The 72,089-nt window shown below is 35.1% G+C and overlaps 1 protein-coding gene across 4 annotated transcripts; it reads right to left on the minus strand.

Annotated features, from left to right (window-relative positions):
• Positions 1 to 4,796: 4,796 nt before the first annotated feature.
• On the minus strand, positions 4,797 to 50,930 carry abd-A (abdominal A). 4 transcript variants are annotated; one of them, XM_028314802.1, is made up of 3 exons: positions 49,677 to 50,930; positions 43,118 to 43,150; positions 4,797 to 8,791 (listed from the first exon to the last, which is right to left on the minus strand). In XM_028314802.1, exons 1-3 carry the CDS (start codon positions 50,266 to 50,268, stop codon positions 8,394 to 8,396), a joined length of 1,023 nt encoding a protein of 340 aa, XP_028170603.1. In that variant the 5' UTR covers positions 50,269 to 50,930; the 3' UTR covers positions 4,797 to 8,393. The 4 variants fall into 4 exon arrangements, with proteins under 4 accessions (XP_028170603.1, XP_028170602.1, XP_028170600.1 ...); XM_028314801.1 differs by having other exon boundaries at positions 43,106 to 43,150; positions 49,677 to 50,928; XM_028314799.1 differs by having other exon boundaries at positions 43,106 to 43,165; positions 49,677 to 50,927.
• Positions 50,931 to 72,089: the final 21,159 nt, after the last annotated feature.

Raw genomic sequence — 72,089 nt, forward strand, 5'->3', positions numbered from 1 at the left:
TTGCGCATGCAACAATGTTAACGGTGAATAACTCGCAAAGACGAGCTCGGAGTTATAGTAGAAAGATTTCTTTTTATTTAGAAGAAAACTGCCTAAGCCATGTACTAGGTATTTAGGCATAACCTTTCATTGCATGGTGTAATAGGGTGCAAAGAGTCTGGTGGTTCTCCGCGTGTGTCGTCAGCCAGGAGGTTGGTAGAGTCGAAGACTCCCCGAGGAACAAAAATTGAGGTGCTGGTGGTAAAGGCCACCTCGATAATATGGACAATTCGACTCTGCTCTTGATTCTTGTCAGTTGCCTTATCATCAGTATTTGTAACAAGAGATTGAATGGATACTCTTTTTGATCACTAAGAAAAACGGTCTTGGAGTAACCAAGCCTTAGTAGCTATTGCAATGGTACTAGATGGGACCTAAAGTAGGGATAAGTGAAATAAATACTGTAGACCTAATTCATTCTTTTCAGCCGAAAGACGTCCACTGCTGGACAAAGGCCTCCCGCAAGGATTTCCACAAAGACCGGTCCTGCGCCGCTCGCATCCAGGCACCTCCCGCGACCTTCAGCAGATCGTCGGTCCACCTAGTGAGAGGCCTGCCCACGCTACGTCTTCCGGCTCGTGGTCGCCACTCAAGAACTTTCCTTCCTGTAGACCTAATTAAAGAGAGTAAATATCCCTTCATTCGAGACAGTGTGGTCTTGTTCAATAATCTTGCAATTCTGTGATTACGTGAATTTTAGTTAAGTAAGAAATTATATATAACTCATATCGATACGATACGAAATATCTCTATACTATACTAGATTCCGATTCCATACCAGGTGCAAATCTAATAACATAGCAATAAACAAAAATCCAATTTCCACGCAAGCACAAAGCCTAGCTTCTAAACATTCCAAAACTATCACGTTGTAACATTGTATTCGGTAGTTCTTCGTGTTTATGAAATCGGCTGAAACGCTCGCCCTTCAGCTATTAGCGCGGATGCGTTACCGGTATGGGCTGGCCAATTTCATGGTCTAACGCTCCCTCCCTGCACTGAGGGCCGAATACGTGTGCTCGCGACAACTGTAGGTACACAGATAGAGCGCTTTCACATTTAGGCGATTTAGCAGCGCGACTAACGCGCGACAGACGCGCTGCCGAAAATTTCATACTATGTGACAGTGGGTGCATGCCTTCACATTATAAAAACGCCGCTGCCACGCTGCAGTCGCGCTACTAACGCCCTAATGTGAAAGCGCTCTAACACACCTAGTTGTTAGAACAACAGACTGCAGTTTTGTTACGATTGTAGTAAGTGCTATAACTACCAAATAATACGTGTTCAGTTCGATACTCAACTGCGTCTGCATATCATTTCCTGCATTCTTCCTGAGATTAAAATTTTAGAAATATGTATCAAAATAGTGAAACTGAATTCCCAACAAAAACAACAGGACTTGAATTGACTGTTTTTACCATGCCTTACTCACCTTCTGTGGACTTCTCTAATGAAAATAGCCAGAAATATTCTGCTGAAGGGTTTCGTAGCTTTTTGGTTATAAAATGCGCCATTACTAGTTAGATCGACCTAATAGAAAAGTTGACCAATTGTGGTTTACACCAATGATGAACTAACAGCACCAAAAACAATTGAACGTGATAACCCATAAGTAACTTCCATAGAGACCATTTCAAAAAGGGATTTCAAACCCTACACGTAATACAGACCCTTCGAATTGAACATGGCGACTGCGATCCGCTTGCAAACTATTCCGGATACGATAGAAAACTCAATTCTTTTATTTTATTTCGATTTTGTTTTTATTCTATTGGAAAAACTGTTTCGTTTCACTCTGTAAAGTTCGATTGGAAAATTAGAGAGGGAAATAGAGTTTTCTGTTTTTGGTGGCGTTTCGAGAAGATCCTTAGAACATTATGCTTTAGGAGGATATTTTGTACGACAATTTGGCGACTTAATTATAGGCAAACCTTCATTTCATAATAACTACGAAACAAAGTTTCTGAGCTTCTGTGCCAAATATTTCTGGGCAAGGTTGAAAGATGGCGCCGGACCAAACACTTAACCACTAACTTGCTATTTTATGTAAAACTCTAAAAACTATAGCATCAAACATATGTATAGGTACTAAATGAAATGTGCTCGACATATGATAGAAACAATCAATTGTTTCAAGTTACATAGGTACCTACTAGGTACTTGACGAACATCATTACTACTAAAGTCAAAATTAAATATTTGCTCTTAGAAAACATTAAAAACCATTAACTCAAGGTATTAAATTCACACTTACGAAACCAATATTTACCATCAAAATGAATTTACCAAGCAATAACCTATGGGGTCAAAGCCATACACTTCCCATTACCGTTAATCCAATGGCAACTGAATTTGTTTTGGTTGTAACAAGCGACTCTAGCCACTTCTAACAGCCATTAGAATTTGCCATGATCACTCTCAGAGATATCAGGCGCCATTAAGGTAATGTCTTAGATAGGGGTAGTCGAAAAAACCATCAACAAAAACTATAAACGCACTGTAACAGATGAAAAAAATTGTCTGCTGGTTAAGTCCAAACTCGCTTGCACATCGCCAACGTATTTCACATGTTTTGTTTCGGAAAAAGGTCGAACTGTCACACGATTTTAGATTTACCGTGGCACGGTCCCACCTATTGTGAATTCTGTAGGTCTGATATTTATTTGACAGCAGCGAAGTCTGTGGAGAATGGAAAATGGCGGAATGGCAGAATAAATTGCATTATGGATATAACTCACGGTTAGTTTTTGGCGGGGATCCGACAAACGTTATTGGTATTTAAGCCCGTTCGTCTATTAGGGTGTTGTTTTTTTCTTTTCTTTATCGTGAAATATGTGACACCGTTTGCAGTAAGAATAGGTTGCCGACAGAGCAGTTGTTGGTTACGGTGGGAATTAATATTGTTTTAAGTATGTTGAGGTAGAAAAAGTCAAGTGGGCGGGTGTGCAAGCGGCTAATGTTTCAAATTAATGGTGTTTTTACCGACATCAACTTTCTACTTTGAACAAGAGCGTAACAATGCGAGATTATATACCTTGACGGTGTTTTTTAATTTATTGAGAAAATATCGTCTATGTAGGTCCTTTATACACAATGTTACTGGGGTTCTTGGAGTGGACCGACGATCTGGTGAAGTTCACCGGAGGTGCCTGGATGCGGGCGGCGCAGGACCGGTCGTTTTGGAAATACTTTGGGGAGGCCTTTTTTCCAGCAGTGGACATCATTTGGGTGAAACGAACTAACTGGGGTTCTTTCACCATTAAGTTGAAAAAAAAAAATCTTTTTATTTCCATTTTACACAATTATCATTAAATATGTTCTAAACCTCAACGCAAAACACGTTCTTAATGGAAAAACTGTTTAACGCCAACCTAAATGACAGTTCTATGGTCACCTCACCATGCTTTACCACATGCATCCCCATAGCAAAGCAGAAACATTGTCTCATAGGTCACAGCTGTCGAATTATAACGGTGTATGTTATGGTTTTAGGTTTCCATAGGGTCATAGTAGGTAAACGTTTTAGTCAGTATACCTCACTAAATGACTTGGTTTTCAAGATTCAAAGTCATAACTACTTTGAATCATAATGGACTTTTACAAACTGGGCCGAGTTTTTGTGCCAAAAGACATATTACGTAAAAAATAGACTCTAATTGAAATTGAACTCTTTCAGTGATCTCAATATACAACTTACTAAAGTAAAAGTACGTTATCTTCAAATCTAGAGGATTGTCAGTGTATTAATTTAATTTCTCTTAATTAAATGGACAGACCTTTGTACATTTAGTAAGTAACTGAAGATTTAATTTTAATTAGAAATCTTCTTTTGTGACATTTTTTTTTGTTTTTGACTTATCAATAACATATTTCAATTAAAGCACTTAGTGTAGTTGATAAAACTAAAAGATGCAGCTTTATTTTTTTCCAAATCACATTTTTGTATCTTTCTCTACTTAAGTGTCTTTCAGTTTCAGCAATTAATGTACCATTTAAATATTTCAGATAATTCAAAAAGCACATTTTTATTTTCACTTGAATAAACTTCTGACCAGCCAGCTGAAAACATTGAATTTTTGGATAGATCCAGTTTATTCTGTAACCTATTATTGGTACCGTTTGAAAGAGCTCGTGAAGCACTTTTAGGATGACCAGTTTTTTGATATCTTGTATAGTTTAGAAATAATATCACTTATCGTTTCCACACTGTATTTATAGATTATTATTTTCAGTTTTGTCACCACCGTGTTGAACCCTTATAATGATTCAACATGATTTTCCGAAAATAATAAATCTGAATAATAGATGATTGTCTCACGTGAGTTTAAGGCGCTTCCAGTTTTAATAAAGCCTAATGGTAGAGTCGTGAAGTAAATTTTCTTGACTTAAAAATAATGTAGAGTATGTAATAAGCATTCTAAGTTCACATGACTATGAATTATTTTACAATAAGGTTAAAATTAAAGCCTTTTGCTATCAAGACAGAATTTTATAATGAACGATGAACACTTATTAACATCCATTAAACATACTCTTGTCTTTTGTCCAGAAGTGGACGTCTTTCGGCTGAAACGAACGAACAAATGAACGAAACATACTCTGAAGTAATGATAAGTACGAAACACATTAATGAACTTGCTGAAATTACACATTTCGTAATTCAAGTAGGTATCTATGCATTGATATATGTAGAGAACAACGGCGTTATGTAAAAAGGAAGGGTCTGTGAAAATGACATAAAAGAAATAACCTTGTATTTTTATTAACTCTTTATTCTCTTGAATTTTTGAAATTAATATTACAATATTCAATGTGGGCTTCATATACAATCACCCAACTATTTGCTTATATACCACGACACAGTCACGTTGAGTCGTACATTACGTTGCACTTGGCCAAGCGAACTTGAATCTTAGAATTAATGCGACAGAACCTTCATTCGTCTGTTTTTCAAAACGATACTACATAGTTCAGCATGGCGAAGGTAACCGTATTCATAAATCTGACCAAATATTGACCAGATGATGATTTTAACTTTTTAGTATGTACTTTTGACTTATAGGTAAATTGAATGCAGTCATAAATGCAGAAGTTTTATTCATAATAGATCTTTATTAACTCACTATACGAATATTACGCTTCATGTATGACGACTTATATTGTTCTTAGTCCATGACATAAAATATTTTACTGCTTTTGATATTCGCCGACAAATGCGGCTTTCAAGTACCTATAAGAAAATTCAAGGGTTCGTTCACAATGCTGAACAGTAAGGTTCTGATGTTAATTCAAATTACTATGACCAAGTGTAAATACGACACAAATCCCATTACATAAATACATAACATAAACAAAAAATATGAACAAAAAAATAATGCGCCACATAAAACTTTCACGACTATTTACAGTTACTTAACTTTAAGACGATCTCTAATTACTATATTCAAAAATATAGATATAGGTACATACATACATAGCTACAATTATATTAAGATATAAATGATTATTTTAATACATAAAAACTAAAAACGGAAGTCTTAACATGTTCACAATAAGTGTTAAAATTTAACGTGTAAACATAAAATAATCGAACAATGAATTGTAACGAAAAGGGAAAGGTTTAAAAATAAATACTGTAGTAAATGATCAAGTTAGGTATATAATAATACCACGACTACAAAAACACTAGCATTATGGCAAGACAGCAATACGGATGGAGGACGTATGTATATAACTATTTAGTAAATTGCTCATTGTTTCACATGAATTACAGTTCTTTACGAGGCAGAAACAATAAAGAGAATTGTCGTAAATCAATGGACATAGCTACATGCATTATCTTTACTATGTCGACCGCTATTGTCGGTAACTCCACCGACATAGCGTCGACAACTACTTGCACAGTCCCACGAAAAATAACGATTAAAAGCAAATAATAATCACAACGGAAAAACAACTATCTTATAGGGTCCATCAAATGCAGAAACAACAATTTATTCGTATACACAAATTGTGTCAAATTCAACGTCATTGCAAAACTGTGTCCCATTTCAAAAGCATCCTGTTCACGACGCGTGTAATATTAAATAATTTTAAGCGTTTTCAAATACTAACCATCGGATTCATTACGCTTATTTATATGTGTCTACGATATTTAACTATGCATCTTTATAATTTATAAAGCCTACTTATATCAAAGTTACTTAAGTACATTTTGTTCGATTTTCATTCTCGATTTCATAGTTAAAAATAAGATGGGATAAATCTCTATGCTAACGACAACCTTATTTCGTAATGTTAAAAGGGTTTTATGTCCGCGATGGCTGATATAAATAAAGTATTTGGAAGGTTTAGGCCCGTACTTTATGCGATACTCAAGTACGAGTATGAATCTGCACTGAAGAATAAATGTATTGTATGCTTCAGTGTGATTGAATTTTGAGTACCGATTAAGAATACGGGGCCTAAACTCAAGCTTAAAATCCTAATTATCTCATGATTATTTGAAAAGAGATGATGGAACTAACGACAAAGAGCCACATTAATTATTAATGTTTGTTGGATGGTCTCTGGCTTTAACTGATTCAAAAATATCAATTAAGGTTTTCGCGAATCCCTTACAAACTACCGAAAACTTTACCTTCACTAATGATATCACGACATTGATTCACTATTTACCAATAACACAGTGGACAGATATTCAGAGGTGATTTATCAAAATTAAGCGAAGACTCCAATTTTAATACAGATAATTCTATTAATTTATTTCTTTTAATTCTACCCTGACATTAATTTACGTATAATGGTGACTATAAACACTAATTTTAAATTTCTAATTTTTGTTCAGTTATTACGTATCGAGGAAGAAATGAAAGTTCACAATATTTTTGTTTGGACGCGGTAGAGACAGTGTTTTTACGCTAAGGATAAATTACATTTTGGCACAATACGGAATTAGAAATAAAATTACAAGGGAGAGAGAAGTGAANGAAGTGAATCTATGATAATAGCTCATCGAATGTAAGGCATGTTCATACAACCTTAGCTCCAGCGTTATTCATAGATGAAATTATATAAGGTAAGGTAAAAGTCTAAGAAGTAAGGTCTTGATGCTTCACGCCTGATGCTTAGTGACATCAGTAATTAGCAAATGAACAATTAAACGAAGATCAAGTGAATGTAATAGCGGCCACTGTTAACACTACCATACAGGAGTTTACGTAACCTAATAATCTTAGCAATACTTCATACAAAGTCGAACCTATTTAAACCTATCATATAATACACTTACGCTATTCAACTTTAAAATTAGGTGTAAAATTTATATTTAGTCACATTATTGTAATATTATATGTATCATCGTTACGTATATAATTTTGAACATCAGATGACTCGGGAATAGGGACGATACCGCTTACACACGGTATAAGTCCACCTTTTTTGTTCATGGTACTATTTCGATAAACTGGACATGGTATTTTTTAACTAGAAATATCAAAAAATACCGTCTAATTTTATATTTAATTGTCACGACGACAAAATATAAAACATAACGTTTCGTAATGACGAAGACCTATTTATTTGCAATTGTACTTCCATACGTATTTTGTTATAAATACCTACATAATTTAAGTTCTTACGGAATTAGCTACGCAGGTAATAATTAATATTTCTCGATAATTATTACTATCAGAACTGGGATCAAATCATACAACAATTCACGGGCCTTAACTACTGAAGTGAATCACAATCTGGTCAAATAAAAGCAACACTTTTGAAATCAACTGATAAAATACAACAAATTTTACAATTATAAAAAAAATGTGTCCGTAAAACATAACCAGTCCACTAGTAGCGGACAAATAATAAAATATACATCAAAATGTACATAATATAATAATATCTATTAATTAAAAAAATATAACATAATGCATTAGAGTAAGTGGTAGCAATAAATACTATGAGATTCACAGATTTAAAATCTTATCTAACAATACCGAAGTTCACTCGGGCTTCTATGTAAACCTTAGAGCGATCTAACTCTTTTGTAAATTTTAGTAAAATATTATTGCAATAAGGTGTGGTTATGGCAACAAAATAAATGCTTAAAGCACATCACCAGCCCGTCCACCCAGCGACACCGAGGCAACTCCTTGCACTAAAGGAACATAATTAAAATAAAGTCACTGCCTCCACAAGAGGCGCTCCTAAACCAGCCGCAAATAAAACTAGTGGATACGAATCGACTAACGCTGCCCGCAGTCCCCGTGGACGCAACACTTCCCTCATGTATTCACACTATATGATACAGAATCAGTCAGGAAAATTTCCTATGAGGTGGCCCGGGCACCTTACGTGGGGACTTTGTTCACTTTGAGGAGGTCATTGGAGCCTTTGTCGATAGGCATCTTCATGGGGTCGTGGTGGTGGGTCACGTGGTGCCCGTGGTGCTGGCCCTCCAGCTTCGCTTGCTTCTCCTGCTGCTGCTGCTTCATCCGGTCCTGCTCCTCTCTCTCTCGGCGCGCCTGCTCATTGATCTCCTTCACCGCGCGCAACTCCTTCTTTAACTTCATGCGTCGATTCTGGAACCAGATCTTGATTTGTCTCTCTGTGAGGCACAGCGCGTGCGCTATCTCTATCCTGCGCCGGCGTGTCAGGTAATGATTGAAGTGGAATTCCTTTTCTAGCTCTAACGTCTGGAACCTCGTGTAAGTTTGCCGACCCCGCCTCCTTGGGCAGCCGTTCGGTCCTGGAAAGAAATTAAAACCAATTTAGTTCATGAACGTCGCATAAGACGCGAGACATCAACGAAGCAGTTCAACAGCGAGAATTACAGTTATAGTCGCGTTATAGGGATTTTAAATCGATTTATTGCATCGTATATCACAATCGTACGCTCGCGTTCGGATTCGCAGCGCGAACACTGCGGGCCGAACCCATTAAATTTCACTCTTATACCATCTTAGATTTTAATGGCTCATTAATATTTTATTGCCGCAATAAAGTTAATTTTAGAGTTATCCGCTACTGAGACCAACCTCAATGTAGATTAATCACCACATTTTATATGTGGAGGAGAGTGAAGAACTAAATGTTCCGACTAATGTACGCGAGTTCAAAGGATCCGCCCGAACGAGCGGATCGCCGGAGCAACGATTGTATCTGCAGTAAAAATAAGTAAAAACAATCCCACCAAAAACATTCTGTAAAAAACTAGCCAAGTCTCGATGGAGCTGCTTGTTTATCTCTAAAAAGTAATGAAATCTAGACAAAGTCGTGCCAAGTCTATGGTTATTTACTGCGATTTCTTTTTTATTATAGTTAATGTTGTGTGACTTGGCCGTTGAAGGGTACAAAACCAGGNAATCTCTTCGAAGCAAAAAAGTAACGGAAAGGGTTAGGAGCAAACGGTCCGCGAACTAACAATAGCGTATTCTATAGAGGTACTGCTACAAAAAACTCAGGGATGCGTAAAGAAGGGTTGCGCAACTTTCTAATGCTTTGTAAGGTGTCTCTTTATTCGTTCGTTCTTAGAATCCGAGAAAGTCGGTTGTGACAAAATATGTGACTTCGAAATTGTTGTTTGTTGACTCTACATTAATTATTGCTGGTGGCTTTATCACATAATTTCTCACGTACGCCCCACATAAGGTCGGCACACATAGAATGTGGTCGGAGCGAGGCTCTGACTGGTTTCGGAGTCAGCCAATAAATAAGGTAAGATAAATGACGTTCCCATCGAGTATAAAATTGATAGCGGACCAACGTCGAGGAATGTCCGCCGGTGTAGGCCGGCCTTAGTACCTGCGCTGGTAACTTATAGACATGACCGATGGATTTATTTGTAATTTAAATCAGTATAATCTTAGGTTAAAGCAACGTTTATCAATGGTTGGAGTTATTTTATGCTAATGAGTTTGAGCATTATTAACTGACGACCCTGATCGCATTTGGTATGCGTTATTAATAATAAATTAATTATTCTTAAGTTTTGACAACGGAATTATTTTCAGCCTTAATAGAAAATACCCTGAGTAAAATATTTATTTAATAATGTGTCTAAATAACATTCGAATAGAATAACCAGATCAATCAAGACAGACTTTTATTATGTCTAGCAATTTTTATTGCTAACCTATAAAAATTACCTGGTCAAACCAGCGTGGGCCGACATAGTACCGTTATAGTAAATACGTCACTACAACCATAATTTTATAGTTCCACAATCCAAAATTTACTAAATCATATTAATTTTTATACCACATAAAACGATATTCATATTCGTATTCCGTGACAGTTTTTACGTCGTAAAAAATGCGCGACAATATAAATCATTTACTCGCCCAAAAGTAGGATGCCGCATTTACATCAGCCATAAATTACAAAAACTGCATTTTTACTGCCTTAATAACGTTTACGGCCTATGCTTACTTCAACAAAAACTTAAAATCTGTTTAAAATGTCATAAATAGAGAATGGAATAATTATACAAGTGTGGTTAGAGCAGATAAGCTGCCCAACTTAACGGGCGCGACAGAGATAGAGACAGTCATTCTAATTTTAAAAAGCAAAGATGGAACCCAAAACACGATACACGCGTCCAAATAATGCTATTAAGGAGAAAGATCGTAAGTGTTGTTTGATGACGCGTGAAAGGGATCCTTCTGGTTTATGGGGTAGAGTCCAAAATCTGTGCGATGGGGGTGAGCTCGGCCGTTTTTTGTCGGGGTCGGTGATATGTTAGCAGGGCAGGTTGGCCACCCTTCACGGTTGCCATGACTACGGGCGTTAAGGCACCTCCCGTCAGCTGGCTTCCATTATTCTCTCCGGTATTGTAGTCTGAGAGGAGGTTGGATGTATTGTGTACCTGTAGTTTCTTTTTAATGGGATCGGCCGTCCGTTTCCCATGGACTGATAAAGATCTGATTGAAAATCGCACAGGATATGCAGTTTAATTTGCATTTTTTAATTATTTCTGATCCGTTCGGATGTGTATTTTTATCGTAGGCCACGGTAAATCGTTCCTATCTTTCCATGTTGACATTCTATAGCGGCTTTTACTCGTAAGCAACGCGTTTGTAACTTAATATGAGTACAATCCGAGCGTGTCAACCGTCGCCGTAATTCAAGTGCGCGGCTTTGTTTTGTTCCAAATTTAAATTGAATAAGTCACGATAAGCGTGGAGTTTATTCGTTAGGAAAGAAGTCGCCGAGTTGAGACGCAATAGAGGCGCATTAATTAGGTACATCTGAGACGACACAGGGACCGCTATAAACACATTGCGACAGGACCTGGCTCTTACTTCGCCTCCCTTTTTCTTCATATAAATCTCACGGAATGCCGCTCCTTAGGTGTATTTTATTTAACTTTGTACATGCCCGGCCTTTGTGGAAACCTGTTTCGTGTAGTTTGATTAATACGCGCTCTCTGCATCGGAATATTAAATGTCCAGTGGTGAATTATAAGAGTTTTTGTTTGGTAAGATCGTTATTTATCGCGCGGTTTTGTACCTGGAAAGTTATTACGAACGAAAGTATAACGTGGAGATACGAAAATGTCGGTATTAAACAGCAACATAGTAGATCTGCATTATTAAATTGTATTGCGAAATGATTGTATGCGGACCTTGATCTGGATTTAGTATGAATTTATGGTTAGATTGAAATTACAAGATAATAATTTATTGTGTCCTTTTGTAATATTAACTTAGAATTTATTGCTTACTATTAATATTAGACGTCTCTACATTACATCTTCTTTGGCTAGATTATTTGTTGTTTCCTGCGAAAACGAGATAAATATATGCGACGATGAAAAAATGAATAAACAAGTTGATGGTATTCATTTAGCATTGACAATCGATAATGATGGGTTATTATCAATTAATAGGTAGTTAAGGAGTTACGACGAGACGACACCGCTCTTTATAGGCCATAACTAGCGAATCGTAAATTGTCGGCTGTTTGGGACGCGCGCCTTAAATAGATCATGTTCGGTATAAAATAGTGGTGTCGAATTCGAGATCGAGTCATGTTAAAAACAATTGATGGGATGCGATTTGATAGTCGTTTGTTTTTTGTGGACATTAATAGTGCGAGTCTCGCGACTGTCGATTGTTTTTTTCTTTCATTTCGTTCTGAATTCGAAATTTGAAACTGCGTCGAAAATTTGAAAAAGATTTCTGAAAGTTTAATTATTTAATTTAAGGTCTTTTTAATTTCAATTTCGATAGACTTTTCAATTGATTTTCGAACATAATATTTGATGCCCTTTTCAGCGCAAAATAAAACAAGAGAAGGAAGTTGGAAGTTAACTGCAAAAAATGCTTCAACAGCTAATTTACTAAAGGTCGGTTGCCGTGATTCATCACGATAAGAAGACCGAACGTTGGTGTGAACAGGGAAAACAACTTTGATGGGCTCAACAAAAACAAAAACGAGTTTTCGTACCTTAAGGTTTACCCTTAAAAGTTTTACGTAATTAATCCTTGTTTAAAAAAGTAGGATTTTGCTTCTATTCTTGAAAATTTTGTCGGCTTCTGCGGTATATTTGTGACGTCACAGCGCGCATTCATGAAATTTAAAACGATTCATTATAACAATCTGATAGAAAGAACTATTGCGTGATCAATGAAATGCGTGCCGCATGCCACTAAGGCATTGTTTTTTTAAATAAGCCATTAAAGTATCACGGACATACTTCAAATATCTTCCGAGAATGTTTTGGTATGTTAAAAGCGTCACTGTGTCAGAATTTAGAATACATTTTCTAAATAAAATTCTCCGCTCTAAAAAGAGTACGATGATAATGTGACTCATTCATGCCAATTTTGTTTGATTCACACTAAAATGGTTATTTTTGTAAGAAAAAGTCAATTTTTTCATAATAATATTAAATGTCTTTTAGCTTCAACGCAGAATTATTATAAATTAATGTCTATTATGATTTCAACAATGGTATTAGTGTAAAAAATTATCTTCATCAAATTACATAGAAAAGTGTTCGATTTCATCACCAAATGTAACTAAACAACTCTTTCATTCAAGTTTGATAATAAATAATTTATTAATTCTTTTCTCAAGTGCCCTGCCACTTGTCGGCCTCACGCCATTAGAATTAGAAGAAAAAATAAGTGCTGTCAATTTGTCTGATACTCGTAATAAAAACAATTGAAACCCGAGTTCTAAATTCAAATAATTATACGGCCTTATGCCATTCAAAATAAAGAAAAAGTTAGTACTGTGAACTTGTTTGATATTAGCTACAAAAACAATCGAAAACCAGTTCCAAATTCAAATAATTTAAAAAGTGTTTGCGGCCAGTTTTATGAATCGTAATACACGCATACTCGAGTAAAGACAAAAATCTCTATTAACAACGCGTATTAAAATTGTTTCGGTCGAATTTAATGTGGGGCACGTTTATTATTCGGCATCACGGAGCCCCGCCGCTTTACCGGCAGTTAATATTAAAGTAACAGTGTTCGTGATACCCGTAAAAACGTTTTAAGATGATTAATTGATAAGCCAAATTTCAAGAGGCTTTTTCATTGTTTAAAATGGGATCAAAAAGTGTTTTACGTTGAGAAAACATTTGTTAGAGACTCAACAACATTTATGTAAAGCATGCTTTGAGAAATCTACATCCATAATAATAAACTTAAACAAAGTCATCTGTAATACCTGAAAAGATTTTTCCCACGTCAATTAGATAAACGCTGCAATGTTTCAGGAAATGCGGATTGTACTCGTAATTTTTTTTAATAAGATTGTATATTTATTTACTTCTTTAAGCCATTTAATTGGTATATAAGGTCTTAAAACATTTTTTGCCAGTTATCCTCGTCGCTATGGTCACCAAATGAAGAATTTTTAACATGGCTGACGACGTCCAAAAAAATATTTCTTCCTTGAAAACCTAAAATGACTTGATTTTTTTTCCAAAATAATTTTCAATGCTGCTCTAAAAGCTATTTCCCATCCCAACAAGTTAACTACGAAAAAGGGCGTAGGAGCGTAAAATATAGGCTGCATTAGCACAAAGCCAATATCTCAACGGTCGGGAAGAACTATTTTCGCTCGTCGCGGGAACGTGTTAAATCATCGCGCTCTGCCTGCGCGCGGGCAAAGGACATTGGCTCGGGGCAGGGCTGGCGAGAGAATATACGGCCTGAATGTTTTGCTTAGGCACTTTGGGCATGTTTTCCAGGGTAGACAACTTTGAACAAAATTTCTGCAATTTCGGTTAATTTTGAAATAAACATTTATGCACTACATACCTACCTAATATAACGTACCTTAAAGGATGGTTTTAAATGTTCCTGCCACTTTTGGAGGAGGAAATCGGGGATGATTAAAACTGAAAACAATTAATGGGAGTGTGGGAACGACGAATGCAACCATAATTTTTAAACTAACCATAATTATATTTTTAAAATTGATTTAATTAAAAACAAAATTGAAAAAGGTGTGGTAGACGATGGCACATGTTAAACACTGTGGGGCCTTATTATATTTGTAATAGGGGACAATAGTTTAGAAACATTGAATAACTTATGCTGAGTCTCTACATGCTCTCTGAGCTATGATGACCATGCCCCATGCGGATGAAGTAGTAAGGACTTATTTGCACCACCAATACCACCATTATGGTAAATTGTTCACACACTCTTGTTTTCAGTAAACACCCGAAAAGTGTAAATCCGTAAAGTAGGTTTTAATGAAAGGTAAGGTTTTCTTACCTTTTTTATTATTAATGATGGAATCTTATAATCATAGATTGTACGAATGCATACCTAATCAACAACCCTGCTACAAGTACAGTCGCACACAGTAAATAGTTGAAGCGAAACGATCTTTGATCCAGGACGGCGCGCCTCGCTGACGTCACGATTTATTCATCCCGATTTCATACTGTACACTCATCGAAAAATTGCTTTCGGATATTGCAATTAAGCAAACGTTCTAACTCATATGCGGATTTTTACCACGTCATAAATAAATAAATATTTACATCAATCTTTTATTGCAATCATTATGTGCTTTTAAAATAAGAAAATTATGGGCCCTGTATTAAGGAATGGCAATTAGGAGAGAGAAGAACCGCCCTAGATCAGCTAAAAAAGTTTATTCTATCTATTTTGATGTCATTTGTTGACAGTCATCCAATAGCCGATGTTTGCATAAATTCATTTGTTTTCATTCGTTTTGACCCAAGCATTGCCCAAATTAAAAGGTAACAGTGACCAATATTCGACCACCCACCAGTAGGACTCAATTTTCAAGATCAATAAACATTGCTGTGGAGGTAATAGAAGAATCTCTTATGGTGATAATAGATATGAGGTATCAGGTAATCGACTGAGAACTTGAGTACACTTAAACTAATTAAGCTAACAGATTGGGAACACAAGTTCTTAAGGTAAAGTTACTTGGTAGAGCATAGTATCAGTGATGAATAGAAGTACAATAATTGTGATAGTATCATAACATACACAAGTGATTCAAGAATAAGACTTAACGAACTAAGTGGCGCGCATTCTTTACTGACGAATTTTCATTTTAAACCGGTTATAAAATAGGCGATGAAAGTAATTTTCCTACAAATCTAAATGACCTGTTTNTACCGGCAGTTAATATTAAAGTAACAGTGTTTGTGATACCCGTAAAAACGTTTTAAGATGATTAATTGATAAGCATCATTTCAAGAGCCTTTTTATTGTTTAAAATGGGATCAAAAAGTGTTTTACGTTAAGAAAACATTCGTAAGAAGAGACACACCATTTGAAGCTTGTTTCGTGAAACTTAAAATGATTATTCCAATGTTAACTGGTTAACGTTACAATGTTTCAGGAAATGCACGCTTCACTCGTAAAAAACGTAGATTTGTGTAATAACCTCGTAACTCTTGACTTGATCCTCAACAAATCACATACACATTTTTTAAATGGCTGATGATGTTTCTTAGAGAACTTCGAGCATAGTTAACCTCTATAGCGGAATAACCTCTATACCTAAAAAAAAGTTAACCTCTATACCTAAAAAGGCTTGATTTTTTTTTTCAAAATCATTTTCAATGCTGCTCTAAAACCTATTTCCCATCCCAACAAGTTAACTACGAAAAAGGGCGTAGGAGCGTAAAATATAGGCTGCATTAGCACAAAGCCAATATCTCAACGGTCGGGAAGGACTATTTTCGCTCGTCGCGGGAACGTGTTAAATCATCGCGTTTTGCCTGCGCGCGGGCAAAGGACATTGGCTCGGGGCAGGGCTGGCGAGAGAATATACGAGTGGGATGTGTTTCTTGAAGGATGGTTTTAAAAATTCCTGCTACTTTTGGAGGAGGAAATCGGGGATGATTGAAACTGAAAACAGATAATGGGAGTATGGTAACGACAAATGCAATCATAATTTTGAAAAAGATGAGGTAGACGATGGCACATCAAGTTAAAAGACCGTGGGGCCTTATTGTGTATTTGTAATAGGGGGGTACAAGTATTTGAATGCCTAATTTATGCTGAATCTCTACCATGCTTTCTGAGCTACAATGACAAAGACCCATCTGGATGAAGTATTAAGGTAGTAAGGAAGACCCGTATTTTTTGCATCACCATAATTATGTTAAATCAGTTCTCATAGTAAGCGAATTTTTGTAATTCTTCATGAGAATAAAGATCTTAAACCATAAACCATTTTTTCACACATTCTTGTTTTCAGTCAAACCCTCGAAGGTAAGTTTCGATGACGATCTTTAGAAGGTAAGTTTTGATGAAAAGTAAAGTTTTCCTGCCTTTAAAACATTATTAATTATGGAAACATTAAAATCATAGATTGTACAAGTATGTATTCAACAACCCTGCCAGCAAGTACAGTCGCACACAGTAAATAGTTGAAGCGAAACGATCTTTGATCCAGGACGGCGCGCCTCGCTGACGTCACTATTTATTCATCCCGATTTCATACTGTACACTCATCGAAAAATTGCTTTCGGATATTGCAATTAAGCAAACGTTCTAACTCATATGCGCCTTTTTACCAAGTAGGTAATAAATAAATAAATCTTTACATCAATCTTTTATTGCATTAATCAAGACATAACATTAAAAATTATGGGTCTTGTAGGGCATGACAATTAGAAGAGAGGACCACCCTAGATCAGCTAAAAAATCTGTTAGGTTTTTAAATCTATCTACATAATTCGATGTCATTTTGACAGTCATCTAATAGTCGGTGGTTGTATATCTCTTTTTTTTTCTTTTTCTCTTATAAAATTTTGGTCAGTTTTGACCCAAGCACTACCCAAATTAAGGTAACAGTGAACAATATTCGACCACCCACCATTAAGGACTTGATTTTTAAGAAATCAATATGTAGTGCTGTAAAGGTAATAGAAGAATCTCTTAAGGTGATAATAGATATGAGGTATCAGGTAATCGACTGAGAACTCAAGTACGATAACTTGAGTACACTTAAAGTAATTAAGCTAACATATTGAGCAGGCGTGTTCTTAAATGGAAACTTACTTTGTAGAACATAGCCAAAGAATACTTCAGTGTATCAGTGATGAATTGAAGCACAGTAATTGTGATGGTATCATAACATTCACATGACGTGATTCAAGAATAAGACTTAACGAACTAAGTGGCGCGCATTCTTTACTGACGAATTTTCATTTTAAACCGGTTATAAAATAGGCGATGAAAGTAATTTTCCTACAAATCTAAATAACCTGTTTCATTGACGATCAGCTTGATATTTTACACTTCATCGTATTATAGATTTGTGTGGCCCTACGTCTATTAGCCGTTTACGTTATTTTGGCTGAAACTGAACGGTACCACCTACAAGGTGGACCGACGACATCGTAAAGGTAGCAGGGAAGCGCTGGATGCAGGCCGCTACTAATCGATCAACGTGGAAAGCATTAGGGGAGGCCTATGTTCAGCAGTGGACGTCCTATGGCTGAAATGATGATGATCACGATGATGAACGGTACCTTATAAAAAGCTCAGCCTGTTTTAAAACCCTATGAGTCATTTAAATTACGAGAAACCACTAATGATAGCATCATCATCAGAACCCTGTAGATTCTTAGAAGAAAAAACATGCAAGTTGCAAAATGCAATAAGAACAAAAAACGCTTTTTTCCCTGAATATACCCTCTAAATGCCTAACAACTTCGTATACATCAGAGAGGGACAGACGGACGCACGATCAACCGCAGACAACCTGATTTAAACGGGGTCGATGACCCCTCACATGGACCTAAATTACCTATGGCTATGTCAATAGGGCTCAAATAATTTTTAAAGGGCCTGTTTTTGACTTAGACCATGGATTTTCTCACGAAAAACGCTCATATGTGGATTTTTTTTGAGATAAGAGTTGACCAATGATGGAAAACTTCTGAAAATTCGTTTAGAATTGGAAGCCTACATGACTATATTTTATCTAGCATTTCAAAATTAATGATAATTTTTCACAGGATTTGTAGCAGTTCAATCGAGAAGGGAAAAATGCATGTAAAGTATGGTCAGCACAAAACATAGTAACACCGCCAATATTGGCAAGCGCATCGTGGCTTCAGCACAATTTTGTGGTTGTAGCCTTCGCTATAGAATAGTAGAGGATTGAATACAGTATCTTGCAGTTATAAGTATCCAAAACAGTCAAGTTATAATAAAGCTATTTCTGTATGTTAAGAAAACGTTTTGATAAGTAATCCTCTGCGAACTGTACATCTATAGCTATTTAAAGTTTCTGCGAATCACCTTAGTCTTTGGAAAACAAAATATCAATATATTGCCGGTAAATTAGTGATCCTTTGTTATGTCTAAGTAGCATTAGGTTTAATTATTTTGTCATACGGCTGACGATATTTACGCTTTTATATTTATTGCTCATAGTCATGTACCTACAGAGTTTTCATTTGGATTTTCCAATAGCGTCATTTGTAAGAGGTTAAGGGGGATACAGATTTGTTATCTAAAGCTAGGCATATAAAGAAAAAACTAGTATTGTAATTTAAATGAAGATTATTTGAACTCATGTCTCTCTAAATCTGGTAATTAATCATTCATGTGCTTCCATAGTACATAAATGAACTAACTAACTTTGTAGTAAAAAACTATTTGTGGTATATAAATGAGTAAATAGATACATTAGCGTCAATTTCAGTATCTATGTCCATTAAATTAGGTGCGAATGTATAAAAAAACTGTTATTTACAAAATGTACTTTTGAAGCGTAGTCACAGATATAACATAAGTCATTTCTATCACTCAGTCTCCGTTTCTACATTTGCTATGTTCAACATAAATAACAAGCAGAACAACTATCTCATACAATATAAGAGTCCTTTATAACCAATGGCTATATAACTGTCCACATAAAACTCTTTTAGACTATGACTCAATTAATACAAACACACACTGACTTAAGATCAGTGCACATTCACTGTGGCCATAAAAGCTATTTATTGCAAACATATACATTGTGGATATTATGACAACATTTATTGAAATTGATGACTTTATCCAAGATATAGGTCAGCCGATATCACAAATGGCACATAACGTTCGATTTAATTAGTTTGAATGTATCCATTATCTCCGTAACATACACTTAACATATAAATATGTCGTATTAAAGTTACGTAACTCCAAGTTGAAGATAAAAATGTTAAATTAATACTTACTGCGTTCATCGAGCACTATCTATTCGTGATTTTTTATTAATAAAATCCATAAATAATTCAATTTTTCGTCTGCCATTGATCAAATCAGCGTGTGTTTATGTGTCCTTCTAAGGATTAAGAATGACGTTATTGTTTTGTTTTTTCGTTTATCTTTAAAGGTCACATAAGGTCAAAGCAGGTAGCTTTTGAGATAATAGGCGCGTTAATAATTTTTATTTAAAAAACTGGTATCTTTATGTGCGAAATCCAATACATTGTAGTACAATAGCCAATAATTCGGTAGCCTATATGTAGAGCTCAAACTATTTACCAAGTTAAGGCTTTTAAACTTATTTTTAACCGAGTAATTACACTTTTTAAAGTAAACTGGGTAGCGTTGTGTAAAACGCTCAAAGGGGGCCACTAAACGGCTCGAGCTGAGAGCTTTCTGGTGAATTTTCATTTTAATGCCTCGGTTATCTCAAAAACCTCCATAGATCACTGTCTTGGGTCGTAAACGCGTTCGCGGTAGCCGGCCGAACCGGTTGCTGCATAGGCCACGGCACATAATGCACGTCGAATGTGCAATGAGCCAACGCGCAGGTCTGGGTTGTTGTTCCAGTGAGAGAAACGCTTGCCAAACAACGTCCGAGTGGAAAAATGCCCAAAAATTTTGCACAAACATACTGAACGTCTGACACAGAAAAATATGCCTCTAAAGGGTTAAAGAACTGGTATAGAGAAAATAAATCATTGGTTTTGAACCTTATGTTATCTCACTAAAGTTCAAAATATGGTGGCATCATTCTACTACCGTGATGAAGAAGATGAATGTTTAAACCCAAAGCCCAAATACTGGCAACGTTATGCGTAGATACGAAGACCGGTCGATCATTGCAGTAACCTACTAAAGTAACTGAAAATTGTTGGAAAATCTCTCCAGCTCTACAAAAACTACATTAATATTTAGATCATATCCCATTTTTATGATTATTTATTTTCAACAGCAATTTAACGCAACATAGGGGAACGGTTGTCTTGCTAAAAACCATCAGCATCTAACAGCATCAGGATGTCCCGAATCCCCAATGAGCTTGCGTCTTTTATTGTCTTTTTTGTCAAAAGTTCAGGAAAAAATGTTGATATACAACAATGATAAAAATTTGTAGCCTAGCTTTACCTGAGCACAGACCTAGCAGCGATGCATCGTAGAGCATATAAAACTGATTGTGGCGCCATCTGTTTGTGGCAGATAAAAAATTGCGCTTTGTATAATATTTGAATAAGGGAAGCAATATAGATGTCTGCATTTGCATCTGTATTCTTATAAGGATTTAGTATCGGATTCCTTTTGAATAATTTCTTGAGTGATGTCAGGCAGGTTAGATGCACAGGTTAAAGAACAACATGTTGTCTTGTGATCACCATGAGTTTACGTTAGGTAACTCGCTTGCGAATGCGTCAAATAATTCTATGAAGATTTTAGTTCTTGATAGTAGTCACTAAGGGCGCTGTACAATTTTTCATACATTTAATGTCATTTTTAAAGCAGTCGCATCGAAGGCGAGAATCTGGCGTAAAGCGAGAGCGTTTATAGATGATGTTTTCATGATATTTATTCGTGGTAGAGTTCTTTCAATAGGCATAATATTATTGATTTGAAAGAGAGTTTAACATGCTGCAACGACTTACAATAATGCTTTTTAAAATAATAGAGTTCATTTACTTTAATATTGATCGTAAGTAGGTAGACTTCAGTAATTTGCATCTAAAAGTACCCACACAGGTCAATTATCTAAGTCCAAATCTCGTTTGTATCCAAACCATTATAATTAATTAAACTATCCCAGTTCCATTGTAATTTAATTAACATTTTCACCTCGACTCTACCTCTAAGTTTTAGCTGTAACTGTTCTTGGAGGTGTTTTAGTCGACATTAGTTTAAAATGGTTTAAAGAGTTCTTGTTGTTAACGCAAGGTTAATAATAATTTTAAAGTTAAGAATTATTGGACTAGTGGTTCTCACCAATGAAAGCTTAGTAAGATTATGTGGATGTATTTGAATGGAGTAAATGGATTCAATACTTTACCAAAAGAAACATAAGTCCTTTAGGTGCCAATTAATGAATGGAATTTAAACAACGAAGAGATGTATTTCATTTGTTTAAAAAATTACGTGACACATTAAAACTCTGTCGATCGATGTTTGTTGTATTTTAACAACGAATTTTAACGCCTTTCGTTTACCAATTCCAGTAACAAACCGCTAAAACGTAGACAGTCGTATGAGAAAGTTGTAATAACATGGCGTCCCGAATCCCAACACGCGCAATTACGAGTCTGCGCGGGATGCATTCCCTTGAAAACACTATGACATGCAAAAATCGACCATAACATCCACGCACTAGGTTGCTTTTAGACTGCAATCGGTAAAGCCGGCTGAGTAATAATTGCATGGGAGATACAGTTTGGTTTTTAACCCTAAACCTGTATAGCTAAGGTTGATATTTCGACGGTGGTTGTATAGAGAATTTCCAGTGAGGATTTCCCCTATCTCCAAAAGTCGGAATGGACAACGCAAGCAAAATAAGCGCATGCTGCATTCGTCCGCCCACCGCAGTGCAGGGATTAATTCGCTCTGCCTTTGTGATGTTTTAATTAAAAACTTTGCAATTTAACCTTTTTTGTCAAGTAGTGTGGGCTTTAAATTTATTTAGGCTTACCGGTAGCAAAAATCAAGTAAAAATTTTAAAGAATTTTATTATTTTAAAAAGCATAGAGCCAATGGGACTTTAGGAATCGACTAATATAAATGAAATCCTATTTAATTATGGCTAATGAAATCAAAAGAGTAAAGCTACGAGATGTTTGATTAAAGCTGAATACTTAATAACAAACGCAAATACATCAAAAGGTGTTTATAATAGGGCCTTGTTACTCAGAAGTCATATATCAGCTCTATTTCGGCTATCCGGATACAATTGGCTTACAGAGCTTTAATTTTTCCCTTTGTAATTATTTACACAAGAACCCCACGTGTGAGTACTGAAGCAGGATGTTTGTAACACCAAATTCCCCTGCTTAGTACATACTTTATTTCCTATAAGACATTATGGGTGTATTGGTTAGATAAGAGGCCGCTCACAGCGTTATTTTGATAATATATTAATGTGAAGTGGTCGTATATTCTCTTAGCAAGGGCCGTTTTATTTTTGAAAATGACTCCATCAGTCACAGATAATGCGTTGGGGCGTCAGAAAAAACTGTTATGGTACGAGTAACTCGTGTTTCGAGCTCTCGACTAAGGCCGGGTCCTCATTGGTTGATGCGTTAGAGATGCACCATCTGTCGCGTCTGTGCTTTACCGATATCGATCTCATATTCATCATAGAGACAAGTAGGTAGAAATTCTGAACATGTTACTTAGTGTCAGTTGTTGATTATTGCAATGGCATCTTAAGTTTAAACATTATGTTCGGATATACCTATAACAAAGAAGTAAAAGTGTCAAAAATTGTTTTCAGTTGTGATCGAGACACAGTTTTCAGCTGTGCTTCAGCTGCAAATTATTGGCAGGGTCTTATTTGTTATCGTTTGTACCTATTACAGCTACAGATTTTCACACTTTAAAAAGATGGGAGGTTAAATGTCTCTTTCTATGTGCATAAACACGACATCGGCACGTTGCATCTCAATGCCGCAACAAATGAAGAATCACCCTAAGAAATATTGTTTAGAACTTCGTAGATATTTCACTGACACTTTGGTGGGAAGCCATTCACCTAATTTACTCAAAGCAACATCTTCTTAATTGCATTTCAAAAGAGCAGAGAATTTATGTGTTGTTACTAGGGATTCCTCTGTAATCTGTGCCAATGAAAAGAAATATACTGCCAACTTTTACAGATTTTCACGAGTAAATTGTGGTATCTTTGAACCCTTGGGTGCGTAATTTTTCATGCGAATCTATAACCGACCCTACTAAGGAAATTGAACCGATCCTTTCTGAATCGTATATTAGGAAGGTTATGTTTAAAACTGTATCGTGGATGTAGAAATACTTTTCCGCCGGCCAAGTTCTTTTACGTCACAAAGAAAACGATATTTCAAATATCGCGTTTGATCTAAGACGTCTAACATCTAATTAGTTTTAATTTTTTTGGGAAAGATATATTTAAAATCACGATGATTCTTTTCTTAATGAAATGTCAGGAAAAATAATAATCTACAGAACATGTAGACTGATATTTTAACAAGACTTAAAGATTGCATTATTTATAATCTTAGACATAAATTATATCTTTAAAAATGTTTTTTCTTGTAGAAACGATCGATGCTTTATCATGTTAGTAAATCTAGTAGCTTATTTCTTTATTAATTTAGATTGTTCCTTGAAGGATTTTATTCCTGAAAAATGAAATGAAAATGGCAACCCTGCAACGGAACTATACACACCGGTCGCACAATAAAAGAGCTTTTAAAAACATCGTGCTATCACAGCGGCCATTGAAGCACTCGTGTTACGTTGTTTTCAAAGCGCATACCCTATTCCTATTACGTTTCGACGAAGTGACGACTTCGGGTTACGTTTTATATCGACATTTGAATCTCGCGCTCGGATGTTTGGTCCGAAACGCTCGTTCATTACCATTTTATGACTGATACGACCGATAAAAGTGTAATAAGACGCATTCAGCGGTTCATATCATGTGATAGACCGTCCCGGCCCGCCACGCAGAGGAAGTTGGCACTACGTTATTGGCCTATACTCATTCGGATCGACGCATTCTGATTCTTTGAATGGGAATTATTGTGCCTTTCAGATGTTCAGTTGTCTCATTGTTTGTGCTCACGAGCTTTATGAGTCATAAGGTGGTTTCGTTTTGCTCCGCACTGATTTCGAATATGCCTATTCTCAAAGATATACGCGTGTAAGACGTTTAAAATGTTTGTGTGCGTATGCCAGCGTTGGCCAAATTTTAGGAACGTTACGCATTGCCATTTTATTGGTTGTTAAATTGCGATAAGTGTCTCAAAAACGGTGCAATTAATTTAGTAAGGATGCATTTCTTTATAAGGCATATTGGGATATATGTATTCACGTATATTGAGTGAGTCAGTGACAGATTTGTTGGAGGCCGCGAGTATCAAAACATGTCGAATTCAAACGGTGTTTCGCAACGAAATAATTTACCCGCGTACACAAATATGAGTTTTAATTTAGTATGATATCACACACTTTGCGGGAGCGATCGCGTCATAATTGCTTCATCGATGCACTCCTCATGAACGAAACATTTATAAATACGCTTTCGGTATTTTGGGCATTGATTTAGGTATTCCTTTAAGCCGAGAAAGTTTGATTAAGTTGTTATTATAAACTCTATAATTTGAAATTTATCATGTAAAACTTGTTTGACAACCTTTTCTTCACGTTAAAAAGTTTGATTCAGTTTATTCTAATACTGTTTTTATTAGCATATAAAATTCGTGCTCAGACTTAGTCAATGAATAATAAATTTGGCATTGAACTATAACCATCTGGTAGGTATTGAGAATCCGTTTCTATGCCTTCATACAGATGGTACTTAGACGGCGCGAAATCTATTTTTAATCCTAGCGCGAGTGTTCTAACAGAGTTCTCATTCAAAACGCTATCGTAAATGTCAATGCGTGTTTTGAAATCAAATTTTAGAATGAGTTAACCCCTGCAGGTGAGGTCTGGGAGCCGTGGCCCATCTGTCCCAGCAGCGATTGTCCACGCAGCCCCACTCCACCCCATGACATAAACCAACATAAACCAAGCAGACCAGGGGCGCTCCGTCGTAAACTTTTTTCAGACCGTCTCTCGACAAAATGCGAATCATAAAAGTAATTGGAACCCATTCATATTAATAGACATTTACGATGCCTCCTCCATAAAACAGAGATTGTCATCGCGCCTTACGCAATGATCGTGCCTCTAAGCTATAACGCGCTATTAATTCGTGTTTTGTACGCTAGTTTTGTTAACTGTAAATCAAGTTTACGTTTTAGCTTTGGTTCGCGACTGCTTTCGATGACACACTGTGTAATAACACGAGGAATTCGGGGTGGCGATTATGACATTAATCGCTATTATATCACCGCATCTGCTCGAGTCTAACGGCGTCGTATGGGGAATGTAATATCACAGACGATATGTCCGTAATATCTACGTTTTCCCGATCACAGATAAATAGAAAGGACATTAGGCTCCGCAGCTGTCGCTCACCTCCTCCTTGGGGACTCTCGCAATTTTCCTACCCTTAGTTTAATTCGAATCCCGAAAGGTTTTCCCGGGATATTTATTATTATATCTTTATTAACGTTCCCGTTTCGTTTCGTCTCGCTTATTGCGAACAAGATTTGTGTTTGGGACTCGCGAGCCGAGTGATAATTTTATGTGTTGTTTTATGTCCGAAAGCTAATAAAATATGCACCTGTCTAATAAATATCAGTGCGAAACGTGTTGCGATAACAGGGTTCCGCTCTCAAAGTTGTAAATTAAGCCGGTGGGTGGAAGAGTTTGAGTGTTCCTAAATCTCAAATCCGAACTTTTGAAACATTATAAGCGCAGTAAACCGGTTGTGTAATAAGAAATAAAGCAATTCTGCGGCAGTTGTTTATTATTAGCCATTGCGAAATCAAGATTACCCGCGATTCAGGGCATAGCTGAAACAGAAAACCGCAACTATCAAAGCAAAATGATTTCACAATGTGATTCTAGATTGGATGTTTCTACACGCCTCACCTTGAAGGCTGAGGTAACTTTACGATCGCATTTTATGAAAAATATTGATCAAATTAACTAACAATAGAGGCACTTGTAAATGGTTGGTAAGTTACTAACCAGACATACCTACCTATATCTTAGAAAAATTAGGGATCCTATATTCCTTTAATTTTAAAAGTAAATACTCGTATAATTCATAGTCAAAAAGGCGTACACTAAGAGGTTGTCCTTCACACGAATAAGTCTTTGTTTACTACGTCTATGACATCGTTCGTTCGTTTCAGCCGAAAGACGTCCACTGCTGGACAAAGGCCTCCCCCAAGGATTTCCACAAAGACCGGTCCTGCGCCGCTTGCATCCAGGTACTTCCCGCGACCTTCACCAGATCGTCGGTCCACCTAGTGGGAGGCCTGCCCACGCTACGTCTTCCAGCTCGTGGTAATTGCAATTTTAGAGAGGATTATGTACGCATTGTTTAAATCCAAACATATTTCGACATTAATCACGAAACGTGCGCGCGTGTCTAATAGATAATCTAATTGCGCGAACCTGAGTCTGTAATATTTTATCCCAACCCTCTCTCGTCTGTTTATATCGGCTATATTTTAACTCGAAACGCAATATCGTAACGTAATTTAAAACGAATTAGTTTCCCCTGCTGGATTTGAATATTGTATGTGCGCGCCCTATCAGTTACCTTTTAAAAAACAAAGGGCGCGCGATGTTGTTATATTTTATAATTTCGCCCCGCCCGAGTCGACGGGATGCGAGCGAATGCTTCCAGAATAGACCCCTAATGTATGAAAATGTCTAGGTAGAGAGCTTCAGCGGAAAAATGGGCGCTTTTATCAGCAAGAAAATTGCTGTTTCGCCTGATAGTGTTATGAAATGCAAATGGATTTTATTCTTTACTAACTCCAGTTACTTAGATACCTGGCAATATAAAATTTAGGGTAACAAATACTTTCAGCGCTTTTGCTACTATAAAGGTTGTATATTTTTGTGTTACAAAACGGATTTAAAGGTCATTTTGAATGGCAAACAACTAAAGTTGCAGCCGAAAATTTACATTTTAACCCCGAAACACCTTTAATATTTGATACGGAAATCATTCTAATAAATTACATACAAACCGCAAGTCACCCCATTTTCCCCTCGGTCAAGTCGTTTAAAAATGGCCAATGCTAATAACTCGCACATGGGGGGAGACGGGGTAAAAGGGGATAGGAGGGGTGTAACATGCAAATTTAATTTGTCCATGTGTATGGGCCTCCAGCTGAGCTCGTTAGGTCCTCTATTGTGCACTTATTAATTCAAGTATATAATTTATGGGTTTTACACTCGGCCGTTGGATATCTGACGCATAAATTGTTATAATTGAAACTTAATGCGGGTATGCATGCTCAGAGTCCGATGTGGCAGATAAGTTTAGATTCTGTATCCATTTAAAATGATAACGAGATTGTTTCACAGTGGCTGTCATATCGTAAAGAGATAAAAGACACGTATTTACTATCATTATGTACTGTTTGAATTCATTAATGGACTTATAATATCAATTCTGCAGTTCATTGAGTATACGTAAACTGACAACTACTTCATATTTATAATTATAAAAGGATGGGTTATTATTAGAAATAAACCTTTATTTTGATATACATACGTTTTTATACCAATGCAATTTCTTTAATAGTTTAGCATCTAAAACATACTTTTAGTCATTATAGAGTTATAGGTGTTTTTTGCAACTCGAAATTATTTGTAAAAAAGTAATTTAGGAATATCAAGATCATTATTATGTAAAATAAGATTAATAGAGTAAAAAATTGTCTGTATACCAATTTGTATTTGGATCAGATGAAAATTGAATATTTATATTTAAATGACAAACAGTTCTGATTTTGTATAGCAAACGTTTTGCTAAAACATATTTTTGAATAAAATATAAATATAAATAAAATAATGGTTTTAAACAACCCTTATTATGACAAAGTTAAGTTTTATAATCGTATACGCACGTTTTACCTGAAGGACCATGCGCCCGACGGTTGTTCATACTTAATAATTGTAAGTTTACAGCGTTTTAATTACGGAGGGCCTATTCTGCCCTCGGAATAGGCCCTAAAGCGGCAAACGGGCCTGGGCCCGGCATGTAAACTATGATAGGACCACGTAAGGTGCTTAGTTACGTTTAATACTGTTGACTTTATTGTGTTAATAGTTAGTTTATTATACTTAAAAGCTTGCTGCTCGTTACGGTAATTGGAGCTGTCATAGTAACGTAATTTATCACTGGGCCTTGATGACACATTCGAGCGCTAGGATTTGACATTGAATGAAGCATTTGTTCATCAAAATTCAAGGCATTTTTAGCTCAAATTTAGATGAACGAAAACAGAAAAGAAGCTGCATTTTTTCTCAGTTTCTAATTATAGAGTCTGGACTACTCAGGGACCTATTGTGTACTCTCGTCACGCCAGCAATTCCACTCATTTAAACAGGTCCATACAAATTGCGGGCATTAAAATACAGGAGTGCCCATCTAGGCACAATTAAGGGGCTCTTATAACTAAGGAATGTGTTTAATATTCCCCGCTCTCCCCTGTTTATGGCCAAGTGATTAAATTGCGTCACTCACGCGTTTGAACTGTGGAGCCTTTTTCTATGGCTCGGTTATAATTAAGAATTAATCCAGCCCCTAAGAAGAGATTTATTAAAACGCTTTGTGGTTAATTTTCAGACGCAAAATTAGTAATGTACCACGTTTTTCTAATTGCACCAAAGAATGTGAATGTGACTTATGCTTGAACTTTCTCATGTATTTAAGCTATTAAGTCTATAACGAAGTTATTTTAAATTATGTGGATAAACTTATTAATATTACGATCTTACTTTCATTCCGCAAAAAAGAATATTGTCAAAATGTTAACGTAAAGGTGAACGTAAAACAAAGGTACACATTTCTCGTAATTTACAAATGTTTTTATAAAACAAAAGGGAAAATACTCTTATTGCCAGGTTATACGAGCGAGTTATAAGGGTGGATATTTTTTTCACAAAATGTGCCCGCGAGGAGCGTTCCAAACGTAAAAGTTCGAGAGCACCGCACGCGGTTGCGTACGCTTATATTCATAAAGCTACACGGCGAATTGCCTACATACAGTTATGTTAATGTCGGACCTCCCTCACCGGGCCAAATAGATAGGATTGCAAATTTGCGGGCAACAATTTATGACAGCGTTGCCATACCTCCCCTCTACAAGGAATAGGCCTATTGGCATTTCGGGGAGCTGGCCACGATCGTTGTCGGCGAAAATGACCCTAAACATTTTATTTGGTAGCATCGCATCCGCGCGTTGGCGTAGCCCGACTAATCTTGGGCCACCATTTGGGGGAGTTTTCGCGCCGTTTCCGTATAAATATAGCCGAAGATTACACACGTCTGCATCGTGTGTGAAATGTTCTTAATGAAAATTGTGCGGGGTAACGTCACCTTTACTGCGACGCAACACGGTTCGTAATGGCTTCTAATGGGTTCGCACTGAAATGCGTGTTCCCGCGGCGCGTTATCTGAAACTGCCTTGTATTCGCAGGGTGCATGGTAATATGCAGTAGCTATACCAATCCCTATTTATGGTCAATCAATTAGCACCATACGGGAGGCGCTTTGTTTAATTGGATCGAACCGATAATTGGATTAGCTTGCATCAACTGTATAGATACCAACATAACGGCCGTACTTAGTGAATTAGAAAAATACAAACACTCTGATGCTAACGTGTGGTCTTTTTTACCCCACATCCTTTTCTATGTAGATAAGATGTTGAGTTATGTATACGGTGCGCTCAAATTGGGATTGGGAAGAATAGGAACATATTGTCCACAAAAATAAGTACTTATCTGTATTCCCACGTCGATATCTTTCCGAATGTAAATATGACACCCCATAAACTGAATGTTTTATCGGCTGCCACCGCTACACCAATTTATTCTGGTCATTTTTGTCTACTTCGAGGGTGACCAGTTTTTAGGGGAGAATTTATTGCTCCTATTATGGCGCTAATACCGCCTTAAAACCTGATAGATGCTCCTTGTAAAGTTGTTATTTACAGGTTTTGGTGACTTTTTGGTAGCAAACACGTTTGTTTGATCCCAATACGCCATAGCATGAATGAAACGAAAGTAAACTCAAGAACTTTCAAAATTTCTTAGGAAGAATATTTCGAAGATTATGATTCACCCACGTAATATTATAACTATAGGTAGTCTATGAACACTTCATAGCCTTTCTGAACTTTCTGTTACATTTCTACAATTGAATTTTTTTTAACATCCTGTCTTCAATGGAATCGTGAGTAACGCTAAAAATATTTTCTTCTTCCACTCGTGACCACTGCATTAAAATGATTTGCTATCAATATTTTGTTTACTCAACCATTGTTCTATTACCGTAAATTATAGCACGTGTATTGACACCCACACAAATACACCTAACACGTAAGTGCCATAAATTTTGTACAGCTTTACAATTTATCAAGTAGACACAGATCAGTATCGTTCCAAGCTCGCCTTCCCGCATTGTAATCCGTTGTTTAGGACACAGTTCGTACCAGCAAAATATTCCGATCTCGTACTATAGTAACGCCCTCTGCCGGCGGCCCCCGCTATTTATACCCCAGTTATTGGCACTTCTTCAATGTCAGACGCACCCTGCGTTGTCCCCTTATCCACCAAACCCCGCGTTACCCCACATATTACAGAACATCGCTCGAATGCTAAGGGCCTGAATGGCTATATAAAATTATATCAATTGCATGGATTTTATTGTCGAATTACAATTTCGGATTTGGCACCTCGTTTGTTGTTATGCAGTTGAAGGGTTAGGCTGTAAGAATAGATAAGAAGCAGGCGGTCATTCTTGTCCCCAATATTACGTCCTTAAGGTCCCTATGCAAAGGATAACTCTTCTAAAACCTAACATTACTACTAATTTTATAATTTTTTCTTTGTGTATAAACTTAAGTTCTATAAAAGGCAATATAACCAAGTCAAAGGCGAAACCATAGACAACTCAAAACGGGGCAAAAAGTCAACACGCTGACAGCCGGCAAGTTATGTACACACATAAGTTGTAAATTATGTAAATAAAGTTATTTACTAACCGTCCGGTCGGCAAATACTAAGAAACATGGTAATGAGTAAAAAGCTATGTGCAAACATTATTTTAATTGGAGGGCTAGGTTTAATTACGCACGCTTTTCAATTAAAAATTCTCTCTAATCTGCTAAATAGACGTTTATTTTCTGTTTGCGATTGGAAGAAACACAAAAAATTGTGTATTTTGTGGATAATAAACTTTTTAGCAACTGGTCGCGTTCGAGTCGCGTCGAAATCACGTCAACTGTGCACGAAAAATTGACTCTTAATTATTATTTTAACACTAATTATGTGGTACTCAAAGATGTTCAAGGCAGGTTTATTAGAAATATTTCTTTGGATGGTATAAATATGAATTATTAAATAATTTATGTTTCCGTTTCTACATCATTATTAGCAAAGTACCTAAAGTCACCTTACATATTAGTTTTATTTTAATTATCCAAGCTCGTGGGTGGTACAGACAGGCTAGTAATTAACAATTCCCAATCACTATTCCACAGTTCATTTCCATAAAACCTAGGCTATACGAGTAAAGACCACATTATATTCATAATTCATGCTCCCAAGGCAAAGTACGAATGCCTTTTTGATAGAGTCATTTAAATACAATTTAATGTTGTGCTGATAGATACTCTATAGCTTTGCTGTTTGAGAATCGTTTAAATTGAACCTTAACGTGTTAATTTTAAGAGTCAAAAGTTTTTAGATAAAGCCTTCGGCGTTCAAAACTGTACAACTCGAGAAATTTAATTTCTGCGCAATAAAATCGCGTTTTAATTACACATTAGTGGCAATTATTATATTTGAATCTGGCCTTAATTGGTACGGCTGAGTCAATTTTCTTAGGCCTCTATAAATGAAACAAAGTAGTGGGTTTTTGAATTCAATCTCTGTTTACGTGTTAATCGTGATTCATAAGAGGATATAACTTATCGATTATTGTTCCATTCTGATTATAAAATTGTCCAAGATTTAGCCTAGGCGAAGACCACCGATTTTTATTCGGCCGATAGTTGGGCCTGATTCTAATTTTTATGAAGAATCAATCGGTGTAATTTGCGCACTTTCTTACATGCCCATACTGATTAACTAATCGACTAAACTATCAGCCGACGAAAATCGGTGGTCTGCGACTTGGCTTACCTACTAAAAATGATTCTTAACTTGACCCAATAATTTAAAGAATTTAAACTGTGTTTTCACACCAGTTAATTTATCTACATCGACGATTTGTGTTATCAAAAGACCTCTAGATAATAAACGATGACTTTTAAACTATGTTTATTGTTTATTCATGAATATGCAGACTCTACGTATTTATTTTACATCTGATAATTCTTTTAACTTTTGAAAGTGAAGACATTGCATCAAGATACGGGTTTCTTATTTAAACGCTACTTTGTAAGGCAACTGTTCACCTCGAGTGTTTTCTTGCATGCAATTTAACAATTGATAAGTATATTTTCAATATTATTAATAAATAACCTTCCTTTTAGCGCAGTTGGGTGAAAAGTAATCAAGGAACACTGGAATGCACCATCTTACTTTGACTATAACAAACCTCCAAAGTCTGTCAATCTCGATACAAAAAACCCGGTTAAAGTTATGGTTAAAATTAAGGTGGTACAACTGAAGCTAAGAAGCTACTAGCTATGTCCACTTCTGAGCGGAGCTTCCATATAGTCTAGCCTGCACTCTTGTCTCCACAAACAAAATGTCTTGTATGTAAGGCCAATGTGTCACCTATTAATCAAACAGACCCCATTTGAATCGACTTTCTTTTTAAAATTGGGATTAATTCCCAATGCCTTTCTAAACGCCACAAAATACAAACAAAAAACATTGCTCCAAGTAACCCGTAATAAATACTTAGCCGCCATTCTTAATGTGTGTTTATTTGACTAAGGCGTATTCCAACAATACCAGAACTTGAGGCGTTACCCCAAGTAAAACAGGGATGTTATGGATGTCCGTAACCGTAACCGAAACTTTCGGATATCCGAAATAAAAAATAACTGTAACCGTAACCATAACCGATTCAAAGGTTTCGGATAGTTTCGGATGTATGCAGAGTCAAGCAAGTCCCTGCGCTGATTTAATTATTGCATTTTGAAGTACATGAGTTTTTTCCCATAAGATTAAAGCTTTTTTGTGAGACCAAAAGAAGGTGATTAGGTGACGGATGCCAAAAAAATCTCTTCTGTACCCATTCTATTCGTAAAGCATGAACTGTGCTGGAAAACTATTGGAATTTGCATTCTATAATTAGCACAGATATCCGTAACCGTAACCGAAAATTTCGGATATCCGATATAAAAAAATATCCGTAACTGTAACAGAAACCGGTACAATATTATTTTGGAATAATATTTCGGATATTGGTAACCGTATCCATAACCGAAACTACATATCCATAACATCCCTAAAGCAAAGGTCCCTCGAAGGTGAAATGTCCCTTTATGTACCGAGATGTATATCAGAGATTTACGTCGCAAGCGCCGATTGTATCGGATTTATGCGCTGGAGTTGCGTAGAACGAGGTAAAGGAAAGCGGGGTTTACATGGTGCGACGAATGGAACGTTGTTTAGTCTAAATTATTAGTACGGTCAGAAAAACAAAGGCAATAGCTGTGACGAATCAGAAAAGTTGGTCAAAGCCTCCCGGATCATGAAAAAGTTGTAATATTTTTAAAGTCATACGTAGGGTAGGATTCTTAATATCTCTAGTAATTGCAACTCTACGTGCAAGTGTTTCTATTCATCGAGCATTCATCGATTAATATAACATTAATCGATGTGCTGCGTAAATTGAGTCAGTCTAGTTGACCCTATTTGTATCAGTCAGTAGTCTTGAAGATTAGATTACCTCCTGCATTAATCATTTTGACAGCCTTTTTTTATTATATTTCAAAACATTGTTTTGGTTAAAACTATAGCATTTTTGAATGGACTGATACTCTTCAATTCAGGCTACATTAACCGACTCGGGTCCAATAATCGGATCGTGTAAACCGCACTAGAATGCAACCAGCTACTTAACGTGTACGCAAGTACTTTATTTACTTTACCTTGTCCAGATTTTGATAGTCAAGAGGAATTTCTACGAGTTTGTGAACAACAGCAATGAATAGTTTTAATTGTTTTGTTAATTAACACAACATTCGGGCTTATTTTATGTGTAATTCTGAACTTTAAATGTTGAGGTGTTTAATTGCCCTTAACTTTATACAGTTTAATTACGTAATCAGTTTTCTTTTTTATTACTTAGTCACTGGCTTACGTAGAAAAATGAAAAATTAGAACTAGTAGCGAACAAAAAAAACAGATCATTGGTCAGTCCGAGTATTTTATTTATAAATTAGCTTTTTTATTTTACTTTGATCATTAACTTAGTCATAAAAATGACTCAATCTGAAAGTGTAAATGTCATAGTCCACTCGCATACATTCTTAGCGAGCAAAATGGCCGTAAATCACCTTCGGCGTGTCGTTGGTTTCCTTGTACGTGTGCAAGTGCGAAAATCTGGTCAGCCAGCCAATTTATTTTTATTGAGACTACCCCCGAGTTATGCAAACTGGTAGGAAAACGCTGAGCCGAGTGTAAACAAACAAAATGACCACTCATGCTTGACCCCTCTACGCAACAGCTACTTATACTCCGGTGGGTCTAGTTACATTGGATCCGCCTACCACCTTTAATCTCGGTGTTTTCACAAAGCCAGAGGCCGTGGTCAGTGTGTATAAACAATACTAAACGCTAATAGAGATATAAATTGTAAGCATTCCATTTAATCCCTTTGAAAGCGATCGACACTTATTATGAAATCTGTTATCGGGTGGAACAGACGCGTTTATGCTATAACCCGTGCGGTTTACTGTATTTACACGTAGCAAAAGTCACTTACAAGGATCCTAAGTAAACACGGTACAAGCTGTAAGCAAGTTATCAATAATTTGCCGCTTGCGCACTGAATCGTGAAGTCTGAATGTATCGGCCGTGAGCGAAGTATTCCAGCTCCTAAATATTTAATTTATTGGGTATGTTCGTGACGTTGGATTATGAAACTAGCAGTTCTATCACATCATTGATTCGATAGTATTTTTTATCATTTTTGTAATGATTTAAAAGTAAATGATTTCTTTTCCTCTGGTCTCTACAAAAAGGACATACCTAATTGGTAGTTTGGTGTCAAATGAACTCGCAAATTTCAGATTACAGATTTTTTTAATTTCTTTTTATCCACAACGAGGAAGCTCTTGGCCTGTATCTCACCTGATGGATGATTACTTTTAAATGGAAACTAGCAGACATACTACCTTCTACATGCAACTGAAACTGTTTTTTTCTACCTACAAGTCTAGAGAGAGTCAAGTAAAAGAGAGCGTCGAGCTCTAATAGATAGATATGTTAGTCTATCTATATGAATAGCTATAGTCTATACTCATGATCGAACGGGTGATAAAGTCTCAAAGATTGAAACCTCAGATCTCAACACTTATCTTAGATGCCAACAGAAGCACATCTCATCGAAAACAACTGACAAGCGATTCGAAACACAAGAATGTCATCTAGATACGATATAGAGTTCGTAACACATGTCCAACTACTTAATAGTCCGAGCAGCTCTGTAGGTATTGTTGGTCACGTAGCCGTGTAACTGGCAGAAATAATGGAATAAAATAACACGTTTAAGATCCTAAATAAGCAGATTGTCTGCTACAAAAATAAATAGGAAGATTAAACCAGAAATTACTGAACGAATGAAAACTATATGTATATGGATATAAAAATACTATTTACGAACAGATTCATCTATCTTGTCGTGTTTTACGTTTTAAAGTAACAGGCACGTAACATGAGTCCGCCACAGTTCAATAATAATGCAAAAAGTTTAAATAAAAAGTCTAATTAAGTATACCACTGTATACACACTCCATATTATTAGTCAATTAAAAACAAAAACAAAAAGAAAACAGAAATTAATCAAAATCTGTTTTTGTAATTTGTATTTAAATATACCGACAAATTACACATTAAGACATCTCAAAATTCTTTCAAACTAGAGACAGATCAATAGGAAAGTCGAACATAATCTTTCAGTCTCTAGTATTATGTTAAATATAACATAGTCGGCTAATTTATGTAACGTCTAGGCATTAGCATCGGGCTTCTCAGACGAATAAAATGGATTGCCAATCGCAGACTTCACTATATTAACATATCGCACTAAGCTTTCTTGGGTTCGATGCTCTTAGGGAATAATGATACTCCAGCTTGAGTCACTTTGAGGAATTAATAGTCTATGCCGATGTTTATATAAATGGGGAACATTTAATAAGATTCCATTTCGTTGAATGAGTGGCCTCTTCTTAGTAATAACAAAACATCATAGAAGTCTAACGCCCGTATTCACAAACATTACTATGAGGTCTCACAGTGCGCGTGTACGCACAGGGTGACCCAATCACAAAGCTCTATTCAACGCTGTGCGTTCGATTTGTTGCAATTATAGTTTGTGAATACGGGCGTAAATATTTCAAGAAAACGTTAGTGTTAAGAGGATGACTTAAAAAGAAGTAGAAAAGTTCAAAACCACATATCAGTTTAAACAAAGAACTAAAAACATCAGAATAAACCAAGCCTTTTATCAGAAGTAAATTAAAGGAAAATTCAGCCAGGTTTAAATCAAACCTCGAACATTGTTAATAAAAGAGAAAAAAAAAAACTTATTATTCTCCAATAAACGATTCGAAATTCAAAATTGAAAATCGAACAAATCACCCATTCGCCTTCAGCGACTGAGCTTTCTCGCAGTTCAACGGTCTGAGAGAGCATCGTGAACAATGCCTCTCGTGTTGAGTCACGTACAGTCAGGGGATTAATAAATTATGGAGTTGACAAACTTTGCGAGATTTGGTGCGTTATGAACGTCTGTTTTTCTTTTCGACTGTAGCACATACTTTGGGGGACTTAAGAGTAAGACAAAAATAAGAAAAAATAAAACTGTTGGCGCGAGTGCTTGTGATGTTGTACGTTACTATGTCATTAGTCATTAACACGGTACTGAATTATCTAAAATGCATAGAATTCCTTTCATCTATGTGATTTTTAGAGCCAGTAATATTAAAATATTTTAAATCACAGTCATATTCTTTCGTCCAGATGTACCATTCGTCGAATTTTGAATAATTAGTTAAGATTATTCGAATCACGTAGAAGTTCTTTCCGTAGTATTGTTATCTACTAAATTATAATGGCTCCTGCTTTTCTGGAATCGGATACTTATACGTACAGAATAATTCATTTTTGAATGCATAATGTTTTAATCAAGTCAGCGTATTGGATGGAATTTTTAATTCTTCTGTTATAAAACTTAATAAATTAACATGCTTCGTAGGAAAGGAATGTTTTCACTCCGCAGGCGTCGAAATAAATTGTTTTGTGGAATATTATGATGGACAAATGTACGTCATACATTATGGTAATTAATTACGTTTGTCTACTTTCAGTTGATGTGTTGTTGTTTACCTTTCCAATCAAAATACATTATGTATGTGTAAGTAGTTAAAACAGACTTTAGTATTCATACTTTAGTATACAAAGTCAATGGGAGATGCTGTTTTATGCTCCAAGAAATTTGGAAGAACCTTCTTTCATAGGAAAATGAACTGAAAGAAAAATGTTGAGTTTTATGTCCGTTTCGATGTAAGTATTTATATTTTTCGTGAAATGCCAGTTTTCAGTCATTTCGCTCAGATTTTTGGACTTTATTACAATTTCATTCTGACCAAAACTGTTAATTACAATATTTAGTTTATCTTTATCAAAGCTTTGACCACTTAAACATATTGTACTTTAAGTTGTTCATACTCAGTCACGTGTTAAAACGCGGTAAAACAATACAACTTAATCGTATAACATATCCGCAACGCATTTCATATGAAATGTGTTCTTTAGCGTAACTTACATGCTTTAAACAATACTCAGCACGATCTATGGACGATAAAGTTTAACTTTTATGTCAACAGGATGCAAATTAAAATTGCAAAGCGACATTCGTGTTTTCCCATTAATACAATATTTACTTTAACGGTCAACTGGCCATGCGAATATAGCTTCTATGTTAATCGTAGTAAGAGTTAGGTAAGAAGAAAACTTATAGACTTTTTCTTAGAAATCTTGTTAACATCGATTCATAGAAAACTCCGTTCCGTTCGACGCAAAATACGTTTTCATTAAGTTTATTATTTCTCAAAGTAATTTAATTTAAAACTTATTATCATCATTGCTTTACTTTTATAGTTACGATAATTTAATTTTAATTGGTAATAAAGATAATTTTGCACATTATAAAAATATCGTTAGGTTTATCGTAAAGTGACATAATCTGTTGAAATAAAATGTTTTCGTGTGTTTTAGTTGGTTAACATTTGTTTTATTGCTTTTAATAGGTATTTTATGTTCCTCTTCTATTTTATATGTTAATATGAGTCACACGGGGCAAAGGCGGCATAAAAACTCTCACGATTCTGAATAAAAATACATCATACGTGAGTTGATTACGGTAACAGCAATCTATACATAGCTCTAATGATTATGCTCTACCGAAGTTGATGTAGATAAATTAGTTTATGTCTTGATAATTTAAAATGTGTTTTTTAGTTGGTTTTGTTTAAAAATATTTTGCATCATTTCAATAAATGAAAGTAATAAAAATGGGTTCCAAAAATGTCGTTCTATTCGGTACATACTCCATTATCGTCTCTACATAAATGTAAACAAAATTAATATTATCTTTTTTTATACCTACCTAATTATTACAAAGAATGTCAAAAGAACACGATAGTAATACTAAAACTGCACTTTTCATATTTTACTACGAAATACAGATTTACCGCGAAAAACGTGCTGCAAAAATCGGCAGCGCCCGCGACGCGTCGTCAAACGCACGACTTTAAAGGTCGACAAACTAAACTTTTTTCGTCATCTAAATATAGGCCTTACGTAACCAGCGAAATAGCAATAACAAGTGCAGCCTTGAACGAGTGAGTAGGAGTATGTGCGTGCATTGTCTTGTATGTATCTAACACACAGCCATCTTGTGACTAAGCGTACTACGCGAATAAAACGGCATTGACATTTTACTTTACCCTACACTGAAAGTAAGACGTTTGTTATCTCTCGCACGTAACGAAAAATGATAAGCTGCAAAATATGAACACATTCAAGTGTTCAAGTTGCAAATACGCGTTCAGTCAACTGCGCCATTTGGAATTCTGGCCAGTAACAAATGACCATCGTCGCCGCAAAAAAAGAACCATTAAAATTTAAATAAAACAAAAAACGAACGCAATAAATCACGTCATCTCTGTCCGCATTAACTCTTTACTTTTTAACTCTTTTTAAAAGCCTCAAAACGTGGGTCGCGGCGATGCAGATGTCGAAACAGCTGTTCCTATGACCGTCACGTTCACGAATCTGGCTGTGTTTGTACTACGGGCTTTGCTCGTTAAATTTTTATTGCCACAAGGTCGCCACTTTATGGTCTATTCTTAACAGTTATTGTTCGCGTACAAACTTTTTTACAACTAACACCAATCACTTTACAACGGTAGAGTTACGATTGACAGTGATTAGGCCTTAATTGTTAATGATACTATAAAACGTCTTTATAAGCTCGGAAAGTGTTATTATAATCTGTTTTGTTTGGATGTTTACTCAGTGTGTAATGTTCGGATGATACAGGTTTATTAAAGCTGTTACACACGTTGATCACATGCGTTTTATGTGTTATAAATTCATTTTCAAACAAATCCAGCTTACAATGCGGGTAAGGCGTGGTTTACATTTGCGATAAGATTAGTTTTGGTAGATCCAGTTCAATTGTTTCACTGTTAGATAAATAACGATACCGGTAATTTATGTATCGAACTATCGACTCGTCTAAAAGTATTGGACGAGACGCCTTATCACAGATAGATGAAAAAATCGAAAGAACGTTTCTTGATAAAATAGATACGACTAATCATTGATCTTGAAAAATGTTGACAGAAACATGAACAAGATACAGCAGAAAATATAAAACCAGATTTATCGAGCTAATTGAGACTAACCTTGTTGATCAGGAAAGCCGGTTAGAACCAGAAATATGTGGGTATCATCTTTCATTACGTAGTCCTTGTGGGCCTATCAGTCAGCTAAGAGCACGCATCCATTTAAACCTATTTAGTGCTCTGGCTAAAGCAGAATGTGCAGGGTTATAAATAGTAAGATGGGATGCAAACACATGTAAAGAGGACCTTTATCAACAAGAATAAACTACTGAGAATGATATTCTTCAGCTTAGAGACGTCGACGAAGAAGATACTGTTGGTTTAGATGTCATAGCACATGTAGACTATTTTTGTATCAAAATCGCACTTACTTTTGCAGAAGTAACCATAGCATTACTATGTATTTAAAATTTTAGCTAGATGTGCGTGTCTGTAGATTTAAATATCATCTTTAGGGTGGATTCTACCAAACAAGAGTAAATATTAATCTCAGAATAAATCGTCAGTTTTGACATATTTCCCATACTGAAACTGTCAATATACCAGTTATACCATTAGTTATTCTCGGATAAAAGTTGGGTTGAATCGGGCCTTATTCAAGACTATATTATCATAAGAACTACTACTAACTACTTTCAGCAGCATGCTTAATAACACATTTTAGACAGTGCTATAGTAATAGCTAATACTGTTACAGTTTTGACTTGACACATTCTGACATAGTTGATTTGGCTGTAATTAAAGAAGTGTTTTAGTCAAAACAGTTTTATAGGACAGGTTTGTTGATTACAGTTTCGGCAAGCGATAAGATTTGTAAAAGATTGGGACTATCGTCTTTATGTTCTTTTGATATACTGCTTTCTTCCGGTCTAATGTCGCTTATCTCTACTCTGCAGAATGTACTCTAAGCCGCGAATTCCTTGATGTTTTGATGTAGTCCAAGCTACATCAGCTAGAAAACAATCTTCACCATCGTACTGCCAAATCAGACCCGGTCATTCGTTCGACCAAATGACAACAAACGTTGTTATGACTGCGATTTCGGCAGTATCGGCTTTCTTAGAACGGTCGAACGTAATAAAGTAATTTAAGGTTTGCAAAACAATGGCAGCGTTCTAAGCTTGTTTAAAAGCTCAAAAGCTTTCGACGCTTGATTTAAAACCCTTTGACGTACCGTATTTAATTTTGTAAACAACGGGCACAAAGGGACGTTGTTACGAAAAAGGATTTGCACAACCATTGCCGTGTGCCTTTGTTTGTGACGTTTTGGGAATCACGCAAATGTGAAAGTTGATTGGCAGTTTTTAGTGATCTTTCAGTCACAGAAAGGCCATTAAAAAACCTTATCGTAAGTTTTACCCTTTTAAAAGAAGTTACACCCTAATTTAGCCTGATGAGTACCTATAACATAATACGAACAATATGATTGTAGTATTTGCAGTAGTTATTCTTAAATTCTGCTGAAACTTTATAAATTAAAATAGGTTTTTATCTTATGATGATGCAAAATAGTCGTCAAACGAGGTTTTTGCATCGATTGTGATTTTAAAATTACAAATGAAGTAGTAATAAAGTTTTAATTCTCATTCCTTACATCATATAGTAACATCAATAAACAATCAACATAAGTGTTAGAATCAGAAAAATAAATTAAAAAATGAAATAAAATTTTGTACAGAACCTTTAAAAGTGTTGTACAAACTTTGCAATTTTTTTTACCTTAATGTCATTGGTTTCGTGACATTGACCCAAAATTCCTTTTGTGTTAGAGAAAGTTTGTGTTCATTGCGAATTTTAAACCCTTTTCGCTACTTTTTGCAGATAAAGAAACTCAAAGGCCATTGAGTGTTTTGTTTTTATTGTCATTTTGTTTTTTGCAATAAACAAGTTTGCAAAAAAGTGACGAACAATTTCGACAGGTAGCATTGTGTTGTTTGTGATTTCAACGCCATTTTTTTCTAAGATGGTAATAGAGTGTTTTAACAAATTCTTTTTACTCTTTCTTTATGGAGATAAAGAACGTACGTTTGAGATAAAAATAAGTAAATCCATTTAACTCTTTCTAAATATTTTGGGTTATTTTCTAACGTTATTTAGTTAGTTACTTTGTATGTAGATTCTTACAAGAATCGACTAAAAATGGAAGTAAAGTAAGTATGAATTAAAATGGATTGACTTACTTTATAATAAAATTTTTTTTTGCAAGTTTTCAACAAAGCAATGTCAAAGGAACCATTGCAACAAAACCGTAGGAAGGCCTTATTCATAATCATAATCTATGTTTTACACACATCCTGTTATTTTTTCTTTTACCAATCTTATTTTGGTGTAAAATAAAAAAAAGTTCGTAATAAGAGGATGTATGTAAGTTTTTTAAATATACTTAAAACTAAAAGAAAATAAACTTGAAACGATAAATACCATTGAACTCACCGCAGACCACGCGGTCGAAGGGGCTCATCCAATCTGGAAACGGAAAATCTATTATCAATCGTATTGAAAGTTCTTTCAATCGGCCGGGGCATGCACACAAGTAAAAACATATCTTATCTACTGATAAATAGCGTACATTTTCACAATCTAAGTGTAGTCAACTGTGAAACCAAACATCGTTCTAAAATCAAAGCTATTGTTTGAAGTTGAAAGACAGCAGATACCTAGATGTCGTCTCTCTTTAGATGAATTTCAAAACTTGTATCAATTTTGTAACAGTGATGTACCACGTTCTTATAACACTGCAATTGTTATAAAAACGACCTTATATGTTACAAATTCGTTACGAACTTAAGTTTGTGGGAGTGAACTACATTATAGTGAGGGTTCTTTGTGCATAACAATTCAACAACTTCTAAAAGTAGTGTGACTCTAAGATAGTAATTTTATCTTTTAAAACCAAAATAGGTATATGGTGATTGGTGGTACTATTAAAGTATTTTTTAATAATTAACTGCTAAGCTAAAAAAATAGTGTTTTAACTGTTTTAACCATTAAATAAGTTGCGGTTGTGGGTGGACGATTTTACCGCAAAAAGAAACTATGTATGTAGATAAGCTAGTTAAAATAATGAGTTAAAATACATGCATAAGTAGAAACAGAACAATAATTGGTTAACTAAAACACAGTACAATTGAAATACAATGTAAACACAATAAAGAAACAATAAAAGCTAATGCATGCAAGCTAGAGATCTTCTCACAGGCAGTATGTAGACCCGTATTACAAAACGATACCCAGCTTGATGATTTACATTGTTTTATTGGAGTTAGGATTGGATTTGTGCTGTTTTAAGGTTATTTATTATTAAGGTTACCTACTATGGATTTCACATCTAGCTCAAATTATCAAAATTAAAGATTTTTTCAATAAATATAGCTCTAAAATAGGTAGAGTTCTTCAACTTCAAACTTATATTTAAAAATCTAATAGTATCTGCCCGCTATGTATTTTCTTTTTCAGAAACAAAAATGCTATTGTGAATTTCAAAGTATTCAGTAATTTTTAAATGCCAATGATGATTGCCAATGATTTACTAAGTAAATAAATATTTTTCTTATAAAAAGGCTCTACTTTTTATAATTTACAAAAGTAACAATCGAACATTGACATTATTTTTAGGATTATAAATGTCATTCTCATGAGTTTCATTCCACGACTAGAATTAAAAGTCATCCAGAGTTTTTCAGATGACTGGGTAATGTGTAGTGATACGGGCCTGAGAAATGTTTCGAATGCAATCGGCGGTTAATTACCTTTTATAGTCATTATGTCAGTTTTACGAGCACAGCATCTTAACTGCATTTATCAATTAAAAATCGATTTCAGTTTTTGTCATTCGTTAGAACAATGTGAGTAAGTCTTATTCGTGTCTTGGTAGAAGTTGGTTTTGTTCTAAAGGTATATTCATATCAGTAAGAACCGTGAGCGGGGCATGCGTGGGGCCTAAGATTAATTATGTATGGGACAGCGTGGAGGAGTTTCAAACGCTCGGCATGTGATGCCCCACGTACGCTACGTTTATTTAATAAAAAATCTTTGTTTAGAACCAACAATCAACCTATACCATCGCTCTTATGCCTAAAGGAGCATTCTTGAGGCTTGAAGCTGCATTGCACCAACTTACTTTAACCGTATTATAGCACTAGCGGTGTTTTTTATGGAATTTGGCAGATTTTTGACGTTTGTTAAAGTAAGATGGAGCAACTCAGCCTAAATACTTAAAACAGGTATGATGCATTGCAGTACACTTTAGGAGTATATTTATCATTAAAAAGAGAAACATACTTGATAAAGCCGTTGCTCTGAATGTTTTATGCTTGAGAACTGATAAAAATAAAACAACGTCGATTCGAATCCGCGACGAGATAAAAAAAATACATCAAAATACAGGTTACGTTCTGAAATAAATTATGTAGAGACTATATCGACATTTTTAATTGATTCAATTTTTTGTTTGTTACAAATGAGTAAGGCGAAAACTGCCTAGAGCTGTTATAATATTTTATTGTGGTACTTTATTAAAGAGTATGTATTAGTATTACTTATATCTTTAAGATGTTTAATATAAAATATCTTCAATCAAATAAGTTATTGAAGAGATTAGTATTTTAGATTATATTTAATAGTTAAAAGATCTACCTACTTACTAATCTCATTAAAGTAAGAAAGGTGTATTCAAACATGTGTTACCTATATCTACGATTATACTTATTAAGACAATTGAAATAACGTCTCGATCTGTAACTTTCTCAGTTTTTGTCCTTTTAAACAAAAAATATCACCGAATTCTCTTTATGTAGGTACGAATTTATCAAAAAACATTCATTATAAACGAAACGATCAATTAAAATGTATCAGTTACTCCAGTTTTTACCAGGCCCTAATGACTTTTACCGATCGGAAACATTTAAGCTGTCTTATTCGAGTGCAATCGTTAATTACACGGAAATCGATTCGAACATAAATTCGATTATCGAATAAGGTACAATATATCGAAGCGTTCGAAGTTCGAACGGCGGGAAGATAAAATACAGTTGGAAAAGAAAAAAATCAAATGTAATTTAACCCTCAAATGGAAAGGTTGAGTTTTGTTTTATCAACCTCGTATGTCACCAAGATAATGTTATTTTTGAGCCTGATTTTATTATTTTTCAAATGAAACAATCTATCTTTTTAGCGCTATATACTCGTACCTACGTGCATTTGTAGTTAAATGTAAAATAAACTGTTTTACTTTTAAATATCAGTTTTAAAATATCTTTTAATTTACTCAATAAGTATAATGTAAGTAAACTAATGTCATGTTTATATATTTTTTTATTTATTATTTTGATAATAATTAATTACTTAGACTGATTTAAATGTTTACCAGCTTAAATCCAAGGCCAACATTTGATTAATTAGCCCAATAATCATAAATATCAAATACACATTAACGGACTAATTAATAAAGCACTACAATCGATAGGCAGAGCCAGAGGCGAGTAAGTCCAAAGAGCGCGCTCTCTGATTGGCTGCACGCGCCGCCATGTTTGTTTGGAGCATGCGCGCGGCGCACATGTGTGCCCGCGTGTACACAATACACACGTGAACGGCATTATACAAGCGTAACAACAACATCAAACATATCTAACTACCCACAAGTTAAACTATTTTTAATTACAACTCTCAAGTAAAACTCTTCCTAGAGATGCAATACCCTGTTTGTTTACTTAACCAAATGAATGTTGTAAAGTTTTGTCTGTTAAAAATCAAAAAGCACTCGATGCCTTGTAATGATATTGTGGAGTATCAATAAACCATTTCGCGCCAAACGCTATATTGTATTTATTTTTTCAACCGATACTGAAAAGCAAGAGAAAACAAAACAGTTTATACCGAACTATTTTAGTTTGAAGCTAGCGTATCACGTTCCTCTCTTTATATCTTAGTAATACTAAAAACATCCATTGAATCGAAGCAAACTTCATTCAAACTAACTTTTTAGTGGTGTTTGAACGTAATACGCTGTTATACTGTCAAATTGTAGTAGAATGTAGCGCGTTACGGGGTATAAATGTCTGCTTACTGACAAGTCCGCCATTTTAATTTTGGTTGCGCTCGCGCAGCACCTGCCGCGATATTTCTGTCTCGCCCGAGACGGATTCCTGTCTCGATCGACCCGGACATTTTTATAACCGTACATTAGCAACAAATCACGGGAATGGCCGGTTTTTAAATAAAAACAAGCCGGTTATAGGCCATTTTATATAATTTTACTGAGCTACGACGCTGTTAAGAGGCTCACGGCTTTGATTATGAACGTTTTTTACATGTCAACGTAATTGATTGCGGGCATGTGCCAGCGGGGCTGGCGTAGTCTAAAATCATTTTGATTCATTCTCTTGTTCAATGCGGCTTCAGAGTTATTTTTGTAAACATGACATTTGTCTATTTTCTGCTACAGTCCCACAACATTGATTCACATGCCTAAATTCAGGTTGATAACGTAGTTACTTCTGTAGTATTGGTTATACTCAAATTAACTGCATCGTTGTTTATCTAATATGCTAATGTACCTAATTTCATTATGTAGTACATGAATACTTATCAGTTTAGCCTAGATCAAAATATGTAATTTAACACATAATACAATTATTTGTATTTTATAAATAACATAGTAAGTAAATACATATTGATAAAGCGTTGTATTGATGGTACATAAAAGAAAGATTTTCTAGGTATAGAAAAGATAGAAATAATAGACCGAATTTAAAGCTCCTAATAAGCATAGAATTATTCATTAACACGAGGAAAACGCAAATAAAATTGATTTATGTTTCTATTTGACATTCAAAGTGGTTTTCAATGTGACATTAATTAAGATTATTATTGTCTTTTTAACGTTTTGTTCATTAAAATATGTGTCGAATATGAGGAAGCAATTTGTTATTCTTAAATCATTTAAAATGTAAAAGGGTTAATTTTAAATTACCTTTTGCTTTATAACTACTCTACATTTACAGGTGCCTACGAGTATATCGATTCCTTTTAAAATAATTATGTGAATAAAGGTTTTTTTCTATTAAATTTCAATGTACTAAAGTGAAACTCTTAGATAAAATATAGGTAATTATTGGTAATTTATTTTTGTATGAAATAACTACATACTTTAGTAACCAAAAGCTTACAAATCTGCTAATAGTATTGTACTTGAAATTTTAATCGATATTTACAATACAATAAAATATTTACATAATAATTAGTCAATAAACTTCTAACCATTAAAACTCTAGTAAACAGTATGTATAAATTTTTAATACATAATAATATTTATTTGAAACTCATTTGACTTTATGCTGGTTAAAGTTATTTACTTAGTTAAAGGTAAATAAATAAGTAGGTAATGTAGAGTACGTGTTTTACTAATTACATAGAATGTTTACACAAAGTTTGGGTGAATCTATTTCGGTCTTTAAATAATAAACTGTAGCAACTCAAAAAATCAGTTTTTCGAGCTCTTGTTTTAATAAATCTTATCAATATTATTTTATTAATTATGTAGGTTTATAATAAAATCTTAAAGAGTTTTATCAACAAAGACCAAAGACAAGTCGTTGCCAATGAGACAGCTAATATAAAAATTATCGCGCCATTGTATTCAAGGCGTATACAGGCTGTTTGAGTTTTATGGTTGCCGTATTTGGGTACTAAGTGGACCTCACAACAAGACTATAATGTTATCTAGGCGATCTAGGTCTAGGAAATGTAGTTGTTGGCCTAGGTTAGGATTTGCATAACAAAAATATTTACATTCCAAAAGAAATTAGTTAAATTGAGGTGTTTATAGTCCTTTACTATTGGTAGGCGTGGTACAATGCCAAAAAACTATTTAGAAACATAATTACATCTGTAATTGATATTTAATTATTTTAAAATTTGATGTAATTATCACAATTAAATAATTAGCTTTCGTTATGTATTATAATTATTTTAATGATCCATAGCAAATAAATTACCAATATAAATTGTTCTAATGGTCGCAGTAAATTAAAATTAATTGTTTTAGTTGTATTGAAATTGCAAAATTAATATTTATTGTTTTAATTACTCAAATGTCGCGGTTCCACATTATAGTAATAAAAGAGTAATTAAGCAGTTTATTAAACATTTGATTGCGTTATAATTACTATAGTAATTAGTTTTTATGCGTATAATTATTTTTAGTTGATAATTAAATTTTTAAAATATTTTTTTGATAAAAATTGATAGTTGAAGCTTTTAAGATTGGAGACATGTTTTATATAAACATTGGAAAAAGAATCTTTTATGATCTTTATTATTGTCAATTAACCCTTTTAATATAAAGCTGTGCACCTCATAAAACACTTTATAATATAAAAGTCTCAAATAAAATAATATATTTTTCAGTTAGCAAACACTAAAAATGTGTATTCTTGTAAAATAATACATAGGCTCTACTATTGAATACAAAACGACATTGTAAACGGCATATAATGACACAATGTCAATAAAAATAATAATGGCCAGTTTTATTGCATTTATACTGCCCCAGCTGAAATATTTTATTGTTATATAAATGATTGACGGTCATTAAACGAGTTTAATTAGTAATAAACGTGTTGATGAACAGTTCTGATTGGAATATTTTCGGAAATGATCATCTTTTCAATTATGTACTTACGTGTACATAACTGTATATTTGAAAATACTAATTTCCGCTTAAAAACAACAAAATTTGTTACACAACTTATTCAAGCACGATTTCTACATAATAAAGAAAAAGCCGCAATAAAAAATGCGTGACACAAAATTTTATCACGTCTTGTAATTAGCAAAATCATTGTCAACGTATTTAAGAGAACAAAGTCTAACTAAACTAAAAGCTAATGGGGCGAAATAATATCACGACAGGCACTAAAATAATCAAAAAAGTATTTAAGCGACATTTTTTTCGCAGATTGGAATGGCGGCATGCAAGGAGTGGAGCATTTACCAGTGATTGACATCCACGGGTAGCGGGGAATATCGGGCAGCGGCTGCGCTGGAGGCTGCGAGCAGGCGGCGCCCATCGCGTCCACGGTGGCCGCCGACGCTGCTGAAGCCGCCGCAGCTTGCTGGTAGAACTGGGCAGCCGCTGCCATGCTTGCGGAAGCCGCCGACACTGCCGCTCCTCCATTGTGCTGGCCCAGAGCGTAGTTCACCATCGGGTCCGCGCCCATCGCAGCAGGGTAGCGGCAGCTCTTGTCATCCGCCGCCGACAATCCTCCGCCCGAGAACGGCACCGAGCCTCCGAACTGCTGGTGGTGCGACACGTAGGGGTACATCCTTGCCGGCGCCCCCGGCGACGCGGATGATGAAGATGATGACCGCTGCGGGCTGCCAGCGCCCGGCGAGCCCGCGCCCAGCGCCGCCGCTCCCAGCCCGCCCGACAGCGACGACGACAGCGACGTCGACAGCGACGACGACAGCGACGACGACAACGACGCCTCTATCGGCGACGCCCCAGCACCCGCGAACAAATTCTGATGGTGGAACTGCTGGTGGTACTTTGGGAGCATGCTATCGATGATGAACTTGGAACTCATCGCTCGGCGACGCGGCGCGCGACGGTCGCCTCGCGGGAGATGCGTTTATCGCCGGCGATTCGGATCGATTCTCGCGCGTGCACCTCTACTATGGCCGCGGATCGTTTATGGCCCGCGTATGAGGCTCTACGACTCCGAATTCCCCGTCGTGGCGAGCGTTACCGCTGCCGCGCGCCGATCGCGAGACGGCGAAACCAACCACGTGCGTGCGAGCGGGACGCACGCAACGCGAGGGGCCACCCGCCGGAACCCTCTCCGTCTCATTAATTCCTACCTGCGTGGCTTATATTAGAAAGAGATAAAAGCTATTCGCTAACGACCATTCCGACGGCCATTGTTTGTAATGGCGCTGAGCCCCGCACCCCCCGCGGCCTCCTCGTCTACGCCAATAGTGATCCGGTGCAGAACATTCACCGCCAATCACAAACCATTCCGGCATTTCTAGCTGTCAAAGTGAATGGCTTTAAGCGAAATTGCAGCATTAGTTAACATTAAATTTGTGATTCCGTATTGTTTCGTATTAATTTCGAAACGCATGTAATGAAATTAAAATAAGCCTAAAGCCTTGTAATTTACTACAATATGGTAGTTAACGTTTGGCGTGGACGTTTAATGTTTTATATTTTCACAATAACAATATTGTTTTGAAGTAACAACAATATCACTTAAATATTGGTCAACTAAAACTATTTTTGTTGAATTTTTGAAATATTTTTTTTATTCAAAAAAATATATGATTACCAGTTGGTCGAATTGCTGACTTTTAATTTAAATGAGTCCCTATTATTTTCACCTAGTAGGCTCAAGTCTATAAAAATTTATAAAGAATAAATCTCACTATGGATTATCATAATAGTATACAATTTATAAAATATTAAATCACAAACATTTTATAATAAAAAGGTTTTTGGATTTTCGAACATCTTTGTTTCTCAATGCATCTTATCAAACACAGAAGAATATTGTAAATAGATTGACTAATTTATAAATAAAGGATTATTTCACACATTAATGTATGTAACCTACCTACATTTTCTTTTTTTATTATTATTCCTGTTAATTACGTCATAAATAAAGCAATAAGCTTTTTCAACACTGCACATCAGATTTTAATTGGAATGATATTATTATACAGTATAATAATATAGCCAAAGCTTTAAATAATAATCATGTATTTTGAATTGCTATTCAAGTATAAAATACAATATTAAAGTCCAAAAGATAGTGTGTCTATTAAAATTATTTAATTTCCCATGAACTTTCATATGAAAATAATGGTTTGTTTATCATGCATTTTCACTCGCAAGTAACAAGTAATAAAACCAATTTTATGAATTGCACCAGTTTGTGTTACGCCGGCCACGTGGACCGACTGAGATCTGCGCACCCTCTCGCACAGTAGATGCCATCTCTCTCGCCCGTTTCATTCATCTTTACAAGTCGTAACCGCAGCGAGCACATGTGCAATAACAATCTTTACGGCTATAAAAATAAAACCGTTTATTGCGTGAGAAGTTTGTTTATTTATTACGTTTATGATTGCTACCTGCTTTTAGTGCATGGTTTTTATAGAGTTTAGTTGCCTTTTCAGCTTTATCAGGTCGGTGGTACGACTGTGTGACACTGGAGCATTGCATAAGTATAGGGTTTATGTTGTTATTGCAATGTTTATGTCGTAAACGTATGGAATTCCGATATGGACAGTAAGGGGTCATTTATTTTACGATAGAGGTATTTTTTATTGTTTTATAATTGATTTTTGGCCGTTAACCAGGGTCAGCGGAGCATCCAATTTTAATAATTGAGATGAACTCTACTGTAATATCGAGAAAATGTTTTAAAAACATTAATATCAATTTTTTTCATTTTTTTTTTGTCATTATCTTGACCCTTTGGAAATTTTCATATTTTATCAATAGTAAATATAAAAATTGAAAATTCGGGTAATAAAATAAAATAATGTATTACTTACAAAAATATTCAAACAAATAATTTTTCGATGAAATAAGAATGTCTTATTAAGTCTAATTTTTTTTTAAATTCTAATAAGACGAAATTATGGTACCTCTTCTTCACGCAAGTTTCATTTAATCCTATTGGAATATAATTTTTAGTATTCCGGTGAATATTGGAATGTGACTCTACATTTTTATTATTGGTTAGATATTGAATTAAGTATTGACACTTTTCAATAATGTAATATTTTAAAATGTATACATAAATTGAATGATTTCGTATACGTATACAATAAAAATATGGCACCTAACGCATTTAAATTACTAAATAGAGTGATATTAATTAATAAATAATTAAAATTTTATTTAAATGAACTGCTGTTTAACATGACCTGTTTTTGTCAATTAATATAAATTAGAACTTAAATCTTATAAGACACATTCCAACCAATAGGAAAAATAAATTATACGTCATAGAGAGAAAAGACATTAGGTGTCAGTTATTAAAAACATACCTAACAGGAAACCTGTTTCTAAATTTTCCTTATTGGTAGAGTCATTTAAATGTCATTTTATTGAAAAGTTATGGCAATTAAATGTAAAGAATTTAATTTTAATTTTTTTTAAACATTAAAATTATTTGAAAATTTCATATGAATTTGATTTCATTACATTCTTATAGGAACAATCCTACATATTAGATAAAAAAAACTTGATTTCAAAGTGTAAACTGGTTGACCAGTTTTCCTGTTCACACAAACATTTTAAGTGCTTCTTTCACCACTCACTGATAAAGCTATCTACAGCTGAAATGGCTGATAAAGCATTACATGAGCTGACTTTTTTAAGATTTTGTCATACATTGTTACATGCCAAAGATTCAGGACTAAAGCCCGTATTCACAAACATTACTATGAGGTCTCATAGTGCGCGTGGACGCACAGGATGACACACAAACTGATCATCATCATCATCTCAGCCATAGGACGTTCACTGCTGAAAATAGGCCTCCCCCAATGCTTTCCATGTTGCCCGGTTGGTAGCGGCCTGCGTCCAGCGCCTTCCTGCTACCTTTATGATGTCGTCGGTCCACCTTGTGGGTGGCACGAAACAATCACAGAGCTCTATTCAACGCTGTGCGTTCGATTTGCTCCTTTACTTAAGCAAGCATAGTTTGTGAATACGGGCGTTAGTACTTAAAGTCTGAAGGCTTTCGCGCCATAAGTAAATTAAGGCTGCTTATTAACTACGTGTAATATTTACCATGTAGTCCCATTGGGGTTACACAAAGGCCTACAGCTCTCTGGTGGGTGGAGTTAGCAGCCTCGTAAAAGTTCCCACAAAATTTACAACTATCCAAGGAGATTTAACGACCAGTTTATGGATCGGGCGCTTTAAAATTCGATATAAACTTGCTTTGTCTCAATAGGTGTAAGCTAACCACACGTTTTTAGTTGGCTCTTATTTGCATGGCTGTAAAGGCGTATTCGTCGATTAAGGTAACTACGAGTTGTGACGTGAGAAGTTAAGGCTGCAGTCACACTACGAGACCGTCTAAACGGAGTTTTGAGTCTTATTTCTATGGAGACGAGAGATGTTGGGTAAGATTGGTATAATAGTAGGTGGTTCAGTGAGTGTTGTTACAATAATGTTGTGCATAAACCACACCTATTTAAATTCCTTTAAACAAATACTTCTTTTATGCACATTGACGGAGTGTCCAGTTAGCGGAAGAAAAATATTTCAAAAGTCTATCTGTCCATTGAAACCCTGGGCCCAGTTAAAAAAGGGTACCTACAATCGACGAAAGACTCGTATGGACAGAAATCATGCAAATGTTATTTCAGGTTTTTTTTCTTTGTAAAATAATTAAAAACCATTGCAAGGTTATTCATTTAAATTTACTATCTATGACACTTTTTTTCACGATTTTCATTCTTCAGGAACGTCAATGTTTTCAGCACGTCTAAAGACAGTGGAAACAGGCCCTAAGCTGATTATTTTAGCAGTGTTTTAACGTAAAGAGTTTAGTTTGACTCATCGCACTGTTCGGTGTTCATCTGGTAAATTATATTAGACCACTACTGTCGACTTAAAACTGTAATTAATTTTATTGATCTTTAAATTACTTCAATGATGGCCATTGGACATCATGAATCACTATTACGTGATTCATCAGTATAACATAAAAAATCAATTAAAGGTAGATTACGTTAAGTCAATAATTCGTCATACCCACGTAGGTAAATTACATCATATTATTGTTTTCAGGACGTACCTATTAAGAATCTAATATCAAAACTTTTTTACTTCCTGTTAAACAGTCCTGAAAATTTAAAAGAAATGTATTAACCACTACACTTTGGATCTAGAGAAACGCACGTGATTTCTTAGTCGACTAGACAAGGTGCCTTTCAAAAAGAATAAAGTCATAAGATTATCAGTAGTAAGATGTGAAGTTTAGTTACCACAACAATGTAAATAAATTGACACCTATTGTACAGTTTCCAGAGCGTTGACATGAGTCGACGGTGTCATGACATTTTGTTTTGAATGGCAGGTCAATAATTTACTCTGCCCCGCCGACAGAGATGTATGGGTTATTTGGATTACACAAAAATACCTATTTGTGCGCCAATAGAAACTGACAATAGGATTTTTAGGGGACACTTTTCTTTAAAAATATATTTAAAATGAGCCCTAAAACCGAGTCTTAATTTTCAGTATGTATAGGTAATTTGTTTTTGGTAAGTACCTTTTAAATCATTAAATTGTTGGTTCATGAACTGGTGACGTCATAATTTTGGTTATTCATACAAAATCTGTGGAAGAGTCGCATTTTAACAGCTCATAATAATTGTGTCAATAGACTGGAGTGTCAACTACACACCTTATTGTCTTACAAATAAAGCCCAATAACAACCAAAATATCAAGTAGGTAAGTATCTGGTGGTTTAAGTAATCTATCATTGATTGCAATGCAGCAATGTAGGTAAATTAATGTAAAAGATACTGAAATAGTTCTATTTCTGTTTGAGCTTTTTTTTTCATTTTGCTATTATTTTCAGAGTTGCCAATTTCTATTGACTCTATTCTATTAGATGCAAGAACAATGACGCATCTCATTTTTCAATGTGAATTTGATTTTAGTTAAACTTTTTCTATTTTCTAAAACGCATATTTTCGCTTTTTTATTTTACCTCTGTAGTATCTGTAGTAAATGCATACTTATGTAGAGATGCCACCACACAGGTACAATATCTTTCAAAGTATCATTGAACAAAAAATCGCTTATGTTTGATTGTTTATTGTCATGTAGGTATTTAATTAGTTTTAAAGAATATTTAACCCTTAAGTAACATCCTTATTTTTGGTTACACATTGAACACCCTGGGGGAAAAAATTACCCCAAGCGGAAATTGAACATTTTTAAATAAATATTTAAAATCAATTCAATTTGTGATTTATATGTATTAGTGGGCTCACTGAATTATACGATTGCTTTAAAAAAATCGTCCACCTAGCGTAAAGAAACATCTAAATCAATCATAACAAAAAACAAAGAATTTTTCATTAGCAACTAATAGTCTCCACAATGGTCTTCTAGAAAAATCTTGGAAAGTTATTGTGGGAACTAAAAACATACACTAATCGGACACCGAATTTGTGTTTTATACACATTTTAAACTCAAAATTAAATAAAACGAAGATTTTTGAACTTATAACAAAGCAAAATAAAAAAAACTTGTTTTTTATAAAATTATGAGAAAATATTTTTTATTTAATTTTATTTCTAATTATTATTTTCAAAACAGATCAAACACACTAAATTATTACGTAATTATTACTTTCGAGCTCTATTTCTGTGTCGAATTTATGAACGCTCTGTTCTGAGGGAATGTCTTCAAAGTTCGAAAAGTATCATGTAAATCTAGCTCTATTTATCTCTCTACATTATCGAAACAACGTGCTACTTGATCGTCATAAAAATATTTACTAATTTTGTTTAAATACTATAAAAACCTATTAATAACATGTTAGGTGATGATAAATTAAAGCATGCGTAACTAACACCCTGGGGTAAATTTCTACCCCACCTACCTGTAAAAGCCAAACGGATGTTTTTTTTCATATGCCTCGTTTACGAGCTTAAAGCGCACGCTCTGCATTGAGAATACACAAAACGACATTGCACTAGCTTCGCTATAAAAAAAGGTAGGTCAATTTTTATGCGCCTGGGGTAAAAAATTACCCCACGGTGTTACTTAAGGGTTAAGCACAATCACATTCAGTGATTCAACTAAACCATGTCAATTAATGGTGGAGTTCAGACGACATGTCTATATCGTACCAACTGAAAGAATAATGATGTAAAGGCAATTTAATATTTTTAGTTCATGTGTTTTTTCACTTTACCATCTCACTAATTTTTATTGACCAAAAAAGTATAAAAACATATTTCGTTTAATAATTATACATAGCTTATATTATTAGGCATGATTCTGGTGAAATAGGTAGCATGATTTATTATAACTGCAATACTTAGAGAAAGCTCATAGTTATTTGCATTATCATTTCTTCATATGGAAGTCCCGCCACCATAGTATAAAGTTCATATTATACGAACATACCTCATTTCCATTGAGCACCTGAAACAAAAGAAATTATTAATTAGTTTATTATCACTTTACATTAAAATAAAGGAACATTACTTTACCAAAATAATAGCTAAATCTAGAATATAAAAAGACAATTCGTCCACTGATGGACAAAAGTCTCCCTCAAGGATTTCCGCAACGACCATTCTGCTGTCGCATCCAGGCTCACTCGTGACCTTCACCAGATCATCGGTCCACCGAGTGGAAAGCATGCCTACACGATTAATTCTTCCGGTGCGTGGTCGCTTGCCATTGTTATAAGTTCAAAGTAACTAAAAATCTGATAAAATTTTAGGGCTTAAATTAGTCTCAAGTATAAAGTCTTTTTTTCAGATTTTCCTTCGTTATTTAATATTGAATTTCGTAAGTAATTAAATTCTTAAGTGATAGGAACATGAGTCAATTTTATTTTCTATTAGGTAAACGTTCTGCTGTATCTGAATCTGCATTGATGAGAAATATGTTATTGAAAATACGAAAGATCACCCAAGTAGCTAAGATCACCCTGATGAAGCGCGGATATCGTCTGTAAATCTCAATAAATATCAGGGTAGTCCATATTTTTGGAGTGGGTAAATATGCATGGGAGCAGGTCGGTAAGTAACAATATTTATTTAGCAATTCCAGCCGTATCGCAGGGGGGTAAGTGGGAAATTTTAATTTCACGTCTAGGGCGGGCGGCGCGGAAATTTGTGTGGCATAATAAGTGAGATTGTTGCGAAATTTGCTACAAGAAAAGAAAGAGGGCCCGCACCGCTCGCGGCGGTATGTTAGTGTGGATATACCGTAATATTGAAATATTTGAGATGGGATAGTTTTGACCGGGCGCGCCGTGATAAATTTTTATCGATGATTTTAAGGCAGATTTTTTAATCGTCGAATAACTATTAATGAAGAATAATGCCACATCGATAATATTGTTTCAATATGGGAAATATTTCATAATGACAAGTTTATTCTTCAGTAAAAATAAATATGTCGATTGATAAATCAGCACTTAGACGACAAATGTATGGGCTTATCGCGTAAAATCGATAAAATGTCTTGATAAAAAAATTTACAAATTACCTACCACCCACATAACACGTAGTGGATGTCAATCTTTTTTGGAGTCTCCTAAATACCACACTGAGATAGATAGTTTCCAAAACAAATAAATTTGCAAGCATTTAATGTTTTTTTTTAATATTAAAAAAAAAACTTTTTTTCCATTCCTTAAAATCATGCCCCCTGGTATACCGGTTTGACCGGGAGAGGCCTCGTCCTGGCTGGGTCGGCACTATCGTATCGTATCGTAAAAAAACTGTTTTTTTTTCTTGTCATATCCACACTGTCCCGCGCAGTCCCGGGCGCACGTGTAACTGGCAGCTACAATATTTATGCGCAATTTTTCCAGCGCCCCCGCCCCCGCCCCGAAAGGATGCAACCCCTGGAATTGCGTAACAATGATCAATTTTCATAATGTTATAATTCTTGCATTATTGACGATGTTATGGCGATGCTCCAACGTATTTCAATTGAGTTTCACAGTCAATGTTCGATGTCTCATAGTCATAGATCGAGCAGAGCTAGGTCTTTTCGGATTCGATCTCACCCTAAAAAAACATGCAAGACATTAATTTTCAAAACATTATTCCTGAAATGGTTTTGAAAATTGAAAAATCAGGATTATCACAGCGTTTCGATATCATATAGTCACTCTGTTAAATACATACAAGTAAGGCTGAGTTGCTCCACATAACTTTGACCGTAACTTGACGATAACCGGTGTTTTTTGTACGGAGTTTGACAGATTTTTAACGTTTGTCAAAGTTAAAATAAGATGGTGCAACCCAGCCTCATAAATTATTCTATCGTCCTAATTACCCCATATAGAGTTTGTGCTAAAAATAAATACTTACATAATTATTAAATGTAATAAGACATTTGCTCCCAGTGGGAATCGAACTGGCAACCACATCGGCTGTTGTTGTCCAGTACTCGTCCCTCAAGACCAATAATTTAAGACGCTCTACGACCTCAAAAGGTCAAACATTACAATTAAAGTTACTCGCCAAATTACACTTTGTAAAATCTACGAGAATTTTCGCAAGAAAACTAGCGTAAATACTTCAAATAACTACAGTTACAAGTAACATACGAGTGTGCTAATATTATGGCAAAAGTATGTATCAGGAGGTCATAATTTACCAAAGTTCTGGCGTTTTCTTTTCTTATTTTATAAAGAAAACCTCTATAGTCAATGAGTTTCAATAAGTTGGAATGTCTCCACCCATTTTTACTTTGTCTTATAACAACGTAGTACTCACTTAGCTAAATTGTCTTGTGGTAATTTTGTATCCATACACACGTATTTTAGATTTTCTTTTACTTAATAAATACACTTTTCGGGTAGGTATGTTTTCAGTTTTTTGTTTCAATGTTATTGTGTTTTTTATTTGTATGCACTTAATATGTAAGTTATAGGTGATAGTTTTCAGTTAAACTATAATTTTGTATAATATAATATATTTTCTAAAATGCAGCCAACAGCAAAAATAATTGATCAGTGATTGCATTTTAATACAAGTTAATGAAATTTCATACAAATAGTGCAATAACATTGTTCAAACTATCTCCCAATTGACGAGTGCCAAAATAATCCAAACTGTTACAACAACGACTGAACATCAAAGTATACATAACCACAGATAAAACAATTCCAATTCGCTCAAAACCGTGTAAATCACACAATAACCGGCGGTCCGAATCCGGCCGCAATATTATTCAAATAAAAACAATTTCAATTTGTTCCCAAATTGAAACAGAGAGCAGGCGGCATGTTATTACACTTGGGCGGAGGTTAGCGGCGGTAGAGCGTGTAAACTGCCTATAGAGGCTATAGAGGCTCCCTCCGGTCCTCATAGGCTATAACCACAGCATCGGGCTTTCCTCAAAGCCGCCACGAGCGCCTCAAATTTAGCGACTTTTGCTCTCAATACTTTTACGCGACATTTACACGGTAACAGAGTGTATAAGTCATTTTTCTTCTTTTGTTGAGAAAAATGCCCCTTTTGTATGAAAGCGACGTCGCGAGCGTAAGACGGTATAGGTATTTCTTATTTAGCGGTCGCGATCAGAGGGTGTTACGGGAAATTTTGTTTGTTACTTTTATAAAACGTTACGCGGGAATGATCTGAATTTGTGAAGGAAGTTGGAATTTTCGCCAAAACCGCGACATGATAGATTTTTTCGCTTTTGTTGTATCAATGGCATATATTTTCAGGTTTACTGAAAATAGATTTTGGTTAATCCAAATTACTGTCAAAGCCTCAGGTATCAACCCCTTTTCCAAATAAAGAAACAGTAAAAATAGAAACTAATTGCAAAGATTGAAAATATCAAAAGAAATACTTATAAGTTTCAGAATGAAATGAAATTTTATTTAATAACCAAAATTTAACGGTCTCTACATTTTCCAACTGAATGAAACTTCTGCAATTTAAATCTCATTATTTAAAATAATTATTGTTGTAAACGCGCCAATCTAGACGTTTAAGACGCAATCAACCCAAAAATGGTCACTCGCCTCAAAGTTGTTCTAATATTTCATCTCGTCGGCCAATTATGCAAATAAAACTTTAACTATAACAATTTATGCATACTTCTGTCAACAGACTCTTAGCTAAAACTGTAATAAAATTATGTTTCTGTATTCTAATGCTTGATAAAATACCACACAAATGAACGGCGGACATTTCTTGGTTGCTGAAATGGACAATTTAATGTCATGTAAATGTCATGATAATATCGACTTTACGTATCCACAAAAATGCGCTTAAAATATTTTCTGGATGAGTTTATTTTTGTAGCAAGAATCTGAGTTGCTATGATAGTGACATCTGTGGGTGAATCGTGACATTATTATCTCAGGGACTCGCTGTAAAAAGAGACCCAAATAATATGAATCAAATTTATTTTTAAGTCTTTATTGATTTGGGATTTTACATAATAATTATAAAAGTTTTATTATGAGCGAAATTTAAAGATAACATGCAAAATTACTCATAAATGAATGAACTCTTCGGTAGCGCCTAGCGCCATCTCTTGAGGGGTGCACGCACTAAATATTTTAAAGGGCTCGTACGTGCTTGCGGTGCAAGGACAGTTGCGTTTTGCAAAATGCAACTCGCGAACAGAAAGGGTTAAACTATCGATCCCTAGCGAGCAAGTCTGTAACTAAATGTAGAGTCTAGTTTTGATTTTGGTCGGATCACTTTTCAGTGTACTGATACTTTTCATCCATTATGAAAGTATTTTTTGTGCCAACGCATGCAATGTGATTTGCAGGGTTAAATTTTTTTTTAGATTTTTTTTTTATAAATCAATATTCATGTCTAGGACCTTGTATGTCTTATTAATATTTACAGCAAAACGACAGAACGATTCTAAAATCAAATTAAAAACTCAGAGAAGTAAGTTATTCCAGCAAGAATCGCTCGCCAAAAATGCAAATTCTTTTATCCCCATCACTCATTCCGCGAATCCCGTACGCCGGAACGTAACCCCCTAGATAATGAACCCATCCTCACGTTCTCCACTGATTTACGACCCCGCCATAAGACTCCATAATGATACCTACCACAGCCACTTTATTTTTGGACCTCAATTTTTTCACACGCAACGATTTAGAATGTTTATCACGTAAATTTTCCAGCTCGGAAGGGAAATCCTATTGTCATTCGACGCGTATCGCCCGTTTCCTCGCGAACACGTGTTCCTATATAATAAGTATAAATATAAGTGCGTATATAAACAGAGTATTTATTTAAGTCACGCAATATTGGTGCGCGCACAATTTTTTCCTTTATTCAAACGGTGCGAGTTACAATCAAAAGTGGCTCAATTACGGAAATTTATTACTGAACAACACGACATTAGTTGTACGTAGTTTCGTATACTACAGTTTTAATGTAATTTATTCGGTTCCTTAATGAATTGAAGGTGTAAAATTATCTACTTAGTGACGATATTATGGAAGTTTTTTTGCGCTGAATCATTTAGGCAAACATTTTTAATATTTACCTGTCGAAGTTTCCGGTATTTTATTCGCCTGAATTTTGCCGGTTAAAACTTGTTTTTATTCAGTAGGTAAGTACAATTTGTTCTTTTGGTTTAGAGACAAATAAATACGGCAAACGTAGTACGATATCCATTAGCGTAAGCTACAATCACGAATTTTAACTCATTAATCAGGCTTTCAAAAACCGAAATTAGTCAAATAACTAACACGATTTATTGCCAGACCTTTCTACTAAACACGACCTATTTTAGATCGTAACAGACTGTATATTATGTTACATATTTATTGATTTAGGAAATAGTTAATTTATGTTTAAGTTTTTAATAGATTCAGCAGTGTTGGAGTTAATTACATTCTCCGATTTTACGATCTCGATACTAACACGTCGTGCAGAAAAGGTGTCAATTACGTGTCATGTCTTTTGTATTTGGATGAAATATAATTTCCTTGTGTTATTTAATACGTTTAAGCTAACAGTGAAAGCTGTATCATACAACAGAATCCACTGAGTTGGAGGCATGCACACTCTACGTCTTCCGGACCGTGGGCGCCATTCGAAAACTATTTTGTCTTAACTGCCATCTGTCTATCTGGTGAAGGTCTTGGATGCGAGCAGGTTGGACTGATCGTGGTGGAATTGATGAAAGGAACGAATTATATGGTTCATATGAAAAATTTAATTTGTAATAAGTGGTAAGTACTAAGTTTCAGCTTTAGATGATCACCTTCTCGAAAGACTGATGATATACTGCAAAAATACTATCTAAGGATGAAGGCAAACGCTTTATGTATAAAGGGCTATTCAATACTCGCAGTTCTCTGCAATCTAAAACGATGATTCAAAGTAGAATAGTTGATAAACGCAGTTTTAATTAAAAATACAGCATTAAAACAGCCAATCATATCACTAAAAGAACCCAATAATATGCAGCTATTTGTCGTAACCGACATAAACACGTGACATGCTCGTTACACCAGTGCAATTCGCAATTACGTCACTTTAAACTGTAATTTGCAACTTTGTAACACATTTGCAATCGTACGGCCTATCTAACAAGGACATTTGCTGTACAATGTAAGGCTTATGAACTGATTTATTTTAAGCAGTCATTGTAAAATGTTTAATAATCAGCATTACTTTGACGTTCAAGCGCTAACTTGACGTTTATTAGGAGGTATGAATTTCAGCGTTTACGCAAGTGCGATTTTCTCAATTTCATTATTATGGCAATTTGAGGTTATAAGGCACGATAAAGTTGTTATTTATATTCGATGTTATAATAAAATTGTTCTCTAACAACATATAAAATGAACGGTTCTTAAAGAAATTACTTTATGCTTTAGGAAGTACTTACGTCGAAACTAGATAGAGTTTTTTCTGAACTACGAATCGCCACAAACGCTTTAAAATTAAACATGAAAGTACCTATTGCAGGTTAGGTTATTGAGATTATGCGACGGGAAACATCAGTATATATTTTTCTGAGATGATTTTCATAGAGAGAAATTCTCCCTCTTTTATTTAATCATCGTCCTGAAACAAGATTTAGTCTTCGCACTTTCTAAATTAGTCCACGCTACATGAAAGACCAATGCATGCATGCTTAAAGCTAACCACGTAATTCTCATACCTACCTATTTCAAAGTTACATCACGAATCAATAGGTCTTCCAAAAAGTTGAAAGCTTAGAATCTTTAGAGATTACGCCCGTATTTACAAACGATGCTTGCTTGTGAAGCAGCAAATCGACCGTACAGAATTGAATAGAGCTCTGCGATTGGTTCATGTGTCACCCTGTGCGTCTACGCGCACTGTGAGACCTCATAGTAATGTTTGTGAGTACAGGCGTTAGTCTCTATAACAATTTATTGCATAGCGACTGCGTTACGTAACCGGCCGCCTCATTGTCGCCCCCGGCTCATTCCGCACAGATAGGGGTGACTCGCAAACAACCACCCTTGCAGATGGAGCTACTGTATTTTGCAGCTAGTTCGCGTTTTGGTGTCTAGGTGGTGCTATCGGCAGTTTGGGTTTGCAAATTGAATTGCATGAGATGAGAGAAATTTTGACAATAAAAAACATTTGTTTTGATATTTTTGTACTTATTATTTTTACCTGTGAGGCTGCGAGACTAAGATTAGGACAACTCAAAAAGCTCTATTTTTTAGTAATTAGCCTCAATTTTTTTACAGTTAATAGTGTGAACTGATGGTATCTATTTACTTACATTTTTTCAACATGGACTTTGAAGTAAGATATCTGAAATGAAGTTGGCAATATTTACCTTAACTTATTTTTAAATGCATGCACGTTACTGCAAACTTCAATACGCCTTTGGCTTTATTGTTCATACCTAAGCCAGTTATAAAGCTATAAACATAGTAATAAAACCCACCAAAGTGATTACATAGGCAAAGTGATTACACTGACATAAGTGACATCTCTATTAGACCTACAGTAATTTGTGACAATGTAGGTTTTATTAACATGATATTTAAAATAATGATGTAATGACTTTTAATGTCACAGTTAAACGAATTATAGTCTATCCAATATAGCTTGATTAGAATGACGGCTGTCAAACGAATGTGACTAGTGATGGGTATGTTTCGTACGGTTCACATAGATGTATCGATAAGTTTTCGAAAAAATGATATGAAAAAGTGCACCCAATCTTTCTTCATATATCTTTATTCATAAAAATGACAATTATGATTTAAAGGATGATGGGCACAAATGTATGGAAAGTGGTACCCGCTCCAATAGCCATAACCAATATATATTTAAAAAGGTCTTTAGATGTAGGAAAATGTCTGCTATGGGGCCAGATCTAATTCACGTTTTGAAAGCAGTAATTCCACTAAGTATTATAATGAAAGTANTTATTTATTTATTGATGATTTTAAGGCTGGTTTTTTAATCGTCGAATAAGTATTAATGAAGAATAATGCCACATTAATAATATTGTTTCAATATGGGAAATATTTCAAAATTAAAAGTTTATTCTTCATCTGAAAATACTGACGATTGAAAAATCAGCCCTTAGATGACAAAATAATATCGTGTCATGTAAAATCTTATCGTGTAAAATCTACAAAATGCCTCTATAAAAATTTATTGTAGAGTGCTTGCTAGAGTGAGAGTAAATCAAAACAGTTTCATGGTGAACTAACGTGCATTTTATACAATATTGATAACATAAACATAAAATAGAAAGTCTTGTGCAAATAAGATTATGTACTTAGTACATTTTCTACTCGGGAGAGATTAGATATCGCTGTATTGAAATAAAAGAGATCATGCAGCTGAGCTGGCACGAAATAATTTTATCGCGGCATTATATTAAATTTTGCATAAGCCGTCATATCCTCTATCGATACAATCTTATCGATTACGTTTCTACGCTTTCTCCTAATCAACGTTTAGTTAATTTTCAAACCCATAACTTTCTAGTAGTTCAATATTGTAATATTTTTTTATCGAATACACATAATTTCTTTATAAAATAACGATATAAAGTTGAAACTAAGTACAATATAAAATAAAAAATTACTTAATTCTCATTTGCGAGTTTTCAAATTGCCACCCACATAACGCATAGTGGATGTCAAACTTTTTTGGAGTCTCCTAAATACCACAGTGAGATAGTTTTCAAAACAAAAAAGCAAGGATTTAATGTTTTTTTATGTTTAAAAAAATCAGCTTTTTTTCTTGTCATATCCACACTTTCCCGCGCTGTCCCGGGCGCACGTGTAACTGGCAGCTACAATATTTATGCGCAATTTTTCCAGCGCCCCCGCCCCCGCCCCGAAAGGATGCAACCCCTGGAATTGCGTAACAATGATCAATTTTCATAATGTTATAATTCTTGCATTATTGACGATGTTATGGCGATGCTCAGATGTATTCCGATAGAGTTTCACATTCGATGTCTGATAGTCATAGAATTAGCAGAGCTAGGTCTATTTGGATTTGATCTCACCTTAAAGAAACATTCAAGACATTAATTTTCAAAAGATTCTTGAAATGGTTTTGAAAATTGAAAAATCAGGATTATCACAGCGTTTCGATATCATATCATTCTATTAAATACATACGACTTAGGATGAGTTGCACCACCTAACTTTGACCGTAACTATGACGATAACCGGTGTTTTTTGTACGGAGTTTGACAGATGTTTGACGTTTGTCAAAGTTAAAGTAAGATGGTGCAACCCAGCCTTATAAATGATTCTATCGTACTAATTACCCCATATACAGTTTGTGATAAAAATAAATACATAATTATTTAATGTAATAAAACATTTGCTCCCAGTGGGAGTCGAACTGGCAACCGCATCGGCTGTTGTAGTCCAGTACTCGTCCCTATAGAATAGCAATTTAAGACGCCCTACGACCTCAAAAGGTCAAACATTACAATTAAAGTTACTCGCCAAATTACACTTTGTAAAATCTACGAGAATTTTCGCAAGAAAACTAGCGTAAGTATGTAGATACTTCAAGTAACTATAGTTACAGTAACATACGAGTGTGCTAATATTATGGCAAAAGTACCTATGTATCAGGAGGTCATAATTTACCAAAGTTCTGGCGTTTTCTTTTCTTATTTTATAAAGAAAACCTCTATAGTCAATGAGTTTCAATAAGTTGGAATGTCTCCACCCATTTTTACTTTGTCTTATAACAACGTAGTACTCACTTAGCTAAATTGTCTTGTGGTAATTTTGTATCTATACACACGTATTTTAGATTTTCTTTTACAGCGGAGAAGTTGAAAACTTTAAATGAATAAATACACTTTTCGGATAGTATGTTTTCAGTTTTTTGTTTAAATTTTATTGTCTATTTTATTTGTATGTACTTGTGTAAGTTAGCTGATAGTTTTCAATTAAACTATAATTTTGAAATATTTCCTATAATGATATAACATAATTCATTTCAATACAAGTTAATGTAATTTCGTGCAACAACATTGTTCAAACTACCTCCCAATTGACGAGTCCCAAAATAATCCGAGCTGTTACAAGCGACTGAACATCAAAGTACACATCGTTCGTTCGTTCGTTTCAGCCGAAAGACGTCCACTGCTGGACAAAGGCCTCCCCCAAGGATTTCCACAAAGACCGGTCCTGCGCCGCTTGCATCCAGGTACTTCCCGCGACCTTCACCAGATCGTCGGTCCACCTAGTGGGAGGCCTGCCCACGCTACGTCTTCCAGCTCGTGGTCGCCACTCAAGAACTTTCCTGCCCCAGCGGCCGTCAGCTCTTCGAGCTATGTGCCCCGCCCACTGCCACTTGATTTTAGCGATTCTGCGGGCTATGTCAGTCACTCTGGTTTTCCTACGGATCTCCTCATTTCTGATTCGATCACGCAGGGAAACTCCGAGCATAGCACTCAATCAAAGTACACATAACCNTTTAAAAAAAAATCTTTAATTTTTAAAAAAAAATTGGCACAAATTTAAGAATGGCCCATTTTTGTACTTAACTTTTACCTGTGAGGCTGCGAGACTAAGATTAGGACAACCCAAAAAGCTCTATTTTATTAGTAATTACTTAATTAGCCTCAATTTTTTTTACAGTTTATAGTGTAAACTGGTGGTATCTATTTACTTAAATTTTTTCTACATGGATTATGGAGTAATCTGAAATTAAGTTGGCAATATTTACCTTAACTTAACTTATTTTTAAATGCATGCACGTTACTGCAAACTTCAATACGCCTTTGGCTTTATTGTTCATACCTAAGCCAGTTATAAAGCTATAAACATAGTAATAAAACCCACCAAAGTGATTACATAGGCAAAGTGATTACACTGACATAAGTGACATCACTATTAGACCTACAGTAATTTGTGACAATGTAGGTTTTATTAACATGATATTTAAAATAATGATGTAATGACTTTTAATGTCACAGTTAAACGAATTAATTTCAAAACAGGTAGGTATACCTAACGCCAAATTCATGAAAATAAGATCGTGCATATGAAATGACACCTTATCGAAATGTAACTAGATTTTAATTGCTTTGCTAATAAGATTGGATTTACAATAATTGACTTTTATGAGTCTAAATTAAAAAGATGAAAACACTATTTATTGTGATCTTATCAGATATACTAAAAACAAAACTTTCACCTCTTGATTCAGACATAATTGTTTAGGTAATTTATTATCTTTATTCATGTTTAGTTCATGTACTAGCTTATTACTTCAGTTGTTAATTTTTCTTCCAACGAATAACGAAAACCTTTTCATTCCTGTGGACATACAATTAAAAATATTTCATTTATGATAGAAAGCTCTTCCGACTCTATAAAGGTCGTAAGTTGTTCATTTTTTCTAAAATTTTGTAAAACAAAAATTGCATAACGTTACGTTTTATTGCCTATAAACATTAGCAAGTGCCGTTCCCAAGGACTTGTACAAGTCCCGTTACACGTCAATCAATGACTCCAGCTCGTTACCTGGTCCACCAGGTTACAAAACAAGGAACTTATTGTTTTCACCTTATTGCCCATTTCTCGGTTTGAGAGAAAGGGTTGAAGAATACAATGCTATTGTCAGTACAGTCCAACTTGTTCGATTTGTTAAGTCCGGCGGTTAATTGCGGGTTAAACAAACTTTATACGCTGCTGGAGAGGGTTTGATGCTTGATGAAAAAAATTTTAGCGATATAGAAGATGAAAAAACTCAAGTATGTCTTATACTTACTTAAATTAATGAAATCAGTTAAGCCCCTGAAATCCACATACATTGGCACTTCCCTTCTAATGGCACTAGACAGTTTCTCTCCAAAATATGGTAAGATATGCAATAGAATCTTCATGCATCCTTTTCGTTGGTATTCGCATGAAATGTTTTTTTCTGTAAAAATGTTTACATCCAAAGGTTTTATATTTTTGGTATTATTATACTCCGGAGACTATTCTAACTGAAGGCATATAGTTTTTGAATTCTAACTCAAGATAATTTTGTGCAAGTATCAATTTCGTTTACGACGCATTCTAAATAAAGTACCCTGATGGTGCACAATGAAAGAAAATTGCGCAACGAAAAACCATAAAACCATCACACTATTGCTCAACCCTTTAAGGTGTAATAATTTTCCTGTCACAGCCACACTGTCCTTAAATAGTAAGTTGGTCTTTACGTCTTTTGAATAGGATTGAAAATTGAGTGTCAATACCGGGTTCGAAGCTGTAAAAAGGTTTCATTGTAAAGGTATAACTGTTAAGGTAATTACGTAACAATAGGGAAGAGTTAATGCAATGATCACAGGTATTAGGGCGCAAAAACGTGCATTCTCAGTGCAGTTTTGGTTGTAACGGCAAACGTTTGATATTTTGTGGTGAGGTGTTTGGTGAATCTGTGGTTTATATTATGAGAGTGTCGTTTGAATCAAGAATATTCATAATTGGGAATAAAAAGGTATTTGGTGATATTCAAGACAGAAAAGGAAGAAGCGAAAAACTATGAAGTTGTATGAGCAAATAAACCAATCAGTTAACAAGAAATTAGGTATAAATAGGAAAGATATTGAGTTTGGAGATTACAAGATAAAAAGTTATGTTGCCAAAGAAGTGGTTTCCTAGAACACGTTATTATGTTTACTTGCAAAAGTAATTGGGCAATTTGTGAGATCAAAGACTTTTCAGTTATTGAAAAACAGCTTTTATCAAGTATCTGCCCTATTTAAATAATAATAGTATTAGTTTAATGTTATAACCTTCATATTATCAGCTCTTTTGATATGTACCAATATTAACTCTTTCATCTTACATTACGTCTAATTTTATGACTTCTTATATTAACATGGCTATTAACAGTTATCTACTAGAATTCTTTGCATTTATGATTTGTAGATGATGTTTTCTTATGGCCTGCCAAAAAATATAGTTCGAAAATATTCTCTTCAGAGAGTTGGATAAGTCGTCGGTCAACTGAGCCATATTAGACATCTATGGAAACTTCTAATATTATCACCCAAAAAAAACTTTTTATGATTAAAATAAAATCGCTAATCACATCTGTATAATGACAAGTGACTCAAAGTCATTAAGCCCTGCCTGGAGACACCTCGACCAATAATATCAATTTTGTATGGCGCTTAGATATCAATAAAAGCATTTCCTTGGGCGCTCCGCCGTAAACTGTCCCATAAACCGTTTTATGGTCCATACTTACACACATTAAACAGATATGTACAATAATAAATCATCAATACTGTTATAGTTTAAACAAACGCGGCAAGGGTTACCGCGAGTAAATAATTTTATGACATTTACAACCTTGGATTGTCTCGCGAAATTTTATTGTAGCAATGAATCAATTTTACATCGGCAATGATTTAGGTATCCTTTTTATATGGTTACATTGTTGTTATCAGGTCGGTAGTAAATTGTTCGGAAGAATGAGTGATTCTAACAGGCATTGAACCCGGCGCCGTGCGTAACCGGATTGGCGATTCGCAGCGTCTATGCGAATCGAAATCGAAAATCGATTTAGTAGCCGTTCGGGATCGTTTTGATGGTTTCCGATATTTTTTGTGGTTATGGTGTAGTAAAATAAGTGAAAGAAAATACGGAAANTACCTACGGAAAATTTTGGGATTCGATCCTGATGTTAGTTTGATCACAGCTTTTTCATCAGGCAGGAGAACACAATTCAGTGACCTTGATTCTTCTTTAGATATGAATTTAAAAACCTGCACCACTCTACCGCTTAACTGTATCAAAAGTTGTCATAAACCCGAAGCGAAACAGGGTGTGTAGTGCATCGATATTTATACCGATTGTAAACTCGATTGTCAATCGGCTGTAAATGCACAATAACACTTACATAAATGCCAAGCGATTTGCTGGAAATACCGAGCAGACATATACCCAGTGTTCCGCTTTAGACTCCTTATTGATTGCGATACCTTTGATGCGATTTAGTCTTGCAATCGCATGGCATTGTAGAGGTTAAATATGTAATTTTATAGTCCAAAAATGGGTTAGAATACTACGTAAAACCACTTTTACTCAAACAGACCTTGCGCTTATGATACGTCTACACATAGCAGAAGGGATCGTATAGTTTCTAGCAAGCTAAGTAGTTTCTAATTTAAATCTTTCATCATCTTACTTATTGAGATAGTTAATTTTGATATTTTATTCGAAATTCGTAATTGATAAATATAAACAAAGAAACTTACTTTTCTTCAGTTTCTATATGATTACAATCTAGCTAGAGCTAGCGAGTTTGTTTTTTCCCATCTTAACATCCGAACCACGTAACTTATAGGTAGAAAACAAGCAATAAAGTGTCAAACGCGTAGGAGGATTACAATCTACATGTTTGCGGGGTCATAAACTTTAATCAACAATCGATTACCAATTAAGTATCAGATCGATTCCGGAGTTACGATCCGGACAAGGTCAATGAACAGTACATGATGTTACAACACTCTTGGCGACAAGGCCATTTATACATTATTAAAAGTCGGTACAATATTTCAAACGTTTGACATTTTATCGTCTCTTGATCTCTTTTTGTTTTATTTTGGTGATAGTTAAATCACTGCAGCTTCGACTGTGAGTTTTTCCGACATCTTTTTTGCTGCTGATATGGCGTATGTTTAACTTGTCACAAAGCGATGGTAAGGTTTAAAAGATAAGGAGATTGTAGAGTTCTTTTATAGAGCAACTCTTGCATAAGCTATTGGATTCTGTCAACACAATATCTTTGTCTAATCGCCATTAAATTTCTAGACACTTCAAATGTTAATTCTAAATCTAATGATTTTTTTTTATAAAATAGACAGGATTCCCTATCTATGTGCCTATGTCTTGTTGCCCTTTTATTACATTTTCTTGGACATACCATATCTCTCTGAATCCAGGCTGTAAACCATAAAATCTCTTTTTGCCGCAACCAGCATGTAAATTCCTCTTAACCCCTCGCATTCCTAACTACTCTTTAATTTCGCAGTCCATAAAAACTATCCCATACAGAGCATCAAAACTTAGTCCGTCCAATCCCGCCCTCGGTCTGTACAGAACCAATTTAACTTGCGACCGACTGGTTAAAAAGCAAAAGTTCCTTTGAACTTCGCCCGTTGCCGGCGGGCCCTTTATTTTTACTTATTTTACAACACG

This window comes from Ostrinia furnacalis, unplaced genomic scaffold (genome assembly GCF_004193835.3).
Source record: "Ostrinia furnacalis isolate ACB-3 unplaced genomic scaffold, ASM419383v2 OfSCF4915, whole genome shotgun sequence".
NCBI lineage: Eukaryota > Metazoa > Arthropoda > Insecta > Lepidoptera > Crambidae > Ostrinia > Ostrinia furnacalis.

Coding starts and splice junctions, on each gene's coding strand:
- abd-A (XM_028314799.1), bottom strand. CDS start 50,268: ATGAGTTCCAAGTTCATCATCGATAGCATGCTCCCAAAGTACCACCAG. Junction 43,166..49,676: donor CCCGTGGATGTCAATCACTG/GTAAATGCTCCA, acceptor GATTGATAATAG/ATTTTCCGTTTCCAGATTGG. Junction 8,792..43,105: donor GGTCTGCGGTGAGTTCAATG/GTATTTATCGTT, acceptor ATTTCTTTCCAG/GACCGAACGGCTGCCCAAGG.